The sequence below is a fragment of the Podarcis cretensis genome, assembly GCF_951804945.1.
Source record: "Podarcis cretensis genome assembly, chromosome: 1".
Classification (NCBI taxonomy): Eukaryota; Metazoa; Chordata; class Lepidosauria; order Squamata; family Lacertidae; genus Podarcis; species Podarcis cretensis.
Genome location: NC_137170.1, coordinates 133276251 through 133347401, shown reverse-complemented (window position 1 = coordinate 133347401; position 71151 = coordinate 133276251). Strand labels below are relative to the sequence as shown.

Below are 71151 nucleotides of genomic sequence, written 5' to 3'. Positions count from 1 at the left end.
AACATTCCTTATGTTCTGGTAGCATCCTGCAGTCTAAGAACTGATGCGCTGTCTTTTCAGAAAGGAAATAGCAGCAGCATGAAACAGCAGTCTTCAGAAATATCCTCCCTGCCATCAATACAGCACATAACATAAAAGTATGATGGATGAAACACCAAGGAATAAAACCTTCTACGCTAACTTTTATAAATAATATATCAGGTACCAGAGCAAAATACTATTTTGGTCTGCACTCATTAGAACGACCTATTCCCTGGCTCGTGGCTTCCACATGTGAGTGATGTGATTATAGCTAACCCAGAATAGTCAGGTGTTTATTTCACTCCAGGAGTTTATTATTAAGAAGTTCCAATGGTGACCTCACAGCTGATGCCCAGATGGGATTTTGCTCTTGACATACTTTGAAAATCAAACGGAAAGGAGGAAAATGAAAGCACCAGATCCCAGGGCTGGGTCCATCACTGCAGGCAAGAGACTTCATGGTGCACAATGGAAATTCATCTTCCTTTCCTGCCCCCTGCATGCTGCCCCCCCGCCCGCCCGCCTGCTCCCTGCATGCTGCCCCCTCAGAAGCAGCTCTGGTGGGTTTGGAAGACCCTCACTAGATATAGCCTGCTGTTTTCAATATAAAGGTAAAAGGTAAAGGTACCCCTGCCCATACGGGCCAGTCTTGACAGACTCTGGGGTTGTGCGCCCATCTCACTTAAGAGGCCAGGGGCCAGCGCTGTCCGGAGACACTTCCGGGTCACGTGGCCAGCGTGACATCGCTGCTCTGGCAAGCCAGAGTCGCACACGGAAACGCCGTTTACCTTCCCGCTGGTAAGCGGTCCCTATTTATCTACTTGCACCCGGAGGTGCTTTCGAACTGCTAGGTTGGCAGGCGCTGGAACCGAGCAGCGGGAGCGCACCCCGCCGCAGGGATTCGAACCGCCGACCTGTCGATCGGCAAGTCCTAGGCGCTGGTTTTCAATATAGCATCCTTCAAAAAGATGGGATAGCTTTGTTTGGGCTCTGCTTCAAGGCCTGAACAACTGGTTCCCTATTGTGCTAAACACAGCCCACGAGGCTTGATGGGGAATCCTGATAGGACTCAGCAGAGAACACAGGGTTTGGGGCTAAGGATCCCCACTCAGGCCCCAGGCAGAAAAGATACTCCTTGGGGGGGGGGAGACAGATACAAATAAGATAGTGAGACCTATGCATTTCCTTCACTTTTCTGGATGTCTGTTGCAGCTCCATTTATACTGGTGAAATTACACGAACAAACGGGGATGAGCTGCAGTGAGCCTCAGGTTTGTGCAGTTCCCCCACCCAGTTAAGTAAATGCCTCCGTAATTATGGTTCCAAGCTGATTTGTTTCAAACAAATCACAGGTAACATGAAAAAAAGGTGGTTAAGCAAAAGCAGATCCCAAGGCTTCCAAACTCCTCCTCCTTAACCACACAGAAGGAGGAGATGGGAGACCAAGACTCACCGCAGCTTGTTCCAGCTTGTATTACACTGAATTATGGTTTAGTGTGATGCCAAACTGCAGCCATTGTGCACTTCCCTCACACACCCATAATTAATTTTTGCATTCTCATCTATTCATCAAAAATGGCAGAGCCTAGTCCACAGCAGACAGAATACATTTTCACAATTCAGTTTTCCAAAACAGAATCAGGGTTAATATTCGGTCCCTCGTCACTTCTCACAGCAAAATTCCTACATTATACCTTTGCTGGCCTTGATCTGGACATTCAGCTCTCTCTGCCAAGATATTCCTTCCAGGTATCATTTGAAATAACACCATCCAGAGAAACTGAAAGACCCCAGAAAATATATGCAGGGATCTGGAGCCAAATTTGCACAAAACATCTCTTTGAGTAGAATTCAGTCTCATGCTATTACAACCATTCTGTCTGTGCAAACATTGCACCCTACCAGACAGAATTCCCCCCCCCCCCCCCGTGCTGTTCTGAAGGGTTCTTCTGAGTCCGACTCCCCCTAAGTCAAATTGGGGGGGAGGGTGGAGGGAGGAGAGGGGAAAGCCCTTTTGCACAAATGTTTCCGTGGATGTGGTTTGTTGCATGACTTGTATCATGCAACGGTTGCACAACCATAGAATTGTGCTGATTTATTCTACCAATTAAATTTAAAAGCTCTGTAATTAGTGCAGATATATGAAACAATCCATTAAGCTAAATACATGTTTTGTATGAAGCGAGGGTCTCCAGGTAAAAGTTCCCTCTCCAAAGGGCCAAACTTGCTGCAAATTCAATAATTTAAGAAGTTTAACACACTACCTTGCATATATAACAGTAAGACAAGCCCCCCCAAAAAAACCACTGGGTATTTTACCTGTTATCATGGTATCTATAGGGATGGTGCCGCAAAACATCTTGCAGGAAACGCTCCATCAGGCTAGTTGTGCCCGTACGATTCCTGCGGTAAGTGGCAAAGTGCCTGTGCTGGGCACTGGACACGTGCTGAACGAGGGAAGAAGACGATGCTTTATATTAATCAGCTATCAAAGCTTAACAACTGTTTTCATTACAATACACAAGATCAAGGGTAACTCCCCAAAAGATGAACAGAAAAAGATGCCAGTTGAACACGTGTGATAAAGATGCCACAGAGATACCCACCTCTCCTTTCCCCCTCCCAACCAAACACTAGAACATGGGTTGGCAAATTAAGGCCCGCAGGCCGGATCAGGCCCAACTGCTTTCTGGATCCGGCCCATGGATGGTCTGGGAATCGCTGTGTGGATCCTCCTTCTCTCTCACACGGCAGTGGCGCCTCCTCCTGGCTTCTCCCTGCCCTGGGCTTTGTTGGTGCCACAGCAGCAGCAGCGCTCGAGCGGCCGCCATTTTAAGCAGCCCCTCTCCGGAGCCCTTTTGCGGGCCACTCATCGTCCCTCCACCACCGCCACCAGCCCCTGCCGCAGGTAAGCAGCCACTGGGGCTCGTGATGCTCTTGTATCATATATTTTTTTCAAAATATAGTCCGGCTCCCCCACAAGGTCTGAGAGACAGTGGACCGGCCCCCTGCTGAAAAGGTTTGCTGACCCCTGCACTAGAAGCAAAGACACCTGGGTGGGAGAGGCAGTTGGAGCAGAGGATGGGGGCAGGGGTCACGACAAAAGAAAGAAACTGCACATAACTGGGGGAAACAAGGGTGAGGTGTGGAAGTGGCCAAAATTAAGGAGTAAGAAATGGTAATAGAAAGACAGTTGAATGGGTACTAGAGAAGCAGCAGGAGGAGGTTCTGCATCTCTGCCCTTTAGGCCAATGGAATTTCCCTCCTAAGGTTTAAGGAAGTTTTTCCACTTCTCAGATGTATTTAATCTCTCCAACCCCAGCTTCCAAGGCACAGGTCTTCCTTGCCTAAATGTTCTACATGAGCATCTTCTTCCATGGTATCTTGTACAGTGGAATGCAACTTCTCTCAACAGCTCAAGCCCAGCCCAAGAATTGTAATGATAGCAGTGAGAAATACAGCGGTACCACGGGTTACATACGCTTCAGGTTACAGACTCTGCTAACCCAGAATACCTCAGGTTAAGAACTTTGCTTCAGGATGAGAACAGAAATCACGCGGTGGCAGCGCGGCAGCAGCAGGAGGCCCCATTAGCTAAGGTTAAAGGCCCCATTAGCTAAGGTTAAGAACAGTTTCAAGTTAAGAACGGACCTCCGGAACGAATTAAGTACGTAACCAGAGGTACCACTGTAGGTGATAGCGCTAAGGAAGATGAGGAAAAGTGGGACTTGCCGGACAGAGGGACTGTTCTCTACACCTAATGCACATATTGAACTCCACTCGTTTTCACAAACACGCTTTTCTTAAGTTGCAGTGAATGTGGGAGTGAGCCACCGTTTACAGATCTATTACCTAAAAAAATATTTTAGTGCAAACCCCTTCAAGCTGAAGATTAAAAATGAAACTGGCTGTGTCGAACAATGTTCCCATCATTTATTTTTAAACTTTTAGATCCAATCGAGTAAAACTAACAGCTGATCAAGCCCTTTGACAGATAATGGAAAACTAAGGTTCCCAAAATGGCAGTTGGAGTTAAGTCCTTACCTGTTCAAGATTACTGTAGTGTACATGGCAACAGTTGCAATAGCCTTGCCTGTTCTGTACGACAGGTAGCCCAGGCCCAGCCAGCTCTGGTGCTTGCGTGCTTAAAATGAAAAATAGAAATTTTCATATAACCAGCTGTTTTCAGAGGGAGAGAGAAGTTAGACTCCTACCCGGATGAGGGCTGCTATTAAAACAACATTCATGTTACTTTTTCCACACTCAGTCAAAATGAACCACACATAAGTAAAATTCAGTATGGCCTCACCTCTACGTATATAAAATTTTCTGACCCAAGAAATATTCATCCCTATATTAGATGAGTGAAAAAGTAATGGTTCAGAATCATTACACTTTTGAAATGGTTAAAAGATGTTATTGCATTGAACAAGAATTCCTAAACCTCATTTTGACCATGGGGGAGGTAGAAAGCACTTAGCATTTTTTACTAACGACTCTGTAGAACATACACATTTTTCAGATTGTTATGAACTGGTAACATATTGAGATGCATTACAGCTACACTACATTATTCATATATGGCACTTGTCAAGGATTTCAGAGACCCAAAGCGATGGGCTCTTAAAATTAATTCACAAAAATCATTTACCAATGCTGATCAACATCACAGGCCATTAAGACGCTTCCCACTAAGAAGATTGTTAATGAAAGTAGCTTAAGCTAATTCTGCATTATTTCCTAGGATAGAAGTGTCAAGAAAGTAGATTTGAGTCAGAACAGTAACAAATGCAGAACAGCGAGATTGCGTTCGCTTCAGGATACGAAAGGGGCTCCGGACGGATCCCATTCGCATCCACAGGTACCACTGTACTTTATTATTTTTTTTATCAGATCCTGGATAAGAAATCTGAGCATTAACTCAATAGAACAGAGTGTAAGAAGAGCCTGCTGGATCAGGCCAGTGACCCACCTAGTCCAGCATCCTCAAAATGGTCAACCATACGTCGGTGGGTGACACTGACCACAAATGGGAAGTTCTAGTTAATGTATAAAGCAGGCATAGGCAAACTCAGCCCTCCAGATGTTTTGGGACTACAACTCCCACCATCCCTAGCTAACAGAACCAGTGGTCAGGGATGATGGGAGTTGTAGTCCCAAAACATCTGGAGGGCCGAGTCTGCCTATGCCTGGTATAAAGTATAAAGAATACAGCTTCAATGTAATTCCACGTTAATCTTACTCACCTGCTACCTCTCTCCTGTTGTAAGGAGCCTTCATTACCTCTTCTTTCTATATCTGTAAGAAGGAGGGTGGGGAAAAGATAATTATAGAAAGGGAAATCGGCCAACAAATATTCCTTCCTCCCCAAGTTTCATTAACTGTCAATGCAGTAAAGATACATTTCAAGCAGATGCTAATGATTTGATTATGTGGGTTTCCCCCATTAAATAAGAGTCTTACCTTGTGCTGAAGCAGCAGAGGCTTCATCGGCTTGTTTATTTCGATCAAACATCTGTAAAATAAAATTGATGCAGAGAAAAGCTGAGCACGCACAAAGGCACTTCCAAGATGTTTGCTCAGTAAAACATTGCCATATCAAGAACACTGCTGCAGATTAACTTTAAAATTGCCTCCCACGTTATTTAAAAAAATTAAAATAAATTGCATTTTTAAGTTAGAAAATGAGCTTACTTTCTTCCTCACTCTATTTTTTGTTAAGACTCTTAAGACCTTTGCTGCCATGAGATATTACTGCTTTCATAAGGATTAGATCTTGGAAGGCGAGGAAAGCAAACGAAAAACCAATAGGCCATGCACACATCCAAATAAGGTATTTATAAGCTTAACTAAATTACAAACTGAGACACGAGTTGAGGGAATAGCCTGTCAAAGATGGTTATGGGATCACTATAGGACTGAATCTATCATTGGTTCTTATTTTAAAATGGCAGCAAATCCTATTAAAAGGCACTAAGATTGTCTCTAGTGGGAATGGCCAAAAATCCCTTCTTGGCCATTCACACTAGACTACCCCCAAATCAGTACTGGGCCTAGACTATCCTAGAGTCTAGATAGAAGGTAATACCAAATTTCAGTTATACAAGGATGACTTGAAGTATTCCAATCTTTCTGTGATAAACGTAACTAAAATCACTATGCACTTTTGAATATTTACCCTCCTTGTTGTCCTTCACATCCACTTGAAGAGCAGGAGTCAAACACTATCTCTCACGTAAAAAGTTATTTGCTGAGTAGGATTCGTCTTTCATTGTTATTGACAGCCTGTAAAAAAACCCAACAACAAAATCAAGCTGAAGATCGTTCATAAAGTTATAAAGCTGTTGAGAAATCGATACCTTAGCATCAAGATTAAGTTGCAATAAGGAGCATCAAAACAAAACAAAACATTTGGATACAATGCAACTTTTATAATGTAAAAACTGCAATGACTTTGCTAGTACAGTTTAACAGGAAAGATCCCAGTGGAAGAGCGTGTGGGGTGGGAGTTAGGAAGTGAGGAATGTAAACATAAACTCGTTTTGTCTGGTTGAATGAGAAATGCAAAATGGAATCTGACCCGGAAGGACTGTGGCTGGACTTACGGATTTGATCTACTAAAATTAAGAGAAAGCCAAGCAGCTTTATAGAGAAGAATGTTGGGGATGACTGGAATGTAAGGACTTGCTGTGGTTTCGGGTGGAATGTCGGGGGCAGTGATGCTAAGTTAGAAAGTAATAAGGAAGATACCCAACATGCTAACAACCGTTGAGAGGGAGGTTCCAAAGAGGATGCAATAACTGCAACTAGATCCCTGCATGCCCGCAGCAATGGAACAAAGGGGGAGAAAAAAGAGTTTTGATTAAAGATGGCTTTTAAAAGTAAAATTATATGAAAACAGTAAAGTAAAAGATCAAGACAAGGAACTTTTTTAAGAGTGCAGTTATTTTTTGGAGGTTTAAGTAACGGAAGAAAGATTATAATAATGATTATCAGGTTATGTAATAGAGAAGAACTCTTTGTAGAAAAGGGCGGGCATTAAAAACACCATGGAACGACATGGGGAATTCAACCTCTAAGGATATTTTAAATTGGAAATTAATTTGTATTTTTTAAAATTGTTAATCTGAGATTTGTTAAATTTGTTAATCTGTTTTTTTTAAGACTTAATAAAAATTTATTGGCAAAAAAAATGAAGGAGCACATCATGTATTCTGTAAGGGAAATCACAACTTTAAAACTAAATGAATTTGAAAGCATCAACTTTTAACTTCGCAAAATCAAAACAATTATTACACATATCAAAGACGGGATTTATTGATATATATTCTGTATTCCAGAATTAATGTAACAGTTTATCATCTTGCCACTTGAACCACTGAAGTTTTTTTTAATGGGTCAAAGCCAAAGCAGTTTAAGTGCTAACAGTATCTCAGAAAAGTAAGATAAATACCATCATTTCTACTGTACAGCAAACAGAGGTTACCGAGTAATGAGCCCAACTGGAAAGGAAGGTTTTGATCTATAAAGCCTTAAATGGCTCACGACCGCAACCCCTCAAGGACCACCTCTCCTCATATGAACCAAACTGAACCCTGTGATCATCATCTGAGGCCCTTCTTTGTGTGCCTCCTCCATGAGAGGTCTGGAGGGAGGCAACATGAGAATGGGCCTTCTCTGCAGTGCCTCCATGTTTGTGGAATGCTCTCCCCAAGGAGACTCGCCTGGCACCACCATCATTATATACCGTATTTTTCGCCCTATAGGATGCACTTTTTCCCCTCCAAAAATGAAGGGGAAATGTGTGTGCATCCTATTGGGCGAATGCAGGCTTTTGCTGAAGCCTGGAGAGCGAGGGGGGTCGTTGCGCACCGACCCCTCTCGCTCTCCAGGCTTCAGGAAGCTATCCGCTAGCCATGGGAGACCCAGCTCTCCCAAGGCTAGCGGAGAGCTTGTCTTCACCTAGAAGCTTGGGGCGCGCTGAGCTCCGCACGCCCCAAGCTTCGGGATTAGCGCAGTGCTCCGCTAGCCTTGGGAGAGTCGTGCGGCTATCCCAAGGCTAGCGGAGACCTTGCCGGCACCCAGAAGCTTGGGGCGTGCTGAGCTCCGCACGCCCTAAGCTTCGGGATTAGCGCAGCGCTCCGCTAGCCGTGGGAAAGCCACGCGGCTCTCCCACGGCTAACGGAGACCTTGCTGGCAGCCAGAAGCTTGGGGCGCGCTGAGCTCCGCACGCCCCAAGCTTCAGGATTAGTGCAGAGCACCTGGGGGGGATAGTTTTTCCCCCTTTATTTCCCCCCCAAAAAAACTAGGTGCGTCCTATGGGCCGGTGCGTCCTATGGGGTGAAAAATACGGTATTTGACCTTTAAGTATCTGTGGCCTTTTAGAAGCGGGTGGAATGCTTTTAATGTATTTATTTTCCCTCTTGGTTTTCATGTATCACTGTTGGGGTGGTGGTTGTCTGGCTGGCTGTTTGGGTTGCCCTTGGCAATATAACGCAACTAACAAATTACCGTATTTTTTGCTCTATAAGTCTCACTTTTTCCCTCTTAAAAAGTAAGGGGAGATGTGTGTGTGTATTATGGAGTGAATGCAGGCTGTGCAGCTATCCCTCTTGTTGTTCTGGCTTCTGAGATTCAGAGTATTTTTTTGTTTTGTTTTCCTCCTCCAAAAGCTAAATGCGTCTTATAGTCTGGTGTGTCTTATAGAGCGAAAAATACGGTAATTAATTAATTGAATCCGGGTCCCTTTTGACAACCATCAGATCATCAGTCTTCTCTTTTAGTTATCTAAAGCATATTCAACGCTCAGTGTTGCTATGGACGTAGTCAGATTCCACAATTCTAAGAGTCTTCATCCCTCTCATCTTGTATATTTTTTTGCATACACTGTGAAGAACCATAAACATAGACTGCATGGTGTCTACCATCTGGACTCTACCTATCAATCCTGTGCAAATATCTTAAGGCTTCAATCCTACGAACGCTCCCTTGGAACATAATCCCCACTGAATTCAGCAAGGCCCACTTCCAAGTAAATATTAATAAGCTTGGGCTGCAAATGAGACAAGTAACGTTAATTGCATGGTCTCATGTGGTCAATAAAAAACAAACCCAAAAAACCTGATGATGCTAGAGCATGAGGCACCCTTCCAGCTAAGCTCCAGCTCATACTGAATGTGAGATAAATCACACCACAGGTATTATGGGGTACAAAATATTGGCAGACAAGAAACACAAACACTCACCAAAACATGGCAAATTTATTCATGTTTATATCAAATTGTAATTAATTGGATGAGGTTCAGTTTACACTCCCACAAAAAAGGGAAAAAGTCATCAGTTAAGCTATAGAAAAAAGAATGACTCAATGAGACTATTATTTGACTTCTTTATTAGTCTCACTGCCTGTATCATTCTTTGTATGAGCAGTACAGTGGTACCTCGGGTTAAGTACTTAATTCGTTCCGGAGGTCCGTTCTTAACCTGAAACTGTTCTTAACCTGAAGCACCACTTTAGCTCTTGGGGCCTCCTGCTGCCCCCATGCCACTGGAGCACGATTTCTGTTCTCATCCTGAAGCAAAGTTCTTAACCTTGAAGCACTATTTCTGGGTTAGCCGAGTCTGTAACCTGAAGCGTATGTAACCTGAAGCATATGTAATCCGAGGTACCACTGTACAAAAATTCTGGAGCAACTTTCCAGACAGTTACTCCTTCAACAATAAACTGCCCTGTGAACTTAATTCAAAAAGCTATAAACTGTTGCTCAAACGGTCAAACCAATCACTTCTGCTCTCAGCCAGTGTCAGAAACTCAGATATACAAGCTAAGCACCAAAAGGCTCCTTAAAACGAGGGTAACAGTCACCAAAACAATGCCTAGTTGCCATTTTTGGAGCAGATGCCTCAAAAGTGGTATTTTTCAAAAGAACGTTTTAGTTCTTGAAATTCATTCTCCTTGTCAATATAGTCAAACCTCTTCTTATGTCCACCTCGGCTTGCATCCATTTCGCCCAAACCCAGAAGTAACCGGCGGGTTTGCATGCGCAGGAGCGGCGATTGCTGTTTGCGCATGTGCAGAAGCAGGCGATAGCCGCCCGTGCACAACAGCGCCTCTCCCAGCAACCCGTTTCGACTTCCAAACAGGCCTCCGGAACGGATTGTGGTCATGAGTAGAGGTTCCACTGTATAATGGATAGAATTCTACAGGATGTGTTGCTAGTGTGTGCACACAGTCAAGATCCAAGGATCCCCAGGCATGCACCTCCAGGTGGTGGAGATGTCAGGTGCCACCCTGGCAACTTCATTTGGTTGCAAGTGGCTGAAAGCCAGGTGCAAAATGTGCCCGGTGAATTTCAAACACAGCTCTCAGCACGTATAAAACTGGAAAGTGAGGGCTGAACATTACAAGCAAAAGGGACCTACCTCCCCAAGCTATTATCTGAACTCCCACCTCCAGATTCTGAAACCGAGTTCACCGGAAAGAAATATGCCTAGAAGGGGAGAATAGTGGGGGCAAGCCACAGGAGCACGGACAGTTCAGCTCCTCTTACCCATATCCCCCTTTTGCTTTCAAAAACAATCCCCACTCCTTCTATATACATTATTGGGGCAGCCTTGAATTTAAGCAAACAGGGCTGCTACAGTCACTCATTGTTCCTTACTCACTGCCAGTAACATAATCTGGTTTCATGGTATGAAGATGATAGCTGCCAAAAAGCATATTAGTGATATTCCTATATCACTCAAACCAGCCAAGTGCTTCCGTAACACCAGTCTAACCATAAGGTTTGGTAACAGTTGAAAACATATACATCTTAATAGAGTAGGTCAGAGTGTTGCTTTCACAAAATACATATTGGATGTCTACATCCAATGCAGCAGCTGGGTATTTTTTCCAGGGAACAAGAGGTTTCAGATAGGAGTAATAATAATAATAATAATAATAATAATAATAATAATATTTTATTTATATCCCGCCCTCCCCAGCCGAAGCCGGGCTCAGAGCGCCTAACAACAGTAAAAATAACACAGTTTACATAAAATCATAATTGATTAACTGGAATACATTCTAAAATCAATTCATTCTAAAATAAGTTCAGAGTCAAATTAATGGCAACCATTGGGTTAGAGTTCTATGAGGATTACTGAAGGAGGGGATCAGACTGTGCCTCAGCCAAAGGCCTGGTGGAACAGCTCTGTCTTGCAGGCCCTGCGGAAAGATGTCAAGTCCCGCAGGGCCCTAGTCTCTTGTGACAGAGCGTTCCCCCAGATCGGGGCCACGGCCAAAAAAGCCCTGGCTCTGGTTGAGGCCAGCCTAACCTCCCTGTGGCCCGGGATCTCCAAGATGTTTTTATTTGAAGACCGTAAGGTCCTCCGTGGGACATACTGTACCAGGAGAGGCGGTCCCATAGGTACGAGGGTCCTAGGCCATATAAGGCTTTAAAGGTCAAAAGCAACACCTTAAACCTGACCCTGTACTCCACCGGGAGCCAGTGCAGCTGGTAAAGCACTGGATGAATGTGATCCTGCGGCAAGGGAGCCTCGCCGCAGCATTCTGCACCCACTGGAGTTTCTGGATCAGTCTCAAGGGCAGCCCCACGTAGAGTGAGTTATAATAATCAAGTCTGGAGGTGACTGCCGCGTGGATCACAGTGGCTAGGTCAGGGCAAGAGAGGTAAGGAGCCAACTGCTTAGCTTGGCGGAGATGAAAAAATGCCGCCTTTGTTGTAGCTGCAATCTGTGCCCTCCATGGAAAGGGAGGTGTCGATGATTACACCCAAACTCCTAACGGACGGTGCCGGCACTAACTGCGCCCCCGCAAGAGATGGGAGTTGCCCCCCCCAATCCCATATCGTCCCGACCCAGCCAAAGGACCTCTGTCTTCGAAGAATTTAACTTCAACCGGCTCCCACATAACCATCCTGCCACAGCTTCCAAACATCTGATCAGTGTGTCTGGGGCCAAGTCAGGATGGCCGTCCATCAACAGATAGAGTTGGGTGTCATCAGCATACTGATGGCAGCCCAAACCAAAACTCCGGACTAGCTGGGCGAGGGGGCGCATAAAGATGTTGAAAAGCATCGGGGAGAGTATCACACCCTGCAGCACTCCACACACCAAGGAGTGGCGCGACAACAGTTCCCCCCCTCTGTTCCCAACCAGAACAGACCCATACAACTTGTTGACTCTCTACGCCAAATGCATCTCAGTAGTATCCATATTGTAATCTTTCCTTCCAACTCTTCCCTCCATTATCAATCTCGGATGGTCAAGGGCCTGACAGCTAGAAAGTCAAAATGGGACACCTGACATAAAGGATGGTTCCCACAAAAAGGACCAGAGAAGGACCTTACAAAATACAGTATTAAGGGCTTCAGTTTGTCTGCTTTTTTTAATAAAGAAAATGGTGGAGAAAGAGGATCAGCTTCTGTGTTCTCAAAGGTGGGATTAAGATGGGGAAGATTTAGTGCTGTGAGGTTAAAAAACTCCCCTGGCCAGATTTCATGAAAAAAACACTTCCCATTGTGCTTTTACCGGAAACTGCCCCTCCCCATGTAGCAGTATAGCTTTCTGCTCGTATGGCTTGAGGCTCACAGCCAGCAGCTGAGCCTGGAATCTGCAACATGGCATACAGTGGTCATGCCTATCCCAATTTAAGGGGGGGGGGGAGGCGGAATCAGGGGCATCCTTTTTTACTTCAGGTGGTGCCCTTGACTGTTTCTCAATTTTCCTTATGTCTGAAAAGAATGGGAGCCCCTGACTTAACTGTATGCTCTTAGACAGGCAGGGAAGTAAAAAAGATATTCAAAGATTACTTCTAAAAACTGGAGACACATTGAAACATTTTGTTGCAGAATCCCCACTTGTATAATACAGTATATTTTTGAGTTGCCTTCTTTTTCTGCACTAGAATATGCAACACAGAGACTCTTTGCCACTGAGCAAAACCTGTGAAAGATATTTCATAAAAACAAAAAATATATTTTTCTAGCATCAGCTTGAGGCACATTTTTCTTCACTGTCCTCTTGCCCATATTAGTCTCTTATGCTAAAAGCTGTGTCAACTTCTACACAAACTTCAACAACTGAACAATGAAAACGAACAGCTAGTTTGGGCAAACTATGGTGACAGATAGAGATACCGTGTCTGGGTGCTTCACGAAAGCCACACATAGCTGTTTCTCCACACACAGCACACAGTCCCACAGGCTTCCTTTCCTTTGGATAACATTTGCAACACATTAATGCACAAGGGAGAATGCGGTATTGTTTTCTTTAGGCCTCCCAGGGCACTCAGCCTGTGTGTCCCACTTCACCCTGAAGGCTGGAGCTCAGTATCAGAATGACCCTACCATGGAAAGACAGAATGATCCTTCAGTGGAAGGAAGGAATGATCCTCCAGTGCAGTAGTTCCCAACTGGTGGCAGAGGCAGGGGGTCCGTGTCACAAACTGTCAACTGTCCGGGACATCCCATTTTGGGCCCCGTGCTCTCACACAGAAGCACAGCCATGCATCATGGTTTTGTGCTGTGACATGCTGGAGGATATGGTGGCATCTTTCACATAACAAAAACTACCACAGATATCACAACATTTTCAAAATACAGTGGTGCCTCGCAAGACGAAATTAATCCGTTCCGCGAGTCTCTTCGTCTAGCGGTTTTTCGTCTTGCGAAGCAAGCCCATTGACGGCTTAGCGGCTTAGCGCTATTAGCGGCTTAGTGGCTTTTAGCGGCTTATCGGTTTAGCGGATCAGCTGATAAGCTGCTTAGCGGCTTAGAAAAAGGGGGGGGGGGAAACCCCCGCAGGAACTCGCAAGACATTTTCGTCTTGCGAAGCAAGCCCATAGGGAAATTCGTTTTGCGAAGCGCCTCCAAAACGGAAAACCCTTTCGTCTAGCGGGTTTTCCGTCTTGCGAGGCGTTCGTCTTGCGGGGCACCACTGTATCCATACTTGGCTTTTGAAAAACAGAGGGTCTGCAGTACTTAGCTAACTGGGAACCACCGTTCCAGTGGAAGGATAGAATGATCTTCTAGTGAAAGGAAGAAAGGAAAAGAATGATCCTCCAGTGAAATGATAGAAGGAACTCCAATGGAAAGAAGAAAAGATCCTTCAGTTGAAGCAAGGATAGAATGAGCTACAGAAGGAAAGGAGCAGCTTCCATTGTAAGGAAGGAAGGAAATAACAAACGATTTTCCAGTGGAAGGATAGAAGGATCTTCCAGTGGAAATACAGTGGTACCTCTGGTTATGTACTTAATTCGTTCCGGAGGTCTGATCTTAACCTGAAACTGTTCTTAACATGAAGCACCACTTTAGCTAATAGGGCCTCCTGCTGCCGCTGCACTGTCGCTGCACGATTTCTGTTCTCATCCTAAAGCAAAGTTCTTAACCCGAGGTAATATTTCTGGGTTAGCGGAGTCTGTAACCTGAAGTGTATGTAACCTGAAGCGTATGTAACCCGAGGTACCACTGTACTCCAGTGGAAGTTAAGAATGATCCTCCAGTAGAATTAAGCCTAGGGAAGGAAGACCATAGTTCCTACAAGATGGACACAAGCCAGTCAGGGCCAAGGCTGGTTAGCCCGATTGCTTTATGTGCTATATATATATATATATATATATATATATATAATTTTATTTTGAGCTGGGTGGCGGGGGGTGCACATGGCCACGTGAGCCTCCCCCTCCGAGGCGAGGCGCACCCAAACGGGGTCCCGCGACTCCCGCGCAGCTGCTCAGAGGACGCCCGGCGGGTTCCCCACCCCCCACTGGTCTCCTCAAAGAACCGTGATGGGGGGAATTTTTGAGGAATAAAAGATAAAGAGAGCAAACGGGGTGTTTTTTTTTGGGGGGGGGGGTGTTCGGTTGAAGGCGCGCTCCGGAAGCAGCCAGGAGGCCCCGCCTCCCCCTGCGCGCGCGCGCACGGGGATTAAAACCGCGGCCTGCGCGTAATCTGCGCGCCCTTCCTTCCCCGCCGCCTTCGGCTCCCTCCCCTTCCCCGCCGCCTCATCTGCCCACCTTCTTTCCGGGGTTCCTTCCTCGCCTCCGTCGCGACTTTGCTTTTTTTCCTCCCCCTCCCCCCACTCCGCTAAGAACTGGGTCAAAGGGCGCGGCCGCCGCTTCCTCTTCCGGGTTACCACAGAAAGAGAAGGAGGGAGAGGGGGGGGCCTGGCTAGGGTGTTTCCTAGAGAGGCCTGGCGGAGGCTGAGGGAAGCGTGAAGGGAGGGAAACGCGTTCCACGTCCCCGGCTGGTTATGGGGCGGCCGGGAGCGCGCATTGCAGAGTCGGCCGCGGCCGGCGCAACGGTGGGGGGGTGGGAGTGCGCGTGCGCGCCAGTTCCCTCCGTCAGACCAGGATGACGACGTCGGTGACGTCCGCGACGCACGACCACGGCTCCCCCTCCCTTCTCCTCCTGAGCCTTTGGCGCGATTGGTCGTCCGGGCCAGAAAGGCGGGAATTAGCGGCGAGAGGCGTCGCGCGAGGTCTTCGCTGAGGGAGGGGCGAAGGACCGTTTTTTACCTCAGGCCCCGGCGAAGCCGTTAAAGGCGGGCGCCTGGGTCGTTGCGGAGTAGTTGTTGCTCTACCCCCTGTGTGAACCATAAGCCTCACATACCCAGCTTTCAGTAAAAGAAACAACAATTTTTTCACATTTGTAGACCCTGAAGGGCAAAAAGGTTTTAGCATTTGTCAAACACGAGAGAGGGAGTTTTTAGCCTTTGCAGAACATGAGAGGAAAACTAACAAGTGCTGGGTGTTTTGTGTGCGTGAGGAATTAGTCCCGCTCCCGCCTTTTTTTCTTTGCCTCTCCTACCATCATCAATATCTCCCTGCTTATTTAACTTATGTGCAGAATTCATCATGCGAAAGGCTGGGCTGGATGAATCCGAAGCCGGAATTAAGATTGCCGGAAGAAATATCAACAACCTCAGATATGCAGATGACACAACCTTGATGGCAGAAAGTGAGGAGGAATTAAAGAACCTTTTATTGAGGGTGAAAGAGGAGAGCACAAAATATGGTCTGAAGCTCAACATCAAAAAAACGAAGATCATGGCCACTGGTCCCATCACCTCCTGGCAAATAGAAGGGGAAGAAATGGAGGCAGTGAGAGATTTTACTTTCTTGGGCTCCATGATCGCTGCACATGGTGACAGCAGCCACGAAATTAAAAGACTCCTGCTTCTTGGGAGAAAAGCAATGACAAACCTAGACAGCATCTTAAAAGGCAGAGACATCACCTTGCCAACAAAGGTCCGTATAGTTAAAGCTATGGTTTTCCCAGTAGTGATGTATGGAAGTGAGAGCTGGACCATAAAGAAGGCTGATGGCCGAAGAATTGATGCTTTTGAATTCTGGTGCTGGAGGAGACTCTTGAGAGTCCCATGGACTGCAAGAAGATCAAACCTCTCCATTCTGAAGGAAATCAGCCCTGAGTGCTCACTGGAAGGACAGATCCTGAAGCTGAGGCTGCAATACTTTGGCCACCTCATGAGAAGAGAAGACTCCCTGGAGAAGACCCTGATGTTGGGAAAGATGGAGGGCACAAGGAGAAGGGGGCGACAGAGGACGAGATGGTTGGATAGTGTTTTCGAGGTTACCAGCATGAGTCTGACCAAGCTGCGGGGGGCAGTGGAGGACAGGAGTGCCTGGCGTTCTCTGGTCCATGGGGTCACGAAGAGTCGGACACGACTAAACGACTAAACAACAACAACCATCATCAATAAACTCGTTTTATTTGTGTGCTAGCTTTCCATGGCGGCTTAACAACGTGAGGAGGTTTACTGTAGTAGCCTTCAAGTGAAGGAAGGTGAAGACAGGTGACCTCACCTCGGCCCGAAGTCACCCCCCACCAAAGCAGGCTCAAAGCTTCTCAGAGCTTTTCAAAATCATTTTTCTCAGCAGCTAAAAGGCATCAGCTAAGCATCAGAAACATTCCGCTGGCTGTAACTAAAAAGATTTCAACAAAGGTAGGGAACACAGTCCATTGTTTCTCAGGCCTTTCTGATGCCTTCTGGCCTTGCTAAAGAACCACATTGCAACTTGCTTTCTGTCCAGGAACCATGCCAGAACAAGAGATTGAAACATATCTGAACACCCTGAAACCCCTTTCCTGGGAAGGGTGCCAAGAGTCCCAATAGTCCCAAGACAGCTTTCTGTTCATGCTCAGAGGACTCCTGAGGGAGGAGAAAGGGGGAACTGGAAAGGGGTATATATGCTTGTGCACATGACTGTGAATTTCGTGCATGCTTTTGTGAACTATCACACTTGCTCCTTCTACCAGTTCATGGATGGTAGAAATAAAAGCCTTTTCTCCGAAATTATTCCTTGAGTGTCTGTTGACTCCCACTTCCCTTTCCCAGGCGCAATATTTTTCCCACCCGAGGGCAAAGCCTCATAAGGCTACACAAGGAAAGGGTTATCTCTGGCCTCTTGACCATGCATTATTCCCTGTTCTTAAGGAAGGAGCTGGTCAGCACATTTCTGCAATCCCAAATAGCCACCGCAAATTATATACCCCTGTCGCCATAAGGCTGCCTCCTTTTAAGATGCCAAACCCTGGATCAAAGTGGAGTGGTTTTTTTGCTTTGCACAAGGCTGTCTCAGGCATGATTTCCCTCATTGCCAGTGTCCTTGAATGAGGTGCTAGCAATGTTTGTGACCCCTGTCATCCCAAAGAGCTGTAAAATCCAGCTATAAATCAGAATTAGAACGTAAGGCAACCACCATGATTCGTGTTTCCACTCTTGCAAGTTCTAATTATCGAATGGAATTTTGACCAAGTGAGGTTTATTGTATTTGTGTAGGCAAACAGCAGATTCAAAACCTGCTTTTTCTATAACCCCCCCCTACATATCCTAACATTCCTTTAAGAAACCTTCAAATGCTTTAAAAATAACATTCCATGTTACTTATATTGTGGGACCTAAAATACTAGCAGAAATCCATCTAAGGAGGCGGTCGGACCCTTGGACGACAAGAGAGTTGAAGGCGTGCTAAAGGAGAATAAGAAGATTGTGGAGAAGCTGAATTAATTCTTTGCATCTCACAGAGGAAGATAATAGGGCCGATTGCAGCAGCACTGCAGGAGGCGAGTCTTGAGAACACAAGCAGATAGCGGCAACAAGAGATTTAAGTTCTAGGCCTAATAGACAAAATAAAAACTGACAAATTGCAAGGTCTGGACAGCATCCGCCCAAGAGTCCTTGAATAACTGAAACGTGAAGTTGCTAATCTAACAAAAACATGTACCGTATTTTTCGTCCTATAGGGCGCACCGGCCCATAGGACGCACCTCGTTTTTTGGGGGGTGGGAAATGAATAAAAAAAAATTATTCCCCCCCCCAGCTGCGGCTGCCGCCCAAGCCTTGCACACACCTGCCCGAAGCACAGGGCACCCTCCGGAGGGCTCCCCGTGCTTCGGGCGACAGGCTGCTGCCCCAAGCCTCGCGCGCTCGGCGAGACCTCCCGCCGGGCGCGCAAGGCTTGCGGACACTCGCTGGGGCTGCAGGCTGCTGCCCACAAGCCTTGTGAGCTTGCAAGGCTTGCGGATAGCTTCTTGAAGCCTGGAGAGCGAGAGGGGTCGGTGCACACCGATTCCTCTCGCTCTCCAGGCTTCAGCGAAAGCCTGCATTCGCCCCATAGGACGCACACACATTTCCCCTTCATTTTTGGAGGGGGAGAAGTGCATCCTATGGGGCGAAAATTACGGTAACTTGCCCCTCAGATCAACCTCCATACCCGAGGAACTGGAATGGAGGCAATTTAACAACAGTTTTTAAAAGGGAATCCAGGAAACTGCAGACTGATTAGCTTAACATCTGTCCTTGGAAAACTGGTGGAGAGTATTGTTAAAAATAAAATAATCAAGCATATAGAAGAACAAGCCTTAATGAAGCAGAGCCAGCATGGCTGCTGTCTTATGAACCTATTAGAGGTATTTGAGAGTGTCAACAAACATGTACGGTTGATGAAGTATACTTGGATTTACAGAAAGCTTTCAAGCACCTCACTAAAGGCTCCTGAGTAAGCTCAGCACTTGAGGAATAAAAGGAGAGATCATGAATTGGTTAAGTTGCTGGAAGCAAAGAGTAGGAATAAATGGATCGTTCTCTGAATGGAGGTATCTGGAAAGTGGAGTCCCCCAAGGACTGGTATTGGGATCTGTGCTTCTTAACTTGTTCATAAATGATCTAGTGAGCAGGTTTGCTGATGATACTAAATTGTGCAGGCTTGTTAAAACAAAAGGAGACTGTGAAGAGCTCTAAAAGGACCTCTCCAAACTGAATGAATGGGCAGTAAAATGGAATGTGCAATTAAGTGTAAACAAGCGTAAAGTGATGCATGTCGGGGCAAAAAAGGACTTAATTTCACATACACGCTCATGGGGTCTGAACTGGCTCTGAACTGGACTGGGAACGAGACCTTGGGGTCATAGCAGATAGCTCTATGAAGATGGTGACCCACTGGGCGGCAGCTGTGGAATAGGAAAATTTCATGCTAGGATCATTAGGAAAGGAACTGAAAATAAAACTGCTGATATCATAATGCTGTTATATGACTGTATGGCGCAACTGTATTTGGAATACTGTGTGCAGTTCCAGTTGCCTCACCTCAAGGATTCTGCAGCATTGGAAAGGGAAAGGCCATACAAATGATCGCGGGATGGCATGACTCCTATGAATAAAGTATTCTGGCCTAACATCCTGATTCTAGCCATTTGTGCAAGCATATTTGCCTTGCAACAACTGAGACATTTTTCTGTGATGTCAGCATTAGGTTGCTGGCCCAGCGTGTCTGATTCCTCAACTAAATCAAAGGTGTGTGCAATTTGCATCCACCAGGGGGCCACGAGCTGTAATTGAAAGAGGCAAGCCCTGTATTTGAAGGGCTGCCCAGTCCTAGTCTGATTTAAAGAGTTACAGCCATTATTTTATTTTATTCCATTTATGGATTGCTTCCTATAACTTACCTCAAAACAATTTTGCAATAAATAGAATTTGTGTATGTGTGTGTGTGTGTGTGTGTGTGTGTGTGTGTGTGTGTGTAAAGGGACCCCTGACCATTAGGTCCAGTCGTGGCCGACTCTGGGGTTGCGGCGCTCATCTCACTTTATTGGCCGAGGGAGCTGGCGTACAGCTTCCGGGTCATGTGGCCAGCATGACTGAACTGCTTCTGGCGAACCAGAGCAGCGCATGGAAACGCTGTTTACCTTCCCGCTGCAGCGGTACCTATTTATCTACTTTCACTTTGACGTGCTTTCGAACTGCTAGGTTGGCAGGAGCAGGGACCGAGCAACGGGAGCTCACCCCGTAGCAGGGATTCAAACCGCCGACTTTCTGATTGGCAAGTCCTAGGCTCCGTGGTTTAACCCACAGCGCCACCTGTGTCCCTTCTCTCATCTATATATATATAAACACACACTATTCCATAGGTAAAAAAAGATTCCACCTACAAAAAACAATGAAACAACTTTAAGTTGAATGCAGACTGGGATGAAGATACCGACTTTAAAAGTTTGTTGGAAAAGAAAGGTCTTCAGCTGGTGCTGAAAATACAGTAAAGACAATAACCTGCCTGATATGTACTGGGGTGAGATTCCAAAGGATAGGTGACACAACACTAAAGGCCCAATTCATATACTGTGCAGTCCTAATGATATGGTATATGTAGGAGGACCTCTCCTGCAGAGCACCGTGATCAAATGCGTATATAAGGGATGAAGAAGGTTTTTAGGTAAGAAGGGAGAGTAGGAGGGATGTTCGATTGGCCAACCCACAGTTCGCACCTGTAACAGAACAACTAATAACATACATTTTGTTAAGTTGTGGGTTGACATAGCAGACGACACAGCGATTTCTCCAAGTAGCTCTTTATTTTGTAAGCTGGAATAGAACTGACTGCAAACAGCTCAGCCGGCCTGCTTTTATAGGCAGCCGGCTGTCAACATTGTAGCAACAACAGCCCAGAGTTCCCGCCTAAAATAACTGACGTGGACCTGAGTGAAAACTATCTACAGACCTGAGTGAAAACTATATACAGTATCCCCCTGCTGGCCCAGGGTGAAACTTCACTACATAACACCCCTCCCCACCGAGATAAGGCGTTAGTTACAATCGTAATGGTTTCCTTATATACAGCACTACGCATAATGGTTCAATTAGGCACAAAAGCATATCGGTTACATTTCCCATACTTAGACCAACAGTGATACATGTCCAACAACATAGTCCTTTAAATAAGTTGGGCGCTTGGGAACTCTGCCAGACCGCCGGGGACTGGTAGCCAAGTCCGGAGGGCCACACAGTTCTTGCTGAGGCTGTGGTGCGACCCTAGGTGGCGTTGGAACCAACTCCCCTGGATCCGCTGCTGTGGGTGGAGCCTCCGCAAGTGGAGTGGTCTGAGTCTGTGGTAAGTCTGGCAGACCCTCTGAAGCGGCTTGGTTCGGCTCCACGCTGGCAGTTTGCGAGGGAGGTGTAGGTGGGGCCTCGCCATCTGTACGTGTCTCTTCTGGAGCCGCAAGCGCAGTTGGGGGCACCTCGGTAGTGTCCAAGTCCCCAACCCTGCGCCTAAGCTGGTCTATGTGCCGTCACCACAAGCGTCCGTCTTCGAGTGCCACCTGGTACGAGCGAGGTCCAGTGACTCCCACTACTGTGTCTGGCACCCAAGGAATGTCCCCCACATAGTTCCGGCAAAGACCTGGTTTCCTGGGACAAATGACCGTGGCACGTTGGCACAGCCTGGGGGTTCAGCCACGGCAAAGTCCGGGTGTAGCCGGTCGAGCGGTGACCTGAGGCGGCGGCCCATAAGCAGTTCAGCAGGACTCCTCCCTGTGGCCACATGAGGGGTGATGTGTTGCACGAACAAGTATTCGGCGACCCGCTCATGCCAGTCTCCCCGGTCCAGGCGCGCCAGTGCCTCTTTTGCCGAGCACACCATTCTTTCCGCTTGCCCGTTGCTGGATGGATGAAAAGGTGCCGTTAGGGCATGGCGGATGCCCAGTCCCAAAAGATACCGCTCAAACGTGCCTGACGTGAACTGTGGTCCGTTGTCAGAGACAAGGACATCAGGACACCCATGCGTTGCAAACAGGCCTCGCAGCACCCGGATGACAGCTTCGGTAGTGGTGGAGGGCATCAGGGCGACCTCCAGCCATTTGGAATAGGCGTCCACCACTACCATAAAGGTCCAGCCGTGAAAGGGGCCAGCCAGATCGATGTGCACCCTCGACCAGGGTGTCTTTGGCGTCTCCCAGGTGTGTCCCTTAGCTGCCGGTGGTGCAGGCCTCGACTCTTGGCACGCTTGACAGGCGGACACCCAGGCAGTGATGGCATCGTCCATATTAGGCCACCAGACGTAACACCGAGCCAACGCCTTCATTTTGACAATTCCCGGGTGGCCAACGTGCAGAGCCTCCAGGACGCGCTGACGGAGTCCCTGGGGAATTACGACGTGGTCTCCCCACAGCAGGCAGCCGCGATGAGCTGAGAGTTCATGTTGTCTGGTTGCGAAGGGCTGGAACTCCGATGCAAAAGGCCCTTGTGGCCACCCCCTCCACACCCAGTTGAGCACCCGGCTGATGGTGCGATCCTGGGCAGACGCGGAGGCCACAGTGGCAGCCGATACAGGCGCTGCCGGAAGATCCTCAATCAGAAGGAGCGATGAAGCTGGAGCCGGGTCTTCCACAAATGCTGGAAGAGGGCAACGGCTGAGGGCGGCGGCATGGCCCATCGATTTCCCCGGGTGATGGATGAGCCGGTAGTGGTAGGCAGCCAGGAAAACAGTCCATCGCAGCATGCGTGGCGAGAGGACCGGTGGAGTTGGACGATCACCGGCGAGGAGGCCCAGGAGTGGCTTGTGGTCAGTGATGAGGTCAAAAGTCCTGCCATAGAGGTATTCATGGAACCTCTTCACTCCAGCCACAAGTGCCAGTGCCTCCTTGTCAAGCTGGCTGTAATTCCGTTCCGTTGGAGATAGCGTCCTGGAAAAGTAGGCGAGCGGTGCTTCTCTTCCGTCTGGAAAACGGTGACTAAGGACAGCACCGATGCCAAAAGGTGAGGCGTCGCAGGCAAGGACCAGCGGTCTGGATTCACTGTACTGTACCAGCACACTGTCTGATGAAAGGAGAGCCTTGACCGCGTTGAAGGCCGCCGTCTCCCGATGACCCCAGGCCCAAGGCGTCTTAGTGCTAAGGAGTCGGTGAAGAGGCTCAGCCACTGTGGCTTTGTGGGGCAGGAACATGTTATAAAAGTTCAGCAGCCCCAGGAACGCCTGCAACTCCGTCTTGTTCTTTGGGGTGGGGGCCTGCTGGATAGCGTGGATCTTGGATGTGGTCGGGTGAAGGCCGGAGGCATCGATAAGATAGCCCAGGAACTCTACCTGTGGAACGGTGATCTGGCACTTCTCCCTCTTTACCTTGAGCCCGGCCTCTTGGAACCTGGTCAGCACGGCACGGAGGCGCTCGAACAGCTGCTGGTGTGAGTCTGCAGACACCAAGACGTCATCAAAATATGGTACCACGCCCGGAAGCCCTTGCAGGAGACGCTCCATAAGGCTTTGGAAGATGCCAGGAGCCACACTCACCCCGAACTGCAACCGGCGGCAACGGAATGCCCCCCGGTGGGTGACGATCGTCTGGGCTTCAGCAGTGGCATCATCGACTGGCAGTTGTTGATAGGCTTGGGCAAGGTCCAGCTTAGCAAAGACCTTACCCTCACCCAGGGAATGCAGCAGGTGTTGGACAACAGGAACCGGATAAGCGTGCTGCTGAAGTGCCTTGTTGATCGTGCACTTGTAGTCAGCGCAGATTCTCACCGACCCATCTGGCTTGACAGGCGTGACGATGGGGGTTTCCCACTTGGCGTGGTCAACTGGCTCCAAAACTCCTTGGGCGATCAGTTTGTCCAGTTGTTCGTCCACCTTAGCCTTGAGAGCAAAGGGAACCCGGCGTGGCTTTAGCTTGATGGGGGCGACTTGTGGATCAAGGCTAAAGGAGATGGGCGTACCTGTATATTGCCCCAAGGTGCCGTCAAAAACCTCGGCAAAGTCTTTGACCAGACCCTCAGTCTCTGCGTTAGAGATGCAGTTGATGCCGGTGACTTCCAGGCCGAGGGCATCAAACCAGTCTAGCCCTAGGAGGCTTGGCCGCTGACCTTCGACCACCACCAACCGGAGCAGGCCCGAAAAATCCTTGAAGGCGATCCGGAACCTGCCAACGCCTACCACGGGAATGTCGTTTCCCTGGTAGTCTCTCAGGTGTACGCGGTGAGAGTCGAGTTGCCTTTTGGACACTCTGGGTACCAGTCTTTTGATGGTGCTCCATGACACGATAGACAGGGCAGACCCGGTGTCGATCTCCATGTCACATGGAGCTCCTTCAATGAGCACCGTGACGTTCAGCTTGCGTCGCGTAGGCGAGTCGGTTTGGCCAATCGTGGTTCCAGACGGGCAGCAGCAGTTGGTGAGAGCGAAACAACTTTCCTTGGCAGACTGGAGTGAAGACTTGGACTTGCGAGTCGATGAAGGGGGGGTGTCAGACGGAGCCGATCGGCAGACCTTAGCGATGTGGCCCCTTCTGGAACACTTCCTACAGATGGCGTCTCTGAATCGACACTTGGCACGGGAATGGTTGCCTCCGCAGCCGGCACATTCCGGTTGGCCCTTGGACTTCTGTTGGAACTTCCTGCACTCCCGCTTTGTCTGGTGCACGTCATCGTCTTCACTGGAGGATGCCTCATCACTGCTGGCCTCTTCATGATGCACCAGAACTGGCTCCCTAGCAAGACGCGGGCTGCTGGACTTGTGGATCTCCTGGGCGGAGCGTTCAGCAGCTTCTGAGGCCACAGCCTCCTCAATGGCTTTCTGTAGCGTGAGGTCTGGCTTGGCGAGGAGACGCCGTTGCAGATGGATGTCCCGGACCCCGCAGACGATTCGATCCATCAGGGCATCGTCTAAGTCTCGGAACTCACAGTGCATTGCAGCCTGTCGCAGGGCGGTGGTGTAGTTGTTGATTGACTCCCCCTCTGCCTGGTTCCGCTGGTAGAACACATGGCGGGCAGCAATCTTGGACGGCTTTGGTGCGTAGTGGTTGCGGAGCTTCTCTTGGATCGTGTCCCATGGTGTTGCCTGGACTGCTTCAGGCGCAACCAATGCTCGGGCCGTCTCAAACACCTCAGGCCCACAGAGGCTGAGGAATAGGCCCCGCTTCCGATCCTTTGATACTGCTGTCAGCTCGTTGGCTTGGAGGTAGCAGTCGAACCGAGCGAGGTAGGATTCCCATGATTCAGAGGCTGGCGCAAACGGCGGTAGAGGCACAAGTGAAGCCATGATTCCGATGCCGGCGTGAAGGGCGATGGATGGAACACAGTGCTCTTAGCCAGAACAGTCAGCTCTGAATTGGTTCTGTCCAGTGATTTCGCTCAGTGATTTCGCTCTGTGATTCAGCTCAGTGATTCAGCTCAGTTCAGAGGCTGGCCGCATCTGGCTGTGCTCTGATGTCCATCGATCCCACCTTCGTCGCCAGTGTTAAGTTGTGGGTTGACATAGCAGACGACACAGCGATTTCTCCAAGTAGCTCTTTATTTTGTAAGCTGGAATAGAACTGACTGCAAACAGCTCAGCCGGCCTGCTTTTATAGGCAGCCGGCTGTCAACATTGTAGCAACAACAGCCCAGAGTTCCCGCCTAAAATAACTGACGTGGACCTGAGTGAAAACTATCTACAGACCTGAGTGAAAACTATATACAGTATCCCCCTGCTGGCCCAGGGTGAAACTTCACTACATAACACATTTCCCCTAGCATATTAGCAGGTTGGAATAAAGTTCATAGTCACCAGTCCAAGGCAGTAGGGCAGGATCTTGTGGCCATCAGGTGGGCAAAAGCATACAAGGAAGAGCTGGGCAGGAAAAGAAGAAGAAACCCTACCCTCCTCCAGTAAAATGGTTCTCATAACACCTTCATGTTGATCTGGAATTCTAGCAGAAGGATAGACATGTCCAACTTCTGCATTACTTTCATTATTTACACGGGCAGACCCATTAAAGATATAGACAATGAATTCCATAATCTATCTGGGAAGGGGATGGGTGTAGCTGGGCAATTCTTGAATCGGCAATTCTTCATGCAGGTCACTTCAACATGTTCCACCAGGCTTTCTAAAATATGTTATGGTTTCACCTTCGTTTTGGCTTCATGTTTATTGCCTTTATCCCATAAGCAATATCTCATCTGTGTGAGGTTTCTTTCTAATCTTATCATTCCTTCAGAATGCCAAGGTCTCATATATCAGGCAGCGAAGTCGAGCACAATATGTTCCATGCACTTCTTGCACAGAAATGACACAGAGTTGTACATCTCACCCATTTTGATCCCTCATGGGTGCTCCACACAGTGTGCTTGAAGTTTGCTGCAGTTGCTGGTTCTGCAGGCCTAGCAAAGTCCAGATTAACAAAGGGGTGCGGACATATGTTTCTCCCCCACCCCCATTTTATTCTAACAACCTTGTCAGAATGAGAGGCAGCGTGACAAGGAGCTTTGAAGCTGAACAGAGATTTGAGTCTGGGTCTCCCCAATGCTGCTCCAGTACTCTTAACAACTACAGCAAATCCTTCTTAAAGCACTGGCAGGCCCAATCTGCCAGGTGCCCTCCTAACCCTGCCTGTGGCACCCCTAAACCGTACCCCATCATGGGCAAGGGGGCTCTCAATGGCTCCTAGCTATGATGGCAGCAATGCTTCTGAATACCAGTGGCTGGAAAGTACAGAACGGAAGAGTGCTCTTGCGCTTAGATCCCGCCTGCTGGTTTCTTACAGGCGTTTGGTTGGCCACTGTGAAAACTGGATCCTGGATTGGATGGGTCACTGGCCTGATCCAGCAGGCTCTTCTTATAGTCTGATTTCATTTCATTTCAGGGTCGGAGGCTGCTTACACACCAGACCGCTTGAATCTTGAGATCCGGCAAGTGTTAAAATCTAACCAAGCCTTCTAATTCCAGGAAGTACAGTCATACCTCAGGTTAAATATGCTTCGGGGTGAATATTTTCGGGTTGCGCTCCGCAGCGACCTGGAAGTAACGGAGAGCGTTACTTCCGGGTTTCGCTGCTCGCGCATGCGCAGACGCTCAAAATGATGTCACACGGATGTGCGGAAGCAGCGAATTACGACCTGCGCACGCGCAGTCGTGGGTTGCGTTCGCTTCAGGATGCTAACGGGGTTCCGGAATGGATCCCGTTCGCATCCAGAGGTACCACTGTAGTTTCCTGGTGAGGTAAAGGGGGGTCAAGGGGCTTGGTGCTAAACGGCAAATGGGTGGGGTTGCCTCCGCCAACAGAGAAAGCCAGAGCTGAGAGCAGAATTTGGCAGTGACCTAGAAGGACTCTATGAACTAGAAGGGAAGCAGCAAGCTGGAGAGAGTCAGTGCAACGTTTGATTTCTGTTTGAATCCATGTCTGTGCTTATGGGAGAAATAAGGCACTTCTTGGGTGTTCATGCTGTGAATCCCTCTATTGCAGGCTCAGGTTGTAAATACGTATAAATAAACCATATACCGTAAAGACACCACAGTCTCAGCTGGGCCTCATTCCAAAGTGGAAACATGATATAGGAAAATAGGGGTGTTTGGCTTTTTCTGCCCAACTCCCCAAGGGACTGAGTCCCCTAGGTCCATGATCAGATGGAGGCAGGATGCAATGAAAGCAAAGCAGATCTTTATTTTTCTGTTGCAACAGAGTTCCCTCCCCTCCTAGCAAGGAGGCAAGAGATACTCCAAACCAAGAAGAAACATCTCTTTTCAGGGTTTTCATTTTGGCGTGGAGAAGAAGGACATCCGCTCTACAAACAGTCAGAAATTACATCACACACAAGGTGGGGTTACTGTGGCTCAGGCAGGCCAAGGTGTGATATTCCTGAGGATTTAGCAAGTTTCACGTAGGTCCAGACACAGTTTACACAAAACATTAGCATTTGATAAGACCATTATAGAATCATAGAATCATAGAATCATAGAATCATAGAGTTGGAAGAGACCACAAGGGCCATCGAGTCCAACCCCCTGCCAAGCAGGAAACACCATCAGAGCACTCCTGACATATGGTTGTCAAGCCTCTGCTTAAAGACCTCCAAAGAAGGAGACTCCACCACACTCCTTGGCAGCAAATTCCACTGTCAAACAGCTCTTGCTGTCAGGAAGTTCTTCCTAATGTTTAGGTGGAATCTTCTTTCTTGTAGTTTGGAGCCATTGCTCCGTGTCCGCTTCTCTGGAGCAGCAGAAAACAACCTTTCTCCCTCCTCTATGTGACATCCTTTTATATATTTGAACATGGCTATCGTATCACCCCTTAACCTCCTCTTCTCCAGGCTAAACATGCCCAGCTCCCTTAGCCGTTCTTCATAAGGCATCGTTTCCAGGCCTTTGACCATTTTGGTTGCCCTCCTCTGGACACGTTCCAGTTTGTCAGTATCCTTCTTGAACTGTGGTGCCCAGAACTGGACACAGTACTCCAGGTGAGGTCTGACCAGAGCAGAATACAGTGGCACTATTACTTCCCTTGATCTAGATGCTATACTCCTATTGATGCAGCCCAGAATTGCATTGGCTTTTTTAGCTGCCGCGTCACACTGTTGGCTCATGTCAAGTTTGTGGTCAACCAAGACTCCTAGATCCTTTTCACATGTACTGCTCTCAAGCCAGGTGTCACCCATCTTGTATTTGTGCCTCTCATTTTTTTTGCCCAAGTGCAATACTTTACATTTCTCCCTATTAAAATTCATCTTGTTTGTTTTGGCCCAGTTCTCTGTCAAGGTCGTTTTGAAGTGTGATCCTGTCCTCTGGGGTGTTAGCCACCCCTCCCAGTTTGGTGTCATCTGCAAATTTGATCAGGATGCCCATCAGGATGACCATTAGGATGCCTGTCGGATATCCCTCAATGCAGAGACAATTAATACAAAGGAGGTTCATAGATATAGGAGAGGAATTCCTTCAGGAACTTCCCCTGATTGCTGTCTGCCTACCTGTTCTCAGGTAAGGGGGATTAAGAAGGCAGAGGAAATATTGAGAGTCTTTAGAAGAGCCAAGATGGCTTTTGGATTGCTCTCCTGTACTATTTTAGACATGTGGCTTATACACTTATGTATGTGTGTTGTTGTTTAGTCGTGTCCGACTCTTTGTGACCCCATGGACCAGAGCACGCCCGGCACTCCTGTCTTCCACTGCCTCAAGCAGCTTGGTCAAACTCATGTTCGTAGCTTCAAGAACACTGTCCAACCATCTCATCCTCTGTCATCCTCTTCTCCTTGTGCCCTCCATCTTTCCCAACATCAGGGTCTTTTCCAGGGAGTCTTCTCTTCTCATGAGGTGGCCCAAGTATTGGAGCCTCAGCGTCAGGATCTGTCCTTCCAGTGAGCACTCAGGGCTGATTTCCTTAAGAATGGATAGGTTTGATCTTCTTGCAGTCCATGGGACTCTCAAGAGTCTCCTCCAGCACCATAATTCAAAAGCATCAATTCTTCGGCGATCAGCCTTCTTTATGATCCAGCTCTCACTTCCATACATCACTACGGGGATAACCATAGCTTTAACTATACGGACCTTTGTTGGCAAGGTGTATGTGTGTTTACCTTGTGCAATTATCTATATTTTAGACCTTGGGATTCCTATAACAAACACAAACCCTGGATTGGCACCTGCAACCCCTGGGATCTTGCACCGCTTGAAGATTGGGATGGTGTGCAACAATACATTTAAAGCACATGATAAGAATCCTGGGAACTGTATCCCTAACAATAACAAGCACCTAGCAATCTTGAGCACCCTTAGCAATCCATGGTTCCCAGGTTCTGTAAATGGACGGTGTGCATGCAGGCTGAGTCTCAGTAGGCCTGGTATGTGTTCTGTGATTGCATCATGGACATAAAGAGCTGCTTCTTACATATGCCACAAGGTAAAGCTCTCTTTTTATGGAAGATCTGCCCACGTACCCAGCGTGTTGATATGGCTTATAACACTGGAGCAGCATAGCAGCTGGCGTACCTCATCAGTTTAAGTCCTAGGGGCGCTGTAGGTTAAACTACAGAGCCTAGGACTTGCTGATCAGAAGGTCGGCGGTTTGAATCCCCGCGATGGGGTGAGCTCCCGTTGCTCGGTCACAGCTCCTGCCAACCTAGCAGTTCGAAAGCACGTCAAAGTGCAAGTAGATAAATAGGTACCGCTCTGGCAGGAAGGTAAATAGTGTTTCCGTGCGCTGCTCTGGTTTGCCAGAAGCAGCTTAGTCATGCTGGCCACATGACCCGGAAGCTGTATTCCGGCTCCCTCGGCCAATAAAGAGAGATGAGCGCTGCAACCCCAGAGTCGGTCACGACTGGACCTAATGGTCAGGGATCCCTTTACCCTTTACCTTTATCAGTTCACAAATCAATGTTCCCTACTGATTTATGGAGCTTTTCCCTACTACCTCCCTTAATTTTCAAACTGGCATGCTTTATCCCCCCTGTCAACGTACAAGTCCTAAGATGCTGGAAAGAGGCTCATTTTTACACTGATGTAAAAATGGAACTGGGCCAAAACACACCAGCTGAAGATCCTAGCCTATGTGGTAATTTCCCCAAGTCACAGTTTGTGCTACAGCTGGCCTTCTGAAACATAGAAGATTAAAAACAAAAACTACAAAAACACACCAAGAAACCACCACCACCCCCCACACAATTTCCCAACTCGGTTCCTCTGCTGTATCTTAAAAACAGCTTGTGGATGCCAAAAATGCTTCGCTTGACCTATAAAAATAAATAAATAGCAATGATGTGAATAAAGTTTTGGAACATCCACGAGGTGTGGTTTCTTCAATAAAGGACAGCTGGCAGAAATGAGGAGGGTTAGATAACGAAAAATAAGCAACGGCAGTTGGAGTACAGAACAATATATTCCCAGATGTTACAAAAGCATACATCTTCTTTGATTTCATTTGTGCTGCCATAGATCTGATCTAAGGTAAAGGATGTTCCAGGAGTTAAGGTGTTAGGGATGGCTCTCCCTTTCACTCTATCCCTTCCTATTTTGACAGAAGATGCTGTTATTTGTATATCTGAGGTCCAGGATTCCAGCCCCTGCATCTCCAAGGAAAGAATCACAAATGGGGAAACTGGGGAAAGATTATTCTTGCAGCCCTGAGGAGCTGGATTTCTACTAAGCCTTGTCTTGGACCTCCTGCTAGCTGATATGTTAAACCTGATATGTTAAACCACCTCAGACTGCAAGTGATGTTTCATTTAAATTATGGAAGGGTAGGGAGCTTCCTGTGGCCCTCCAGAACTTTTTGGACTCTATCTCCCATCATTCATGACCCTTGGCTATGCTAGCTGGGGTTGATGTGAGTTGGAATGTTCCACAGTATTAAAAAATGTCCTATACAGAGAGAAGTAAGGTAAAGGGACCCCTGACCATTAGGTCCAGTCATGGCCGACTCTGGGGTTGCGGCACTCATCTCGTTTTATCGCCCGAGGGAGCCGGAATACAGCTTCCAGGTCATGTGGCCAGCATGACTAAGCCGCTTCTGGCGAACCAGAGCAGCGCACGGAAACGCCGTTTACCTTCCCGCCAGAGCAGTACCTATTTATCTACTTGCACTTTGACGTGCTTTCGAACTGCTAGGTTGGCAGGAGCAGGGACCGAGCAACGGGAGCTCACCCCGTCGCGGGGATTCAAACCGCCGACCTTCTAATCGGCAAGTCTGTGGTTTAACCCACAGTGCCACCCGCGTCCCCTACAGAGAGAAGTAGCATACCATTAAGAGTTCATCTCGCTAACCCTTGTCCCTTGAAAGCTGCTTTCTATACAGAAAGAAAGAAAGAAAGAAAGAAAGAAAGAAAGAAAGAAAATAAATTGCTTTCTAGGTGCAACTGCATTTTTAATTTTTTTTTATGGAGGAGCACACGGTTATGTGAAGCAGTTTAAAGTGCCGCCCAGCTGCCCCAGGTACAGATTTTACTATATTGGTAAGACAAGCCATGTACAGTACTTCAGGGTTTGTGACACAAAGGAACTGAAATTTGGGCCTGGGAGTGAAGGTTGGGGGGACCTTTTGAAACTGATTGTGCGACTTGTTGCTTAGAAGAGAAAGCTGCCGTGATTGAGATGCTCCTTTGTTGAAAGCCGTGCCATGCCAGCTAAGTCGAGCCCATTCTTTGTCTCCAACTGTACATTGCCCACTCAAATACTACACAGGAGTGTGGCAGGGACAGAACTGTAACAAACCTCCTGCAGATACTAATGAAAGGGACATTGGCAGTCATTACATATACCAATGGCACACTCATCAATTATCTGTGTGGATCTTTATGTAACGAGAACAGCATCCTACGCACAAGAGGGAGGTAGCAGCGGGCTCAGGAGAACCCTGAGGTTTGCAGAAGTACAAAATATACTATATCTTTGGGGAACCAAAGTCCCTGTAGAGCCCCAACCCTTCCCTCCGAAAAAGCACAATGAAGACAGAGCATTTTCAGTGGCCCACTGACTGCTGAACAGGGGAAGCAGAAAACTGGGAAGGAAGGGAAAGGAGTATCCAGAACAGGAGCAGTCCACCCTGCAACAATTTGTTGCAGCAGGCCCCACTTTATTCTGTAGCAAAACTCTAAGCTTCTGAACTGTGTACGCTGCTTACAATGTGGGGTGTAAACTGAAGACGCAGGTGGAATACAGTACTGCTTAAATCATGGGTAGGCAAACTAAGGTCCGGGGGTCGGATCCGGCCCCAATCGCCTTCTAAATTCAGCCTGCAGACGGTCCGAGAGTCAGCATGTTTTTACATGAGTAGAATGTGTGCTTTTATTTAAAATGCATCTCTGGGTTATTTGTGGGGCATAGGAATTCGTTCATTTCCCCGAAAAAATCTAGTCCGGCCCCCCACAAGGTCTGAGGGACAGTGGACCGGCCCCCTGCTGAAAAGGTTTGCTAATACCTGGCTTAAATGTTCTCTTTAAAGGCAAGTCCCACTGGCTGAATTCCTGGTAGTGCAAGTGGGTTTAACAACCATCTTCCCTACAGTTGTTAGAGTACAATTATCATCATTATTATTACATGAATTACTTCCCACGAGGCATCGCAAAGCCATTTACATTCTAATCTAAGCCATTAATAACAATATAAAAGAACATCAGCACATACATACATAAAAGCAATTGAAATTCAAGTCAGATGCCTGCTAAAGCCTCAATTTCTCTGGGACAGGCGTGGGGAGCCATTTGCCCTGCAGATGTTGCTGTGAGCTGTGCTTTTTACTAGGGCTCACTGGCGTGTCATGTTGTATTCAAACATGACTAGCAAGCTTAGGGCTAATTAATGCATGAAGAGGTCATGACCACAGAACTGTATTCCTAGGCTCAGCTAGGTCATGCCCCTCACCTGGAATGAAGAAAATTAAGTTTCCTCCTTTGTTCATTCTCTTTCAACTATGTGAACTCACTGAAGTAGGAAGTGCCTGAATTAGCTTGCTACAAGCTCAGGCTGTGTGCTTTGCCACTATATTTTGTATCCCAAGCTTTCTACCTGTGTTCTTCTGGCTGCTGCATGGAATCACACGTGAATCTGACCTTTGGCATTTGTAAGTAAAGCATTTAAACTTACCAATGGTGTGGTATGCTCGTTGTGAGATGGGAAGCACTGTAAGCCAAATATAATGGGGTAGTTAAAGGGTCTAAAAGCCTATATTCCTCACACTTCACTGTGCTGCATGATTTTGTGTCTTTGAACTCTGCTAGGGGTTCTCTCTTGCTGGAGAGTGTGTTTACCCCATGCTAGAGAGCCAGCCAATTCTTTTATTAACTACAGATACAGATCTAGATTTACTATTTCCCCCAGCAACTGATTAGGCTGTCAACAACCTGGTTAATTTTAAGGCAAGATCCGTAGGCCAGTATCCTAAGGGCTTTCAAAATCTCAACCTAACATTAACTAAAAAGTTCACTTATGCTTGTATGTTGATCAAAAGTGACAATTTGTTTACTTGGATCTTCTTCAGAGTTGGTCATAGATTAGTCAGTTTATCAGGCTTGAAAAGATTGAATTGCATTAGTGGTATCAGACTTTGGGAGTGGACCACAGCTTACTGACCCACATTGCTTTTGTCAGCTGTTTTAGATTACTTGCCATTAGTCAGAGCCAAGGATGGTGTCACCTCGTTTATCCATGAATCAACTATTTAATGGGTACTTCAGCTGCTAATGCAAATACATTTCTTTCAAAACTCAGAATGTACTAGCACCAGTTTTCCTGGTGAGGATAGAAAGAGGAAATTAATCATTTCTTAGCTGCAAGTGCATTAGCACTTTATTTTACAGCCTTTGGATCGATGCTGAGTTGTCAGAGCAGCAAGTCAGATTAATTTTCAACTACAGACACCAGGAAGTCACCTGTTCTCCCAGGTAAGTGTTGGCTCGATTCCTTTTTCGATGGAACAGACTCTCAAACAAAAGTGTGTTAGTAAGGCTACAGTCCTCTAAATCAGTGTTTCCCAACCTTGGGTCTCCAGCTGTTTTCAGACTACATTTCCCATCATCCCTAACCACTGGCCTTGCTAGCTAGGGATGGTGGGAGTTGTAGTCCAAAAAACAGCTGGAGACCCAAGGTTGGGAAATACTGCTCTAAATAATGACTTGGGAGGGAATCTCATTCAACTCTGAGTAAACTTGGATAGGAGCTATGCTCTAGTCCAGGGGTCCGCAATTTTTTTTAGCCATGGGCTGGTCCATAGCTGTCAACCGTCCTTTATTTGGTGGGAAACTCCCTTATTCCAGCGCCGTGTCCCGCTGCTGTCCCTTATTGATGATGTCCCTTAAATTTCCCGGGTTTCAAAGGAAGCAGTTCCTCTCCCTCCCTCCCTGCCGGCCAGGGAGGAGGGAGGCTCCAACTGGGTTGCTTGGCTGCCCAGCCCGCCCCCCTCCGGCCCCCTCTCACCAGCCTCGACCCCCGGGAGCCCCTCCCTGCCAGGACTGGCGGGAGTCTCGGGCCCTTCCGCCGCCATCCTCCTCGCGGCTGCCAAACTGAGCGTCTCTGCCTGGGGCCTCCCCTCTGCCCCCCGCCGCCGCTGCTCCTGCTAGGCTGTACTGCGGCTGCGCCGCCGAAGGACCCGGATGAGATGGGCAGCCTATGAATTGCTGAGGAGCCTTGAGAGGAGAGCGAGAGCAACCATAGAGATAGCAGTTCAGAGAGAGGAGGAGGAGGCAGGTGTTCCAAGGGCTAACCATAGAGGGGGAAAGCGGAGGAAGGACCGCAATGCGCTTCTCCCATAGATTTGTAGTGGCAGACTAGCATAGATGATCTGATCTGTGGGTTTACTTCGGCGCTATTTCCCCCCCCCCCTTCCTCCCGCTCCGCCTGATGGAACTGAGAGCTGCAGATGGAGCACGAGAGAAAAGATACAGAACTGCAGCAGCATCTTCGTAGCTTGGACTTCGTTTTGCACGAAAAGTGGTTGCTGCTTGTAGTTATTTAATTGCAGTGTTTCATCGGCTGGTGTCTTGAGCAGCAACCTCTGGAAAAGAAGGGCTAAAAACTGGCGCTGCCCTCCCAAATTATCTGGTCCCTTTTAACTTCGCATTTGAGCTGGTTGACTAAAATCCCTTATTTTGGCTGCTGATTCCTTATTTTCAAGGCTGCTGGTCCCTTATTTTCAAATCTGTAAGTTGACAGCTATGGGCCAGTCCACTGTCCCTCAGATCTTGTGGCGGGCAAGGGAAGCGGCACCGGGAGGGGGGGGAGCTGGAAGAAGAGGCGAGGGGGGCAAATAGTCCTCCTTCCCACCCCCCAGCCCCTGCCCCAGCTGCTGTGCTTACCTTCCCAGGGGCTGCCGGCACCGCTGCCGCTTCTCTTGGCTAGGCAGAGGGAGCTCATCCGCTCTGGTCCACAGGAGCACCAGGGCAGCGGTGGTGGTGAAGGGAAGGGAGCGGCGCGAAAGGGCTGGCTCTGGAGAGGGGCTGCTTAAAATGGCGCTCAGCCAGCTCAGCCCAGCCCCCTTCCTCCTCTAGGCAGGGCAGGGAGAAGCCAGGAGGAGGGAGGGAGAAGACGCCGCTGTGGTGTGTGTGGGGAAATGGAATAGGGCCAGGGGGAAATGGTGCAGCCCGAATGAACAGAATCCCCACGCTGATCCATGGACAGTCCGCGGGCCAGATTCTGAAGGCAATTGGGCCTGATCCAGCCCCCGGGCCTTAGTTTGCCGACCCCTGCTTTAGTCACTCCCAACTGAAATGTAGCCTCCTACTGCTATTCTATATGTCAACCTGTAAATAAGCCCAAGGTAAATGGAGCTGGACATGGGTGGTGCTGTGGTCTAAACCACTTAGCCTAGGGCTTGCCGATCAGAAGGTCGGTGGTTCGAATCCCTGCTACGGGGTGAGCTCCCATTGCTCGGTCCCTGATCCTGCCAACCTAGCAGTTCGAAAGCACGTCAAAAGTGCAAGTAGATAAATAGGTACCGCTCCGGCAGGAAGGTAATTGGCATTTCTGTGCACTGCTCTGGTTCGCCAGAAGCGGCTTAGTCATGCTGGCCACATGACCCGGAAGCTGTACGCCGGCTCCCTCGGCCAATAAAGCGAGATAAGCGCTGCAACCCCAGAGTCGTCCACGATTGGACCTAATGGTCAAGGGTCCCTTTACCTAAATGGAGCTAGGATTGCAGCTTAAGTATGTCACTGCGCTTGCACCATTCCTTCTCCCTCCTCTTTGTTGTTTCCTCCACTTTTAGCAGATTTAAGTTCTTCCAAGGCATGGACTTGGTTTTTGTGTGCGTATATTGTACTGTAAAATACTTTGTGTACTTATTGTATAAGGATAATGATGATAACAGAGTTCTGTTTGGTAAAATATAACTTGGGTTTTGAATGTATTATTCCTCGGATTAATTTGTCACTTTTTCATTGCCCTTGCTGTTTTGTTCAAAAATGGCAGCTCAGGAGTTATGCCAGTTGCAAACGGAGAGACAGGGCTTAAGCGCAGCGGTAGAGCATCTGTTCTGTATGCAGAATATCTCTCATTCAATCTCTTGGTATCTCAAGGTAGGTCTGACCTTCCTGTGTTCCTATGAATTGAAGGCGCATTATTTGAAGTTACAAGGTCATATAGCTAAAAAAGGGCACTGCTTTTTCCCATCTGTGTTCTCTCTCTCTCATTTTACTTCAGGATATTGTGAGGAAAATAACCTAACAACTGACTCCTCCAAAGTAATTTGCTTTTCAATAGACCTCACTACCCAGCTGTCCTGGGTCTATCATTTGCATGGAAATATACTTTTTCATTTCCTTGCCACCTGCTATTTACTTGCTATTGTACTTTCGTATTTTTTTAAAGACCTATTCAATGTGGTTCAGGAATACAATGTATTTTTGGCATCCAAGACCCCCTTTTTTTGCATCGGAGGGCCACAGATGCCATGGCAAAACCCTTGAGTCTAAAAGTCGAAGGATGTGTACACACTATACCTTTGAGCATTACGGTGGTACCTCGGGTTACATACGCTTCAGGTTACAAACTTCGCTAACCCAGAAAAAGTACTTCGGGTTAAGAACTTTGCTTCAGGATGAGAACAGAAGTCGCAGCGCGGCAGCGGGAGGCCCCATTAGCTGAAGTGGTGCTTCAGGTTAAGAACAGACCTCCAGAAAGAATTAAGTACGTAACCAGAGGTACCACTGTATTCGCAGCTTATTCCTTCCCTCAAATGATTATGGGCATTGTACTTTGCGAGAGGTAAACTTTAAAGGTATAGCATGTGTCAGAGCTGCCTCCAGGTCCCAGCTCACAGAGGACCAACGCTAGGCTGTAGTTATGTACAAAAGTCTTTATTGAGATTCAGTTTCCATTTTAAAGCCGCAGCGTGCAGCTCTACGTCTCGACCTTAGACCGGCGAAGTCCCGTCTGAGTCTCCTCCCCCTCCACACCAGTTTAAGACTCTCGCTTTGCTCCACCTCTTCCTAAGTTCCTTTCTCCTCTGGGCCCTCCTGCCCGCTAGGGTCTCATCCTTCCTGGACCCCTCTGACGCTGACCCTGACGATTCTTGCCCCTCCTTCCGGCGGGCTTTAGGACCTGGTTCCCTATCCGGGCTACCTTCTGTGCCGCTCGCCTGTACCTTTGAACTTGGCGCGCGCGCCCAGCCTGCAACTTTCCTCTTAACCGTTAACTCGCTCTCCAATGGCGGCGTGGTCAACCCTGACTCATCTTCTCTCGCTGGTGGTGCATATGTGGGCTCTGACACCTGGAACTCCTCCCCCCCACTACGCTCTGGTGGGGAAGCTGGTCCTGATTTCCAACTGCTGCTCTGGGAGTCCCCGCTGGCCCCTTGCTTCTGGGGTGTCCCCCTTGGGTCGCCCCTTGCCCTGCCCATCGGCGCCCCCTTCTGTGAATCTTCCGATTCGCTGGAGAGGCTCATGGAATCTATCGGGCTGCTGTCATATTCTCCTACGCTGCCCTCGGATTGCTCCCCCTCGCTTTCCATCTCCTCTCCTCCCTGCGCTCCCGCTGAGTCCCTGACAGCATGTACACATGACATTTTATTCTGGAATCAATGGAAACTGTGTGATTATTTTATTCTACACAGTGGTGTAGTGGTTAAGAGCGGTCGATTCATAGTCTGGTGAACCGGGTTCGATTCCCTGCTCCTCCACATGCAGCTGCTGGGTGACCTTGGGCCAGTCACACTTCTCTGAAGTCTCTCAGCCCCACTCACCTCACAGAATAAAAAAATTTCCTTCCAGTAGCACCTTAAGTTAGTTCTTGGTATGAGCTTTCGTGTGCATGCACACTTCTTCAGATACACTGAAACAGAAGTCACCAGACCCTTCTATATAGTGAGAAGGTGGGGAGGGGTATTACTCAGAAGGGTGGTGGGATTGGGTGATTGGCAGATAGCTGTGATGAGCCTGTTGACGACTCTTAACGACTGCAATAGGTCTTACAGGAAAAAGCAAGGGGTGAGAAGGTGAAAAATGGCTATGTCATGTATAATGAGATAAGAATCCAATGTCTTTGTTCAGACCAGGTCTCCCCATGGTTTTAAGTTTGGTAATAAGTTGCAATTCAGCAGCTTCTCTTTCCAGTCTATTTCTGAAATTCCTTTGTAATAGAACAGCTACTTTGAGATCTTGTATAGAATGTCAAGATATACAAGATCTCAAAGTATACAAGATCTCAAAGTAGCTGTTCTGGGATAGCCACGCAGCCTGCATTTGCTCCATAAGACGCACACACATTTCCCCTTACTGTTTAGGAGGGGAAAGGTGTGTCTTATACAGCGAAAAATACGGTACATATCAATGAGCATCCTGCTATTCTTCCATGAAACTCAAGGTGTTTGTGGACAGGGTTCCTCAGATCTGACCAGACCTCCTTAGTGCTACCAAGATTGCTTCGTCCTGCGGCTTCAGGCAAAAAAAGAGTTCTTTCCTCAAACTATTCATTTATTTGTTCCAGAATATTTTTAGCCTGCCCTGCATTCAAAATCTCAGAGTGGGTTACAGTATGTAAAACAACAACAATACTCCCAGCGAAAATAAGAGCAGGTGAAAATTATAATTTTAAAATTACAGCACAAAACCTAGGAGTGGACTTCCATCCCAGAAGAACGCAGGGCAAAATCATAGGTCTTATCTTAGCCTGGTACTGAAATGTCACAAGGGCGAGTGCCTGGTAACTTTCCAAGGAGAGGATGTTCGGGGGGGGGGCACATTTCAAATTGTGAGTGAGTGCTGAGGGCACCAGCCACAAAATTACTGCCCGGGGTGGGGGTGGCATGACAAAACAAGGGAAGAATATAGTCATTGCTGCTTTTCTACTTTCTGCCCCTGGGCAACCTCACACTTGCCAAGAGACCCAGGTGGAATCTTCACACATATAAAATAATGCTGTGAAAATGCTTAAAAAAAAAAAAGTTTTGAAAAATACACTGAAATTGCCATAGCTCACTGTCGCCATCTAGTGTCACATTTGTTTATTGCACTTTACAACACACCTAAAACATTTTATTTGCAGCTGTAGAGCTGAGTCCCCAGTGTGGTATAGTGGTTAGAGTGCTGGGCTAGGACCTGGGAGACCAGGGTTCAAATCTTCACTCAGCCACAAACCTTGCTGGATGACCAATGAACCAGTCATTGCCACTCAGCTTAACTTACCTGACAGGGATGTTGTGAAGAGAGGAAGACCCATGTAGGCCACCTTGAGCTCCTTGGAGCAAAAGGTGAGATATAAATACAAGGACTAAATAAATAAATAGGAAGGCAGTGGTGTCTTGCTGGTCCCGATTGCAAAAATAAATCTCTTAAAGGCACAAGATTCTTGTTTTCCCCAATGCCACTCCTAAACCAAAGTGCCTGCTTACCTGGGAATGAGCCCCATTAAGCACAAAGAGACTTACTTCTGAAATAGATAAGTATAAGTTATCTATACAGCATAGCTGTCAACTTTTCCCTTTTCTTGCAAGGAATCCTATTCAGAATAAGGGAATTTCCCTTTAAAAAAGCAAAATGTTGACAGCTATGCTATACAGTGAGTACAGTGGTGCCCCGCAAGACGAATGCCTCGCAAGACGAAAAACTCGCTAGACGAAAGAGTTTTCCGTCTTTTGAGGTGTTTCGCAAGACGAATTTCCCTATGGGCTTGCTTCGTCTTGCGAGTTCTTGCGAGTTTTCCCCCTTTCCCCCCCCCTTTTTCTAAGCCGCTAAGCCACTAATAGCCGCTAAGCCGCTAATAGCCGCTAAACCGCTAATAGCGCTAAGCCGCTAAACCGCTAATAGCCGTGCTTCGCAAGACGAAAAAACCGCAAGACGAAGAGACTCGCGGAACGGATTAATTTTGTCTTGCGAGGCACCACTGTACTTGATGAGTGCTTGGGCATCAGCTCCTGCACAACACGGGACATAACTAAGACTTTCTGCAAATGTTCCCCTTTCCCCGTCTGGAAAGGGGTTTCTTAAACATCAACCTGCAACTACTGTACAGTATAGTGGTGCCCCGCAAGACGAACGCCTCGCAAGACGGAAAATCCGCTAGACGAAAGGGTTTTCCGTTTTGGAGGCGCTTCGCAAAACAAATTTCCCCATGGGCTTGCTTCGCAAGACGAAAATGTCTTGTGAGTTCCTGCGGGTTTTCCCCCCTTTCCCCCCCTTTTTCTAAGCCGCTAAGCCGCTTATCAGCTGATCCGCTAAGCCAATAAGCCGCTAATAGCGCTAATCCGCTAAGCCGTCAATGGGCTTGCTTCGCAAGACGAAAAAAACCGCTAGACGAAGAGACTCGCGGAACGGATTAATTTCGTCTTGCGAGGCACCACTGTAGTAGTATTTGCAGAAAATACAGTGATACCTCGGGTTAAGTACTTAATTCCTCCCAGAGGTCCGTTCTTAACCTGAAACTGTTCTTAACCTGAAGCACCACTTTAGCTAATGGGGCCTCCTGCTGCTGCCGCACCGCCGGAGCACGATTTCTGTTCTCATCCTGAAGCAAAGTTCTTAACCTGAAGCACTATTTCTGGGTTAGCAGAGTCTGTAACCTGAAGCGTATGTTACCCGAGGTACCACTGTAACTTCTAGGGAGTCTCTAGTCACAGATGAATCTACCAAAGGGGAGATGGAGCCCAGTTGCTAGGAAGAAACAGAAGGGCAAACTATGGAGACTAGCAGGAAAAGTGCAGGGGGTAAGAGAAGGTCAGGGGGTAAGAGAAGAGCTTTGGGACCCCTGGGATCCCTACTGCATGCTGTCCAAACAACTCACTTGTCAATCATAACTCTTATTTCACTCATTGGCTAAATACCCCAACAGGAGTGAACAGCCAGCCTGGCTCATTTCTCTTAGACTGCTTCGAAGGGTGCCTGCACAGTTTGCTTTGTAACTTTCTTCCTAGGCGGCCAAGAGCCTCACATTTTATTTTAAATGAAAGTTTAGACCCCGGGACACCTGCAAAGGCCTTCACAGGTGCCATGACACCCACAGTGCCAGGTTGACAACCCCCGAATGAGAGAGCAAGCCGTCCAAATGCAGCCTGGCTCTGGGTGCAGGCTTAGGAACAGTTGTGATGCTATAATAATTTACACCATCTGAACAAGTCTCTTGGGAGCTATTTTGGCCTGTCCATAATTGATGGTGTTCTATAGCATTCCAACACCCACCCTAACCCCACCCACATGCCTCCTATGCCACAGTAGAAAGAAGAGTTTCCTCCAGAAAGACCAATCTTAGAAACAGCTGTTCCTTTGCTGTTCAAGCAGCTGCTTTAGGACATGCCGAAGACCTATAAAAATTTGCCCTGCCGTGACCTCAGCGCTGCAAGCAGGTATGTTTGCACTACTTTGCTGATGCTGCATGCCTTAGCTGAAACCCAGGAGAGAGCATCTGGCCTGCCTTTTAGAACTGAGATTTTCTGTGCATAGTCCCTTCGAACACAGGGCAAGACAAATGAGTGTGAGCTTGCCATACGGAAATAGCGCAGACACCAACAGAGGCAGTACTGGGTAGTCATGAAAGTATTCCTGTGGTTCTCTAGCAGGGATGCTACCAGCTATGACAGGATGCCTCTGTGGGTCCTTAACGGCTAGTGAGAGTTAGGAGAGTGCCTAAGCCAGGTGCTATTTCCTCCAGGAGCAAAACCTCAGGCATGTCCAAAGTCTGTTTTGGGGGCCTAATCCCATTCCTGGGATTGCTAAATTGTAAAAAAAGCTGAGCAACTTTGGGGTAAAATCCTAAAATCCTCAACAACTTTGGTTGGTCCTCACGCATGTTCACTTCATCTTTGAAAAAAGTTTGGGCACCCCTGCTTTATATAGTTCATTGAAATATGCTACTCGATAACACGATTGAAAGCCTGATGGGTTTCCTCAAGTCTATTTCAGTGCCTTTAAGCGGGCAGCGGGACGCGGGTGGCACTGTGGGTTAAACAACAGAGCCTAGGACTTGCCGATCAGAAGGTCGGCGGTTTGAATCCCCGTGACGGGGTGAGCTCCCGTTGCTCGGTCCCTGCTCCTGCCAACCTAGCAGTTCGAAAACACGTCAAAGTGCAAGTAGATAAATAGGTACCGCTCCAGCAGGAAGGTAAACGGCATTTCCGTGTGCTGCTCTGGTTCACCAGAAGTGGCTTAGTCATGCTGGCCACATGACCCGGAAGCTGTACGCCGGCTCCCTCAGCCAATAAAGTGAGATGAGCGCCGCAACCCCAGAGTCGGTCACAACTGGACCTAATGGTCAGGGGTCCCTTTATCTTTGCCTTTAAGCAGGCAGTAGCCAAAGTATAATTCCAAAGAAGACCTAAAGATGTCTTTCTGTAGCCTGGTTTGCTTTCAGGCTATCTGTTCATAGAGCATTTATCCCGATTAATTTATTCAGCGACATAGGAGCCAACTCCAGGGGGCCATGGATGCTTGGGCACCCAGAATAATATACCGTATTTTTTGCTCTATAAGACGCACCAGACCACAAGACGCACCTAGTTTTTGGAGGAGGAAAATAAGAAAAAAAATATTATGAATCTCAGAAGCCAGAACAGCAAGAGGGATCGCTGCGCAGTGAAAGCAGCAATCCCTCTTGCTGTTCTGGCTTCTGGGATAGCTGCACAGTCTGCATTTGCTCCATAAGACGCACACACATTTCCCCTTAATTTTTAGGAGGGAAAAATTGAGTCTTATAGAGCAAGCGTGTGCATGTGATATTGCACATCTGTATTATGGTGACAGGCACCCACAATCCTGAGATGGCACCCCTGTTCTGGGAGATTCAACTACTTTATTTATTCATTCTGAATTACTTGCGAGGAGGTGCATCAAGCAAATGTTATTTCACACTTGGCCATTCCTTATGGCAAAGGTCTGTATTATTTGGGGACGGAGGAGCAGGTTTGTTGCACAAAAGTTCCAAGTCTACTTTAGTTGTGCAACGTGAATTTGCTGGCCTGTGATTGCATCACACCTGAAAACAGTGACCTTCTGGAAATGCTCCTCTTCTGTTTATGTGAAGCGATGTGTGGGCAGCTTCCTGATATATTTGGTGAAACACAACCTTGGCTATGAAAGCTATCGGAACGAACGTATTTCGTTAGGGGAGCACAGATCCATCTTCCGTTTCAAGGAGGCCCTCTGGTTTCAGGAAAAACTATCAAGGAGCATTCCTTTCATTCGGAAGAACTGCATATGTAGGTGAGCAAGTTGTGGAGGATATTCTTCATCATTTGCGAAGAGATGAATGTTTTGGAAGATCCAGAGGCCAACAACATCTGGAGAGCCATGACTACAGTCAAGTATGCCAAGGCAGGTGCTCCTGGTCAGGAAGGAGACGGGCTCTGAGTTAGCAACTCCCCTTGAAGAACTGGATTCTTCTGCTCCTGGACTCGGTTTTGCACTTGGATGACCGGGTGGCAGCTGTGGCCAGGAGCCCAATGGAGATACTAAATGCAACTGCAAGGATGTGTTGGTGACTACCTCCCTGTTTGCTTCTGGGCAAATAGATGATCTCTTTGGAAACTGTTATGTACTGAGTTGAATAGGATCCAAAATGCAGCAGTCTGATTGGTCCCAGAACAATAGCATCCAAAATGCAGCAGTCTGATTGGTCCCAGAACAATGCAGCAGTATGATTGGTCTGCAGGAGCCACCCAATCCAGCTCCAGATGGAAGTGAATCCACAACCTGATTGGCCTACAGAAGAATTCCAGAATTAGCCAATCACGTGCAGCCCATTGTGTAAATAATGTATATAAAGCAGATACTTTGGGGCAACTGTCATTCCTCCTCACCACTATGAGCTGAATAAAGAGCATAAAATCCACTCTCGACTCCGAGTATATTTCACGTCTATAAAGTGTTGATGACTACCTTTCAGACTCTAAATGGCTCAAGTCCAGGATAGATTGGTGAATGCCTCCTCCGATACTATGCTGTCCATTCCCCAAGATCAGAATGAGAAGTCCTTCTCTGTGTCCCATCAAGGGTTGAAGCATTCTTGGGTTGGAAGACAAGAGGTTGCCCAAGATTATGGGACATTTTACACTGTGAAGTTGGGTTGGGTCTCTTTCTCCTTGATTATTATTTTTTGCCCGTGGATGAAGCCTGTTTTGTTTTTCCAAGCGGGCAACAATATTTTTATTTTTGGCTTTAATCGCTGATCCTCTTTCTTCGGTTGGTAAATGACAATGGTTTTTAATGTTTGAGGGGTTTTTTGTGTTTTAGTATTTTGTTGGAAGCTGTCCGGAGTGGCTGGGGAAATCCAGTCAGATGGGCAGCATATAAATACAGTGGTGCCTCGCAAGACGAAATTAATCCGTTCCGCGAGTCTCTTCGTCTAGCGGTTTTTTCGTCTTGCGAAGCAAGCCCATTGACGGCTTAGCGGATTAGCGCTATTAGCGCTATTAGCGGCTTTTAGCGGCTTATCGGCTTATCGGATAAGCAGATAAATGGCTTAGCGGATTAGAAAAGGGGGGGGGAGGAAAAAACCCCCGCAGGAACTCGCAAGACAATTTCATCTTGCAAAGCAAGCCCATAGGAAATTCATTTTGCGAAGCACCTCCAAAATGGAAAACCCTTTCGTCTAGCGGGTTTTCCGTCTTGCGAGGCATTCGTCTTGCGGGGCACCACTGTAATAAAATGATTATTATTGTGCAAAAAAAGGAATGATCATGTTGGGCTAAAGCAGTTACTTTGGTATCAGGGCTGGGCATAATAGCCCTCACAAATGGAAGATGATCTAGGGCATGGGTAGGCAAACTAAGGCCCGGGGGCTGGATCCGGCCCATTTGCCTTCTAAATCCAGCCCATGGACAGTCTTGGAATCAGCATGTTTTTACCTGAGTAGAATGTGTGCTTTTATTTAAAATGCATCTCTGGGTTATTTGTGGGGCATAGAAATTCGTTCAATCCGCCCCCCCCCCCCGAAATATAGTCTGCCCCACGCAAGGTCTGAGGGAGAGTCCCCTGCTGAAAAAGTTTGCTGACCCCTGATCTAGGGGCATACATGTCGGATTGCAAATACAGTGGTACCTCGGGTTACATACGCTTCAGGTTACATACGTTTCAGGTTACAGACTCCACTAACCCAGAAATAGTGCTTCGGGTTAAGAACTTTGCTTCAGGATAAGAACAGAAATCGTGCTCCGGCGGCGTGGCGGCAGCAGGAGGCCCCATTAGCTACAGTGGTGCTTCAGGTTAAGAACAGTTTCAGGTTAAGAACGGACCTCGGGAATGAATTAAGTCCTTAACCCGAGGTACCACTGTAGAGGCTCTTACGATGAAATGTTATTCCACTGCATGTAGAAAAGTGGTTTATTAACAGAAAGCTATGCTTGAACCTTTCTCCCTGGCTTTCGGTGTTCAGACGGTTGCTCACATCTGCAACATGAAGGGACACATCTGTTGACAGAAGCAAGCCTTAGTGATTATTACCTTTGGACAGCAAAAGAGGGTGCAGCCATTGAACCTTACTGAATGTCATGTTTTGTTAGGCTTCTATATTGCTGGACCGGGGGGTGGAAGGGGACAAACTTCTCCGGTTCCTTCCCACCTCTTGGGAGATCTCTACCTCCCAGCCCTAATTATGTAAAAGGATGCAACGTCGAATAGTCTGTCTGCCTCGCGGTTTCCTCTTCCACAGCAGCGCTGACCCACACTCATCCTAGGGGCTTGGATTTGCTTGCACAGCTTTGCAAATTGCTAAGCAAGTGTTTCCAGCCGCAGATTAACACGGGGTTATTTGCCTTCTCTCCCTTCTGTCTCCAGTATCATCTGAAAGAAGAAAGTGGTAGGAAAGCGCTCCTGCTGAGCCGAATCCAAAATTTCCATTTCCTTTTGGACTCGGGGGTGACTTCCAGGTATAAGGTAAGGCTTTGGCTCAACACAATTAAACAGCTCTAAGTGTGCTCTAGGGACGCAGGTGGCGCTGTGGGTTAAAGCCTCAGCGCCTAGGGCTTGCCGATCGAAAGGTCGGCGGTTCGAATCCCTGCGGCGGGGTGCGCTCCCGCTGCTCGGTCCCAGCGCCTGCCAACCTAGCAGTTCGAAAGCACCTCCGGGTGCAAGTACATAAATAGGGACCGCTTACCAGCGGGAAGGTAAACGGCGTTTCCGTGTGCGGCTCTGGCTCGCCAGAGCAGCGATGTCACGCTGGCCACGTGACCCGGAAGTGTCTCCGGACAGCGCTGGCCCCCGGCTTCTTGAGTGAGATGGGCGCACAACCCCAGAGTCTGTCAAGACTGGCCCGTACGGGCAGGGGTACCTTTACCTTTACCTAAGTGTGCACTCTCGTCCCCCTTCTTCCTGTTCCTTTTCACCCTATTGCTTTGTCTTCTGTTCTCACGCTCACACATTCTTCTCTTTCGGGCAAGAGTGCTTTGTAAGGTCCAGTCAACACATGCTATAATAATTTTATAATAATAATAAAATTTTATTTATACCCCGCCCTTCCCGGGTGGCGCTGTGGGTTAAACCACAGAGCCTAGGACTTGCCGATCAGAAGGTTAGCGGTTTGAATCCCCGTGACGAGGTGAGTTCCCGTTGCTCGGTCCCTGCTCCTGCCAACCTAGCAGTTCGAAAGCACGTCAAAGTGCAAGTAGATAAATACGGCGGGAAGGTAAACGGCGTTTCCGTGTGCTGCTCTGGTTCGCCAGAAGCGGCTTAGTCATGCTGGCCACGTGACCCGGAAGCTGTACGCCGGCTCCCTCAGCCAATAAAGCGAGATGAGCGCCGCAACCCCAGAGTCGGCCACGACTGGACCTAATGGTCAGAGGTCCCTTTACCTTTTACCTTCCTGGCTCTGGGTGGCTAACAGCAAATATAAAAGATTGATTAAAATGTGACTTAGAAACCGCATAAAACAGCATAAAATACAATATAAAATGCAGCATCAATAGCAATAAAATTCAAAAATTCAGGGGTCATTTGGGGCAGGGGGAAGGAAAAAACCCACCCCAGTCAGCAGACAAGTTAGTCCTACTTGGGCCAGCAAGGAGACCAGGGAAGAATTTAAATGTGGTGTCCCAGAAAGGGTTTCTTCATAGAAGAGGAACGGGAAAAGGGAATAGAGGATCAGGCTAATTCAGATTAAAGGCCAGGCAGAATAGCTCTGTCTTACAGGCCCTGCGGAAGGAGATCAATTCCTGCAGGGCCCTGGTCTCGTGGGACACAGCATTCCACCAGGTTGGAGCCATCACTGAGAAGGCCCTGGCCCTGGTGGGAGGATAGTCTGGCTTCCTTAGGGCCCGGGACCTTTAAGCCGGTATTATTCATGTGACTTAGGGTCCTCTGCGGGGCATACCAGGAGAGGCGGTCCCGTAAGTATTAGGGTCTTAGGCTGCACATGCTAGAGAATGAGGTGCAATTCTGAGGTGGCAGACTGCACCCCACCAGTCAAGGCCGAAGGTGGGGATGCCTTTTGTCTTTTTTTTTTAAAATAATATTTATTCAAGTTTTAAAGGTTACAAAAGGAAAAAAGAAAAGACACCAAATTAAGCAAAAAACAAGACAATACATCACAATAAGTAAAAACCAAAAAAACACAGAAAAATACAAACAATTAAAAAACAAATCAAGCCTTCCCATAACTTATCTTTCATTTGCTTGTTTCCTTGACCTCCTCACACCTCCCTTTTTTGTATTCTAGTTCAGTTAGATATTTCAGCAAATCCTTTCCATCTTTGTTTTTATCCTAATAATTTATCTTAATATACTGTAATTTTACATTCTCTTCTTTCACCAATTAACAATCCATTTTTACTTAGTCCTTTATAACATTTCTGCTAAAACCACATAACTTCATTCCAGCATCCTTCTAACATTCTTTAATTTTACAGTGTTTCTGTAAGTAAACTTTAAATTTCTTCCAATCTTCTTCCACCGACTCTTCTCCCTGGTCTCGTATTCTGCCAGTCATTTCCGCCAGTTCCATGTAGTCCATCACCTTCATCTGCCATTCTTCCCGGGTGGGTAGATCTTGTGTCTTCCAGTACTTTGCAATAAGTATTCTTGCTGCTGTTGTAGCATACATAAAGAAAGTTCTATTCTTCTTTGGCACCAATTGGCCGACCATGCCCAGGAGAAAGGCCTCTGGTTTCTTCAGAAAGGTATATTTAAATACCTTTTTCATTTCATTATAGATCATCTCCCAGAAAGTCTTAATCCTTGGGCACGTCCACCAAAGTGAAAGAATGTACCTTCGGTCTCTTTACATTTCCAACATTTATTGTCAGGCAAATGATAGATTTTTGCAAGCTTGACTGGTGTCATGTACCACCTGTAGATCATTTTCATTAAATTCTCTCTTAAGGCATTACATGCTGTAAATTTCATACCTGTGGTCCATAACTGTTCCCAGTCAGCCATCATAATGTTATGTCCAACATCTTGTGCCGGGGATGCCTTTTATCAATGCACACCCCAATATTCTCTGCAGATCAGAGATTTGCATGAACCATGTCGTTTTAGACTGTACCTAGAGGTTCACCTGTTTAAAGGCTTCCCTATGTTAAAAGTTCCCTGCGGGTAGAATGCTAGCATAGGTGGCACAGAACTGATGTGCTAGTTTTCTCTTGCAAAGAGATTTCTTCTTCTTTGTTTTCATTGGACAAAAGGGGAAATTCACCTGTAGACTGAAGTGGTGCAGTCCGTTCTGCCATATCCACCTCAACCAAAAATAGTAAAATAAATAAATAAATCCTAGTTGCTCCTATAAGAAAATATCAAGGGCATCAAATGTCTCCACCTTTATACAGTGGTCCCTTGGTTCTCAGACGCCTTGGTTCTCAAACAACTTGGAGCCCAAACACTGCAAATTTGGAAGTAGGTGTTGTGGTTTGCGAACTTTTTTCGGAAGCCGAACATGCTCCGTTTTCAGTATTATACTTCCGATTTGAGTGCCACACTTCCGTTATGCTGAGGTCTGTCTGTTTTTGCTATTTATTTTGCGTTTTTGTTTTTACGGCTGTTTTTGTTTTGTTTTTGTGACTGTGTGGAACCCAGTTCAGTTACTGTTTGATTGATTGATTGATTGATTGATTGATTGCGTTTATTCAATGTTTATTGCTTTCATGTTATGGATCACTGGTCTCGTTAGATAGTAAAATTCATGTTAAATTGCTGTTTTAGGGATTTTTTTAAAAGTCTGGAACCGATTTATCCATTTTACATTACTTTCTATGGTAAGGCGCGCCTTGGTTTTGGAATGCTTTGGTTTTGGAACGGACTTCCAGAACGGATTAAGTTTGAGAACCAAGGTACCACTGTATCTGAAGCTACTTCAGATGGTTTACTGAGCATTCATCCTGATTTGTCAGCAGGGAAAGGAGATAATGTTGGACGTTTAATAAGCAGTCATTCTGAAAAAGTTGAGGGAGGTTAGATGACGCTGCATCAGAGCAAATCCTATTTCCACTGAATATTCCCTGCCCCTTTATTCAAAAGCTCTGATCTTTTCAGGGCAGCTTTCTTGTGCAAGACCTCCAAATCTGCTTTAATATAGGGGAAGCCTGGATGTGCTGTGAATCAGGAAGCAAGGCAACACAGCATTTCTCCTCTCCCTCCCCATCTTCCTTTTACCTATTGTCCTCGTTTGCCTGTCATAACAAACAAGAATCCAAGTGTACTGCAGGTCAGGTAGCTGAGGAAGCAGGAAACAGAAGCCACAGCTGCCTTGTCTTCAATTTTAGCGTTGGGTAAAGCTATGTTTTTCCCAGTAGTGATGCTTTTGAATTATGGTGCTGGAGGAGACTCTTGAGAGTCCCATGGACTGCAAGAAGATCAAACCTCTCCATTCTGAAGGAAATCAGCCCTGAGTGCTCACTGGAAGGACAGATCCTGAAGCTGAAGCTCCAAGACTTTGGGCACCTCATGAGAAGAGAAGACTTCCTGGAAAAGACCCTGATGCCGGGAAAGATGGAGGGCACCAGGAGAAGGGGATGACCGAGGACGAGATGGTTGGATAGTGTTCTCGAAGCTACAAACATGAGTCTGAGCAAGCTGCGGGAGGCAGTGGAAGACAGGAGGGCCTGGAGTGCTCTCGGACACAACTAAACGATTAAACAACAACAACAACATCAAAGAGGGTGGGATTTCTGGAAATCAGATTGCAAAACTTTGGCAAAGGAAGGAATGCTTGTTTCCTTAAAAAAAAAATAAAAAAAATCCTTCCATGGAAGAGTAATGAAATCCCCTCTATACAAGATTGGATCCAAAAGCTAACAGAATATGCCGAATTAGATGGTCTATCAGAAAAAATAAAGAATACATCAAAACAGGAATTTGTTTCAAAATGGGAGGTTTTCAAAGAATATCTGAAAAATAAATATAGTAGTTTAAATTTTCAATTTTTTTTTCAAAGAGGGCCAGATTTGATGAAGTGAACATCTGTGAGGGCCGACAAAAGGGCCGGCCAAAGTTGAGCTTTTTATTGGATTGAAGTTGTTGAGCTTTTTTCCGGATTTTACCCCAGGAAATAAACTGCCATGTGGCGGGCCGGATTAGGCCTCCGAAATGGACTTTGGACATGCCTGCTTTCACCAGAGCTTCAGTTTTTGTAGCCTAAAGTAAAAGGATTTGCAAGGGAATTGTGCTCATGTCGAAGAACCAAAAGCCCTTGGCTTCAATATTCTGAATATTTCCCTTCCCACAGAGACCGTTCTGCTGTCCCTGAACTCACCCTGGCTTCCCCACCCAACCTCTGGCTGCCAGCCAGGAACCTTCTTCCAACTCCCGGCCTCTCCCACTGCCAGGACATTTTTTGGCGCCATCATCGATGGCATAATGTTGGCTTGGATAACCTCTTTCCTTCCCTCTGTCACTTAAATCAAGACACCCAACTGGCACGCCTTACCCCACATGACGCACGTGCTCCACTGTGGGCCCGATCCACTGGGAACCTCACTCGGGCAAGCAAATAGGATCCCTTGCACAGCTTCTCTGGACTGCGGATGGGTCTGCACACACCCTGGACATTTGAAGCACATGGGTTCTGCCGAAACAATCCCGGAAACTGTAGTTTAAGGGTGCTGGGAACAGAAGTTCTGTGAAGGGTGAACTACAGCTCCCAGAATTATTGGGTGGAAGCCACGTGCTTTAAATATACGGCGTGGATGTGACCAAAATCAGTATGAAGGGTCAGTGCATGGGATACTTTAAATACTGTATTTTTTGCTCTATAAGACTCACTTTTTCCCTCCTAAAAAGTAAGGGGAAATGTGTGTGCATCTTATGGAGTGAATGCAGGCTGCTCAGCTATCCCAGAAGCCAGAACAGCAAGAGGGATTGCTGCTTTCGCTGCGCAGCGATCCCTCTTGTTGTTCTGGTTCTGAGATTCAGAATATTTTTTTTCTTGTTTTCCTCCTCCAAAAACTAGGTGCATCTTGTGATTTGGTGCGTCTTATAGAGCAAAAAATACGGTATATGGTGTGTACACAGCCGAGGTCTGTGCAGAACATCCTCACATCTGCAGCTATTAACCCTGGGAGACCTAGATTCTACCTCCACGGTTGGAGGCAATAAGTCCCTGAATGCCAGCTGCTGGGGACTGCAGGGAGATGGGGGATGGGGTGGCAGCTGGCCCACCCCAAATCAAGTCAATAAATAAAAATACTTAACTACCAGTAGAAATAATCAGAATATTTGAAACTGAAATGTGCTATGCTTATAGAGTGTGCACAGAAAAACTGCATTGGGTGAAAAGGATGGCTGAAAAGGTTTCTCAGCAAATTGTGCACTTGGGGAAGGGAGCAAGCGAAATTATTGCACACGCTCCCACCATTTATTGCAACCATTTGAAACCCCACCTTTTTTCACTCAAGGCAGTTCACAACGAATAGCAAAAAAATAATAGAAGATCCATAAAAATAAGAAAGCAACGTCAAAAGAGGCTAACCTGTAACACTGACAGTGGAGAAGGCATGTGCAAAGTCCATTTTGGGGGCCCAATCTGGCCCGGTGGTCGGTTTAATCCAGCCCCTGTAGCTCAACAACTTTGGTCGGCCCTCACGCATGTTCACTTCATCAAATCTGGCCCTCTTTGAAAAAAGTTTGGGCCCCCCTGCGGTAGAGGAGAGCACCCAGAGCGGAACAGATTTCACAAGCCAAAAAAGGCCATTCCAATCATATTCTGGTTTGGGGCTTTGCTCTTGCAAAGTCAGCACCCCAGTTCAGCCCAGAAAAAAAATGGTTAGCTAGCTCTGTTATTAAGGATCAGAGCAATATAGTCCGATCTCCAAGCTTGTGCCAAATCCCTGGCAGCTGGAACTGTTATGTACTGAAGTTCTCACCCTGGGCCAGCAGGGGGATACTGTAGATAGTTATGCAAATGAAGGATCGAAAGTGACGTTCAGTGATTGGATAGTTTGTATGCAAATGAAGGATCGAAAGTGACGTTCAGTGATTGGATAGTTTTAGAAAGTTGTCACAGTAACAAGGTACTGGAGCTCTATATAAGCAGGCTGACTGAGCCCTTCAGCTCAGTTCAGTCCTGGCCTCAGAATAAAGAAGAGCTGTTTGAAGATCGCTGTGTCGTCTGATATGTTCGCCCACAACTTAACAGGGACAATCATAGTTTCGGAACTGTTCTTACGGCCAGCCTCACCTAGAGCTCACTGTGCTTTGTAGTTAGTCTTAACCTTGACTTCTTATACAGCAGGTTTCCTCTCCTAACCTTTTACCTGCCGCAGGACCAGTTCCTGTACAGGACTGCATACAGAGGTCATAATGGCACTGAAAATCCATGCAGACATCTCCATGAGCAAGGACAAGTGTCATCCCATTCCTCTTCTGTTCTGGAAGTTTCCAGAAAAATGCATGTAGGGTCTGAGGGGCAGGCAGAGGGCAGCACCGCTCTGGGAGGGAAGAAAAAGCGAGTGGAGCAGAACACAAGGGGCCCTGTTTTGTTTTGTTTAATGCTTTCTGAAAATTTATTTATCGGTGCGTGTTTTTCTTTTTGTAAATCTACCAAAGAATAAAATAAAACCAGGGATTGAATTTAATTCTAAATTATATTCTGGAAACATGGAAGGTTACAAGGGGTAAAAGAAAATAATGGATGTGCCATGCCATATTAGAAGCAAAAAAAAACTTGTTTTGATGGATTGGAAGAGCCGCAAAAAGATTCCATTGAGCACGTGGATTGATAATATGGACAGACTAGTTACCTACGAACGAATTGCATGTCGACGCAAATTAAGAATGGATAAATATGAAGAAATCTGGAAGGAATATTTAAGCGATAAGGCGGACAGTGGTGGGAAGTAGGGGGAGGAGAGGTGGGGAAATATTTTTAAAAAGGTGTAGTCATAGGTATATCAATATTCAAATTTGAATTGTCAAATTGTGCTTTGTTGTTGTTGTTTAGTTGTTTAGTCATGTCCAACTCTTCGTGACCCCGTGGACCAGAGCACGCCAGGCACTCCTGTCTTTCACTGCCTCCCACAGTTTGGTCAAACTCATGTTCGTAGCTTCGAGAACACTGTCCAACCATCTCGTCCTCGGTCGTCCCCTTCTCCTTGTGCCCTCCATCTTTCCCGACATCAGGGTCTTTTCCAGGGAGTCTTCTCTTCTCATGAGGTGGCCCAAGTCTTGGAGCCTCAGCTTCAGGATCTGTCCTTCCAGTGAGCACTCAGGGCTGATTTCCTTAAGAATGGAGAGGTTTGATCTTCTTGCAGTCCATGGGACTCTCAAGAGTCTCCTCCAGCACCATAATTCAAAAGCATCAATTCTTTGGCGATCAGCCTTCTTTATGGTCCAGCTCTCACTTCCATACATCACTACTAGGAAAACCATAGCTTTAACTATACGGACCTTTGTTGGCAAAGTGATGTCTCTGCTTTTTAAGATGCTGTCTAGGTTATTGTGTAATTGTGTTAGTAGTGTTTTTATGGTTTTTGTTGTATGTGCCTTGTGTGGTTGTTGTTTGTATGGAAAAAATGATTAAATAAATTTTAAAAAACACCCCAGGGATAAGGTTTTTTTTCTTCAAGATGGTGGAGGGTCTGTTTGCTGCTCCCCGTTAGTGTTGTAGTGTTGACACTTACCCTTCTTCTGATAAAAAATGCTCTGCAGGGGAGGACCAAGAAGAGAAATGTCCCTATTTTCATCTGAAGAATGTTGAAGGGTATGCAACAAGCTAGGAAAAATGGAATTTGGAAGTTCATTTCAGGAGTGCAGCTCTGTCAAAATGCCTCACGTTTTCCCTTCCATGTTCTGTGTGGCAAGCCTTGGGTTGTGCAAGACAAAGTTTTGAAAAGTAGCCCAGAACTGATTGTTTCTCTCTTGGCTGCAGCATTAGAGAGGGGATCATGTCTTGCTGCCTTTACACTCTCTTTGGGCCTTAAAACATGATGAACCCAGAGACCCTTGGGATACAGAAAGAAGGTTCTGTCTTCACTCTTCAGTGAAGGCAAGAGAGACTCCCGCTGTTCCTGAAGACTCGCCAACTCTTGAACCTCTTCCAAGGTCCACAAGTCCTTTCTATCTGTGATGATCTTTAGTACCTGGAATGGTATGATTGATAGACCAGGAATCTTAGGGGAAGCTTTGGCAGTGCAGTTCAAGTCAGGAAGAAGACTAAGTTGTGCCAATGGAAATTATCTCTAAGAGTGCATGTTTTGAATGGAAGCTGTGTACAGTGGTACCTCTGGTTACGTACTTAATTCGTTTGGAGGGCTGTTCTTGTTGTTGTTTAGTCGTTTAGTTGTGTCCGACTCTACGTGACCCCATGGACCAGAGCACGCCAGGCACTCCTGTCTTCCACTGCCTCCCGCAGTTTGGTCAAACTCATGCTGGTAGCTTCGAGAACACTGTCCAACCATCTCGTCCTCTGTCGTCCCCTTCTCCTTGCGCCCTCCATCTTTCCCAACATCAGGGTCTTTTCCGGGGAGTCTTCTCTTCTCATGAGGTGGCCAAAGTACTGGAACCTCAACTTCAGGATCTGTCCTTCCAGTGAGCACTCAGGGCTGATTTCCTTGAGAATGGATAGGTTAGGTCTGTTCTTAACCTGAAACTGTTCTTAACCTGAAGCACCACTTTAGCTAATGGGGCCTCCTGCTGCCGCCACACCGCTGCCAGAGCACGATTTCTGTTCTCATCCTGAAGCAAAGTTCTTAACCCGAGGTACTACTTCTGGGTTAGCGGAGTCTGTAACCTGAAGCGTATGTAACCTGAAGTGTATGTAACCCTGTAGTTTGATCCTACTGTTGACTTTGGGACTTACACCTAAGTAGACATGCCCAGCGTCAAAGGCTTGCCGTGCAATCCTATTCCTGACATAGCCTGCTTGGAGCAATATAAGACAAAGCTGCTCCCAAATGCCTGGTCCCCACTTCCAAAAGTCCACTCATATCCCATGAAACAGAGTGGGGGGTTGGGGGGGAATTGTTTTTTGGGGGGTACAGGGTGGCTGAGAGTTGCCGCCTTTTAGTGTGTCTCTGGCTTGGCAGCATTCATAACTGAGAATGAGAACTATGCTATATTATGATGCAGCAGGAACATGTTTGATATTGTGTTGTTGTTGTTTAGTCATTTAGTCGTGTCCGACTCTTCGGATTGGCTTCGAATTGGCTATGCGGTAATAAAAAGATATAAAATAAGTAACCGCAGAAAGGAGGGGAGGGAAGTTGAGGGGAAGGTAAATTAGATTTGTAAAGATTTTGTTTTTCTTGTTAAAAATATTTGGAAAAGGTGAAAATTTTAAAAGAAAAAGAAAAAGAAAGCATTTAAGCCTTGCTATTGGGCAGCTATCTTTCCCCCTTTCTAATATCAAACATATCTTTTAATATCAAAGATATCTAATATCTTTTCCAGGGAGAAGACTCCCTGGAAAAGACCCTGATGTTGGGAAAGATGGAGGGCACAAGGAGAAGGGGACGACAGAGGACAAGATGGTTGGACAGTGTTCTCGAAGCTACCAGCATGAGTTTGACCAAACTGCGGGAGGCAGTGGAAGACAGGAGTGCCTGGCGTGCTCTGGTCCATGGGCACATTATATCTTTTAATCACAAATGGAGTACATTCTTTTTCAGAGAATTCTGCGTACTGTTGCTTGTTAAAGGTTGCTGGCAGTTGTAGCTCTTGTGAGGGGTAAACTACAACGGCCGAAATTTTCTCTTTAATTTATCCAAGCATGGTCATGTCGACCTTGGTCTTGCAGTGATTGTAGCATTGCCAGCCTAAGAACAACTTACGAAATACCCTAGCTCTTTCCCAACTCATGAAATGAGGTTGTGTTTTTTGTTTTTTTGTTTTGCATAGTGTGGGGTTCAAATTGTGGGGAGACCAGAGCTCTTGTGTTTTTAACAGCTATACAGAAGGCAGAAGCCCAACAGGCTTAGCGTTTTCCTGTATGGAAATACAGTTACAATGGTACCTCAGGTTAAGTACTTAATTCGTTCCAGAGGTCTGTTCTTAACCTGAAACTGTTCTTAACCTGAAGCACCACTTTAGCTAATGGGGCCTCCCGCTGCCGTAGCACGATTTCTGTTCTCATCCTGAAGCAAAGTTCTTAACCCGAGGTAATATTTCTGGGTTAGTGGAGTCTGTAACCTGAAGCGTATGTAACCCGAGGTACCACAGTATGGGGAAAACGTTGCCTCTCGATACTCTTTCCATCAGACATCTCAATACTTGTGCCTGATTTCTATTTGTGTCCTCCACCTTGATCCACAGATCTGCATATGAAGCAAATGAAAATAGTATGCAAATTTGTGTCTTCTTCTGCGGAAGGCTCAATCCAGTGCAGTCCAGTGTTCTGAGCCCAGAAATCCTGTTGGCAACCCTGCCTTTGGTTTCTGCCTTCTGCGCCCTCTCCGCAGACTTTAGCCTGCTGACTGCCTCTCTTGCCTGTTTCCCTGTTTCCCTATCTTTGCCCCGCTGTTTCAGAATTCAAGGCTAGCCTTGTCTCTGTCCTAAACCTGATTTCACCCCAGGGCTGATCTTTGGAAACTTCCCTCTCCAGCTTACATTCTCCAAACATCATTTGCACCCCAGTAAGTCTAAGACAAGGGACGTGGGTGGCGCTGTGGGTTAAACCACAGAGCCTAGGACTTGCTGATCAGAAGGTTGGCGGTTCGAATCCCTGCGACGGGGTGAGCTCCCGTTGCTCGGTCCTTGCTCCTGCCAACCTAGCAGTTCGAAAGCACATCAAAGTGCAAGTAGATAAATAGGTACCGCTCCTGCGGGAAGGTAAACGGCGTTTCCGTGCACTGCTCTGGTTCGCCGGAAGCGGCTTAGTCATGCTGGCCACATGACCCGGAAGCTGTACGCCGGCTCCCTCGGCCAATAAAGTGAGATGAGCGCCGCAACCCCAGAGTCGGTCATGACTGGACCTAATGGTCAGGGGTCCCTTTACCTTTACCTAAGTCTAAGACAGCAGCAGCAGCCGTTCTATAGGGCCATGCCTATATCTTTATTTAAGCTAGCTCTAAATTAAGTGGGCAAAAAGTCTATTTCCCCGATATATAATATCTTGAAGTCCACAGACAAATATAGTTATTTCCCCTCACATTCCCTTTATATTCACCAAAAACTTCCCTTTCTGCTCAAAATTGCTTTTTAACTGCAGCTGTTTAGAAGACTTCTTCTTGTTTACAATATATATTTTTTTGATGACTCATCTGGGTGGTGCTGTTATTTTGAGCAGAATTCACGCCCCCAAGGGAGAGATGATGACTTGCGTGTATCTCGATTAAATCTGGAACAGAAATATTTTGCAAATGTTGAATTTATCCAGAGCAGGGAGGGACCCAAACAAAATTATTTTAGCCGGGGTTTATTTTCAGCCAGAATTTCCGCCACCTCTCCAGTGGGCACCATTGCCATTTATGAGAGAATGAGGGAGGCATTCGTGGTGAGTTCTGGCACCTCTTTTTCTAGAAAAGGAAAGTGTCTTCTTCAATATGAATGAGAAAGGCCAAATGCAGCTCAATCATTCTTGATGCATGTGTTTAGAGATGAATGGATTGGGGGTGGAGGAACAGATAGATGGAAGGACAGACAAATATGAATGGGTAAAGTGGGGCACGGGTAGCGCTGTGGTCTAAACCACAGAGCCCAGGGCTTGATGATCAGAAGGTTGGTGGTTCGAATCCCCATGACGGGGTGAGCTCCCGTTGCTCGGTCCCTGCTCCTGCCAACCTAGCAGTTCAAAAGCATGTCAAAGTGCAAGTAGATATATAGGTACCACTCTGGTGGGAAGGTAAACGGCGTTTCCGTGCGCTGCTCTGGTTTGCCAGAAGCGGCTTAGTCATGCTGGCCACATGACCTGGAAGCTGTACACCGGCTCCCTCGGCCAATAAAGTGAGATGAGCGCCGCAACCCCAGAGTCGGTCACAACTGGACCTAATGGTCAGGGGTCCCTTTACCTACCAGTCCATCATAGTTGAGAAGGCTGACCAGGTGACCTGCATGACTGCTGAGTGTGCTATCAAGATGCTATCACAGGAATAAAATAACATAAAGGTAAAGGTAAAGGGACCCCTGACCATTAGGTCCAGTCGTGACCAACTCTGAGGTTGCGGCGCTCATCTCGCTTGATTGGCCGAGGGAGCCGGTGTACAGCTTCCAGGTCATGTGGCCAGCATGACTAAGCCGCTTCTGGAGAACCAGAGCAGCGCGTGGAAATGCCATTTACCTTCCCACCGGAGTGGTACCTATTTATCTACTTGCACTTTGACGTGCTTTCAAACTGCTAGGTTGGCAGGAGCAGGGACTGAGCAATGGGAGCTCACCCCGTCACGGGGATTCGAACCGCCGACATTCTGATCGGCAAGTCCTGGGCCCTGTGGTTTAACCCACAGTGCCACCCGCATCCCTTACATAATATAACATGCCCATATATAAATATAAGTATAAAGTTGATAGGTCATTTTAGGATTGATCAAGGGGAAATCTAGAAGGTTCAAGATTATGGGGGCATGGAATCATGAGTCCAACAGCATCTCGTAGCTAAAAGCAGACAGGAACTTACAACAGAAGCAAAGCAAGGCACACCAAGCAGGCTTGGGCAATAGGTCTAAATAGAAAGCTGATGAATGCAAGGGTTTGGGTAAGGGGAGCATGTGACAAATGTCTAAATGAGGAACCAAATTTGCTGATCGAGCTGGAACAGCAAGATGAGGAACTAGGTGAGAGATTATTACCAAGGAGCAGACAAAAATCTGGAGAGCTATTCAGAAAGAGGCACCCCAAATTGGATGGAGATAAAGAAAAGTGATGAAAAATGCTATTGCCCAATAGATGCAAGCAGCAGAGAGATGGGTAAAATCTGGAATGGATGGGACTAAATAACGAAGAGCAGGAAAGAAGCAAGGCCCGCAAGAAATCTTGGTATGTGTTGTTTGTCTTCCGTTGCTTCTTATTCATTCTTTATTCCGACATAGTTATTAAAGCACAATGAGTCTTTGAAATCATTTGAACTTGTCTGATCTATCACGGCTTGGGTCAGAAGGTGAGGAGACTTCAGCAAACTTCATATTTGCTGGGTAGTAAGATGGTGGCGCTGTGGGTTAAACCACAGAACCTAGGACTTGCCGATCAGAAGGTCGGCAGTTCGAATCCCTGCGATGGGGTGAGCTCCCATTGCTCTGTCCCTGCTCCTGCCAACCTAGCAGTTTGAAAGCACATCAAAGTGCAAGTAGATAAATAGGTACCGCTCCGGCGGGAAGGTAAACGGTGTTTCGTGCGCTGCTCTGGTTCACCAGAAGCGGCTTAGTCATGCTGGCCACATGACCCGGAAGCTGTACGCCACCTCCCTCAGCCAATAAAGCGAGATGAGCGCTGCAACCCCAGAGTCGTCTGCGACTGGACCTAATGGTCAGGGGTCCCTTTACCTTTTAAGATCCCTATGGGTGGTTTTGGGTCACATTAAAAAACACCTTGTAAAATAAAAGTCCCATCCAACATCGTTGATGGATGACTTTGAAACCTCCCTCCTGGCTCTCTCCCTTCTTAGGATTCTTAATCTCAAAACTGGATTTCAACTGGGTAGCCGTGCAAGCAGAGAAGCAGAAGGTCGCCTTCTGTAAAGTTCAGCACATGGAGGCCACCCTGATAAAACTCTTACAGTATCTGTGGCTTAGATAGTTTTCTCAGGAGGGTGGCAGAGATCCTCATTCCTAATACATGCTCTGCACAAGCTGTTTACCACAGGCTTCATTCAGAGGTTTCCGTCGCTGCAGAGACTAGTGTAAACACTAAACACCTAGGAATGAAACATTCCCCGCTGTGAACAGAATGAATCTTCAGTTATCTCAAGCTGGGTTTGATCATCAACATTTTTTAACATTAATTTGCAGAATGGCCCCATCAATTGCTCCTATATGCATAATCCAACGTGCTGATCTCGCACATGCTGTTTTCTAAGAACATTTGCACGGTGTGTTTTGATTTCATTAGGAATGAAGTTAATTAAAGTTAATGATGTTGAGTGGCATGTGGAAAATCTCCGTAGAGTGAATCTAGATGCTTGAATGGGATGTGTTGTGTTTTATTTTGTTTGGGCCTGATCTGTGGGCCACACTTAATGCGTTTTGGGTGATGTCTCTGGTGCTCACCTTTTACACTCCAGTCCTAAGCATATTTAATTCCAGTGAGTGCAGAATGCCGCGGCGAGACTCCTTATGGGGTCCTCGCTGCGAGATCACATTCACCCGGTGCTATACCAGCTGCACTGGCTCCCAGTGGAGTACAGGGTCAGGTTTAAGGTGCTGGTTTTAACCTTTAAAGCCCTATACGGCCTAGGACCCTTGTACCTACAGGGCCGCCTCTCCTGGTATGTCCCACGGAGGACCTTACGGTCTTCAAACAAAAACATCTTGGAGGTCCCGGGCCACAGGGAGGTTAGGCTGGCCTCAACCAGAGCCAGGGCTTTTGTGGCTGTGGCTCCGATCTGGTGGAACGCTCTGCCACAAGAGGGACTTGACATCTTTCCGCAGGGCCTGCAAGACAGAGCTGTTCCACCAGGCCTTTGGCTGAGGCACAGTCTGACCCACTCCTTTGGCAATCCTCACAGAACTCTAGCCCAATGGTTGCCATTAATTTGATTATGAATTTATTTTAGAATGAAATGATTTTAGAATGTTTTATTATTTTATTGTTGAGCCCGGCTTTGGCTAGGGAGGGCAGGATATAAATAAATTTATTATTATTATTATTATTATTATTATTATTATTATTATTACTACTACTACTACTAAAAATCCCTTTTCTTTGAATCCAGTATACTTCCAAATGGGCGTGCTTGAGAAACAATTTATTGACTAAAAGGGGAGGTGGTAGTACCAGCCTGTGTTTGCATGCAGGTGTTGAACAGAGCTGTCCTTTACCTCTACAGGTAAAGTGGGAGACTGTCAGAGGTTGATACTCACAATATACAGTGGTACCTCGAGTTACAAACTTAATTCGTTCCGCAGGTCCGTTCTTAACCCAAAACCATTCTTAACCTGAGGCAGGCTTTTGCTAATGGGGCCTCCTGCTGCTGCCGGCGCGCAATTTCCATTCTCATCCTGGGGCAAAGTAGCCAGTGTGGTGTAGTGGTTAAGAGCGGTGGACTCGTAATCTGGTGAACCGGGTTCGCTTCCCCGCTCCTCCACATGCAGCTGCTGGTGACCTTGGGCTGGTCACACTTCTCTGAAGTCTCTCAGCCCCACAGAGTGTTTGTTGTGGGGGAGGAAGGGAAAGGAGAATATTAGCCGCTTTGAGACTCCTTTGGGTAGTGATAAAGCGGGATATCAAATCCAAACTCCTCCTCCTCCTCCTCCTCCTCCTCCTCCTCCTCCTCCTCCTCCTCCTCTTCTTCTTCTTCTTCTTCTTCTTCAACCCGAGGTACTACTTCCAGGTTAGTGGAGTTTGTAACCCGAGGTGTTTGTAACCCGAGGGACCACCGTATTACACTTACAGTCAAATCCCAGTTATGACCTATTCCCTCCCCAATTATGCCTTTTTAACGGGGCTACATTGAGTTTCCCAGAACAATGCTGTCACCCAACCATTCCTACCAAGCTTCCAAATTCTTAATTTGATGATGATTGATGGTGATGTGTTTTCACATGCTGTTGCTTTCTGACATTCCAGTTATGTTTTCCATCCTGCATTCACGCTATTTTCTTTTCTTCGTCTCTGATTTCTGTTTCAGACTTCATTAGCAAAGTGCCCAGCTGGAGCGGCTGACTCAAAACCTTGGACGGACAATAAGTAGCAAAGCTTCTCAGCCATTCTGAAAGGTAGGAAGGCCCTTTCCATATTGCCATTTTTACTTAATTACATTTATTTTTGAAACGTTTTTACTTTTCCAGAGGAGATAACATATAAGAGAAAAAAGAAAGAGGTGATTGCCGTATTTTCACTCTATAAGACGCACCAGACTGCAAGACACACCTAGTTTTTGGAGGAGGAAAACAAGAAAAAAAAAAATTCTGAATCTCAGAAACCAGAACAGCAAGAGGGATCGCTGCGCAGTGAAAGCAGCAATCCCTCTTGCTGCTCTGTTTTCTGGGATAGCTGCGCAGCCTGCATTCGCTCCAGAAGACGCACACACATTTCCCCTTACTTTTTAGGAGGGAAAAAGTGAGTCTTATAGAGCAAAAAATACGGTAATTTGATCATTCTAGGCCAGGGGTCAGCAACCTTTTTCAGCCATGGGTCGGTCCACTGTCCCTCAGACCATGTGGTGGGCCGGACTATATATTTTTTCGGGGGGGGGGAGTGAACGAATTCCTATGCCCCACAAATAACCCAGAGATGCATTTTAAATAAAAGGACACATTCTACTCATGTAAAAATACACTGATTCCCGGACCGTCCGCAGGCCGGATTGAGAAGGCGAATGGGCTTAGGTTGCCTACGTTTGTTCTAGGCAGTAAGGCAAGGAACGTTAGGGATATACAGTGGTGCCCTGCAAGACGAATGCCTCGCAAGATGGAAAAACCCGCTAGACGAAAGGGTTTTCCGTTTTGGAGGTGCTTCACAAGACGAATTTCCTATGGGCTTGCTTCGCAAGACGAAAATGTCTTGCGAGTTCCTGCGGGGTTTTTTTCCTCCCCCCCTTTTTTCTAAGCCGCTAAGCCGCTTATCAGCTGATCCGCTAAGCCGCTTATCAGCTGATCCGCTAAGCCGCTAAGCCGCTAATAGCGCTAAGCCGCTAAGCCGCTAATGGGCTTGCTTCGCAAGATGAAAAAACCGCAAGACGAAGAGACTCGCGGAACGGATTCTTTTCGTCTTGCAAGGCACCACTGTACAGGGCCTTTCCCCATCCAACCCCAAATTTGAACTGTCTTCCCTGACCTGGGCAAAGCACCAGTTACTTATGATCCTGTTGGAGGGCACTGTTAGATCACATCTTGCACAACCATAGTTATCCAACTAGCCCATCCCGACACTGGCCATTTGCACTGATTTGGGTCACATCCACACAATACATTTAAACCACCTGGCTTCACCCAAAGATTCATGGGAATTGTAGTTTACCCCTCACAGAGCTACAATGCCCAGCACCCTTAGTAAACTACAGTTCCCATAATACTTTGAGGGAACCCAAAGTGCTTTAAATGTATGGTGTGGGTGAAACTAAAACACCTCAGTTTGGTCTCAGTTTGGAAAGCAACACTTTGTTGGGTAAAATACTGTATTTTTTGCTCTATAAGACGCACCAGACCACAAGACGCACCTAGTTTTTGGAGGAGGAAAACAAGAAAAAAAAAATTCTGAATCTCAGAAGCCAGAACAGCAAGAGGGATCGCTGTGCAGTGAAAGCAGCAATCCCTCTTACTGTTCTGTTTTCTGGGATAGCTGCGCAGCCTGCATTCGCTCCATAAGACGCACACACATTTCCCCTTACTTTTTAGGAGGGGAAAAGTGAGTCTTATAGAGCAAAAAATACGATAGTTTATGAATTGCTGGGTCTTTGATAGGGACCTATAGCAGATCGATGCTGGCAGGTTGCTATAAAAGGCCATTGCTATGTGCATTCAAGGGGAAATTACAGTGGTGCCTCGCAAGACGAAATTAATCCGTTCCGCGAGTCTCTTCGTCTTGCGGTTTTTTCGTCTTGCAAAGCATGGCTATTAGCGGCTTAGCGGCTATTAAAGGCTTAGCGGCTTAGTGGCTTAGCGGCTTAGCAGCTATTAACGGCTTAGCGGCTTAGCGGCTATTAACGGCTTAGAGGCTTAGCGGCTATTAACGGCTTAGCGGCTCTTAGCAGCTTAGCAGCTTTAAGAAAAAGGAAACAAACTCGCAAGAACTCGCAAGACGTTTCGTCTTGCGAAGCAAGCCCATAGGGAAATTCGTCTTGCGGAACGACTCAAAAAACGGAAAACTCTTTCGTCTTGTGAGGCATTCGTCTTGCGAGGTACTACTGTATTTATTTTGATGGGCACTACTTTTTTCCCTCTTGTTTTCCCCCACTCCACCCCTTTTTTTCACTCCCCTTCCTTTCAGCAAATAGTCAGCAACCGTGGCATCTGCAGATCTCATGGAGTACGAGGACAACTTCACGGAATACTTTGGGACTTACGAAGAGGACGAGCCCCCCGTGTCCCACCTCACCCACGCACAGGTGGCGTCGCTTGTGTTCCACGGCGTGGCTTTTCTCCTGGGAGTGCCTGGCAATGCGATCGTCATCTGGATTATGGGCTTTAAATGGGACAAGACCGTGACTTCCCTCTGGTTCCTCAACCTGGCTATTGCGGACTTCATCTTCGTCCTTTTCCTCCCTCTCTACATCACCTACGTGGCCACGGGCTTCCACTGGCCCTTTGGGAAGTGGCTGTGCAAAGCAAACTCCTTCATTGCTCTCTTCAACATGTTTGCCAGCGTCTTCTTCCTGACAGCCATCAGCCTGGACCGTTACGTCCATCTGATCCACCCTGTCTTCTCCTACCGGCATCGCACTCTCAAGAACACCTTCTTTATGATTGCTTTCATCTGGGTTTTGGCCACGCTCATTGGAAGCCCGGCGCTGTACTTTAGAGATACCCTTACACTACACAACAATGTCACCATTTGCTACAACAACTTCCATCCCACCGACGTCAATCTTATTATCCTCAGACACCATGTTCTGACCTGGGTAAGGTTCATTTGTGGCTACCTCTTTCCTCTGCTGACCATGATTGTTTGTTACTCTCTTCTGATATGCCAAGTGAAGAAAACTGCCATGCTGACGTCCAGCAGGCTCTTCTGGACTGTTCTTGCTGTGGTGGTGGTTTTTTTCGTTTGCTGGACCCCATACCAAATATTCAGCATCCTTGAACTCTCTGCTCACCACGATAACTACTGGCACGACTTGCTCCGCGACGCCATTCCTCTTTCCGTCAGCTTTGCTTTCATCAACAGCTGCCTTAACCCCATTCTTTACGTCCTCCTCAGCAAGAAACTCCAGTCCTGTTTCAGTGTGACGTTTTCAGAACTGGTGAAGCACACCCTCTGGGAAGTCAGCCGGTCTGGGACAGTCAGCGAACAAGTCTGGAATTCTTTGAGTCTACAGCAGGGCGAAGCGTCTGAGCTGGAGACTTCTCTGGGTGAAATCTCTCCCTGACGGGCACTCACTCTGCAATATGCCCACCTTATTAAGATCTAGACATCAGAGGTGTTTGTAACCCAACCGTCACTACACAAAAGTAGCCAAGGTGGTGCTCCCCAAGTGGAACTCCTTTTGCTTTGACCCCATTCAGCTCCCATGAGCTGCATATTTTTTCCAGTAAAACTTCTTTAGTAAAAGGACACAGGTTTTGTAGCCACTGTTATGTCATCCGCATGTTGCGTACAGCCACTCTCCTCATCCTTGACCATTGCCCACGAAGGCAATGATAGAAGCTGGAGGTCTGAATGAGGTCAAAACAGCAGAAGTTCATAAGCAACTTCAATTGCTCGTAGGGTTGCCAAACTTTTAGGCATCCCAAACTCACATGCTTCTGAGGAGCCATCATTAAAATGTTGTGATCTTCATCCCAATGCCATTTAAAGCTTTATCTGCCAATTTCTGCACATCAAGCTACTGTTAAAAGACACAATAGAAGGCCTGATAATCTCCCCATTCCAAATTCAAGCTACTGAGGGAGGAAAGATGTTTGTGCAGGGACTTAGGATCATGGAAGACAGTGTGTGTCATGGAAGGTTCTTATTTTATAGTTCTTCAGTATCAAAACATTGTCCTTCAAGCACTCTAAACAAAGACATTGATTCTCCCTTGAAGTAACCGCATAGGGAAATGTCACACAAAACAACACGCAAATGCACTTTTTGATGTGCTTTTAAAAACATAGTACCTTTGCAATCTTTTAAAGTAGTCAAGTATACTTTATTATATATATTTTTGGCACAGAGCCTTGCTGAACAAAACTGACAATTTCTCTTCCCCTTTGCTTATGGTTTTTTGCTTAGTTTCTGCTGAAGATGTCAAAGATTATATATATTAAATGCAAGGATTCCACTGCTTCCAATGAGGCAGGTTAATCTGTAAGCCTGCTAGCGGGCTTTATCAACATTTTCAGTAAACCTGTCTCCTTAATCCTATAGGTCGTATCCAACAACAGTCCTCCGCAGGGTCAACACATTGGAATTAAGAGGCAGAACTAATTAAACCCATTAATTTCAGTAGGTCTACTCCAAGTAGGACCAGTCCCAGGTATAGAATTTGGCAGAGCAGGACATTTGCACATGAGGTTTCTGGTCCACTGAAATGATTTGCACAGAGACACATTGATCTGGGTATTTTGCACTTCCAGAGGGTTTAGGCAAACAGTTTTGTTCTACAAAAGCAAAGCAATACATTCACTAAGAATGGCTTTCAGAGTTCAAGCCGCTTTACCAGTGCTGATTTCACTTAATCTCACTCAGATATTAGCCTAGTTGCCTAATATTTAGTGGTAACACCACTGTATTCCTTTCAAATTATAGCATACTGCCTGTTCTGACCTTAAATATGGTGGTTTCTTCAGCACTGCCACCCCAGTCAATTGATCCCTCCTTGCCTTTGCTTTATTACTGCACAAGTCTTTTTTTAACACACCTTTTTCTCGGGTTTTTGTTTTCCCCTTAGCTTCATGTGCCCCATCCTGTCTTCCTCTGAGCTCCCTGTCCCTTGCCTTGTCTCCTGAAACGTCTTCCCAGTCTTTCGCATCACCGGAAAGCTACCCTCGCAATGTTTTCATCTACGAAACCCCTCTAGATTAACGTTTCACCTCGAAATCCCAACTTCCCCTCCTCTCACAAACTCTGGATGGAAAACATGCTGACAGCTTTCTCCCCTGAGCAGGGAGGGACGTTTGTGGATGTCATAGCCGCTCAGAAAGGTGTGAGGGGCTTCGCCATTGCAGTAGCGATCCATGAAAGGAGGACAGAATGTATATTTCCAATGGGACTTGTTTGTAAAAGCATGCTTGGATCCTGTTTGTAGAAAACAATTTACATGTGCATTACATTTCTTTGAGACGTATGGTGGAAACTATTTACATTGATGTAGGCTGCAAATGTGTTGCAGCCATATATTTAAAATCATAATATTGCCAAAGCAAGGAAAACAGCATTTGAAATAAATACTTCAGATTAATTTTGTTTGGTTTGGTTTTGACTCATAATGCCATTACAAATGTGGTGAGCTGGGAAGCTTTGCCAGCTGCGTGTGTTTTGGGAAGAGGAGGGAGAAGACTCTATTTTCTGAACCTCTCTGGGTAGGAAATAATGGCGTTTGTATGTATGGCGAAGAATGTGAAATGAGCAAAAGCTTTCTAGATGCTTAATTCCTTGGCCACATTATACTAAATTGCTTTGCTTTCTCGAGCAATCAGCTCTGTACATGTTTTGTGTTCCTTGCCTCTAATAAATGAAAATCTGCCCTTATTTCCTTCTGGGGGACACAAGAGCCCTTACAGAGTCCTTTGTAGGTTCTCCATCGGTCAGAGGAAAGAACAGAGGCCAACCAGAGAATGTTGTTGTTTAGTCGTTTAGTCGTGTCCGACTCTTCGTGACCCCATGGACCAGAGAACGCCAGGCACTCCTGTCCTCCACTGCCCCCCGCAGCTTGGTCAGACTCATGCTGGTAACCTCGAAAACACTATCCAACCATCTCGTCCTCTGTCGCCCCCTTCTCCTTGTGCCCTCCATCTTTCCCAACATCAGGGTCTTCTCCAGGGAGTCTTCTCTTCTCATGAGGTGGCCAAAGTACTGGAGCCTCAGCTTCAGGATCTGTCCTTCCAGTGAGCACTCAGGGCTGATTTCCTTCAGAATGGAGAGGTTTGATTTTCTTGCAGTCCATGGGACTCTCAAGAGTCTCCTCCAGCACCATAATTCAAAAGCATCAATTCTTCGGCGATCAGCCTTCTTTATGGTCCAGCTCTCACTTCCATACATCACTACTGGGAAAACCATAGCTTTAACTATACGGACCTTTGTTGGCAAGGTGATGTCTCTACTTCTCAAGATGCTGTCTAGGCCTGTCATTGCCCTTCTCCCAAGAAGCAGGCGTCTTTTAATTTCGTGGCTGCTGTCACCATCTGCAGTGATCAACCAGAGAATACTGAGAAGCAAAGCAGCTTGTAAGCCTGATCTTTATTGAACTGTTGCAACAGGGAGCTCCCCTAACAAGCAGGAGAAGGGAGGACCCAGAACCAAGCTGTGTCTGCCCTTATATAGACATTTAAAATTGCCCGCCCTGGAGTCCAAGACCACCCCCAGAAACATCCTACCTACATCGCAGAAAGGGTGGGCTAAAGCAGAAATCTGAGTGGGTTGTTTACCTCCTGGCAAGTTACCTGTTAATGCTTACTGGATTGATACCCTGGGGAGGCTGGCCAGTCTTTTGTAATGATAAATACTTAGTTCCTGAGCCAAGTCACAGGTTCACCCTATTCATACACAGACATACCCTTAAGACAAGATTTGTGAAGGAAAAGACAATGGGGAGGCTTTTCTTTTTGACTTTGCAGAGAAGACACCTGGTCAACCTGGGAGTCAAAACAACTTCATGGCTGTTCTCCTGTGCTGCTTCAGACATGTGGTTTATATATGTACGTGTTTGCTTGGTACATTTATGAACATTTATTATATACATAAGCCCTTATTTTATTATTTGGCCATGCATTCTCATGTGGCTTAGCTCATTTCTTCATGGGTTCTGTATTGGTTGGGACAGATGACTTTTCTCCATAAATTCACCGAATTTGTTGTAGTCATGGTGCGGGTTGCTTTGTGTTTTGAATTAATTGTCCTAGATTTAGTGATCTGTTCTCTTGATCGGAGTTTCTAGCTTTCAGTTGTTTCCCATCTGTAAAATGGGTTTCAAGAATGTCTTCTAAACGGAATTGCTTGGTGTGTTCCATGTTGACGTGTGCTGTGCAGCCGGGCTCACCTGCTCTGAGTTGCATTAAAGCTCTTGCTTTGTGTCTGTGAATATCCGCCCTCCCTTCCCCACAGGTGAGCGGGGTTTGCGGCACTGAGCAGGGCTCAACTGGACGGGTGCCACCCACCTGCTTGAGCTGGCCTTTGACCCGCCCTCGGCCAGGGAGGACAATGGATGGCCGGCCGGGGGCGGGCCTAAGGCCAAAAGAAAAGAGGCTGACCCCTGGGCTCAAGCCTCTTTTGCCGTTCTTCCTTCCAGGATCAATGACTTCACTGGGCAATGACTTCTGGCTCCACGACTTGCGACGAGCCCTTGGGGACTGGATAGATGGCGGGGTTTGATTGGTCCTCGGTTGTGGGACTTGGCAGTGAGGCCCCTTAGGGCCTCGAGTGGCGGTTTTAGGCCTCGGCAAGGTAGCCTTTAGTCTAACATCAAGTTGGGGAGATGCTTTCATGCTCCTTCCCCATGCGGCGGCGCTTGCAGGGCCCGTTAAAGGGCAAAACCGGGAGTCCCTGGCTCTAGAGCAGTGTTTCCCAACCTTGTGCCTCCAGCTGTTTCTTTTTTTTATATAGATATTTATTAAAGTTTTTCATAATAAAACAAATATCACAATCAGAAAAAAGAAAAAACAGAGAAAAAGACAATCAAAAATAGCACAAACCAAAAATAACAAAAACAACAAAAAACAGAGAAAAAATTATTCCTTGCTTACTATCTTTGTAACCCTCTTTCCTGACTTCCTCACATCTCCCTTTTCTGTGTTCCCCTTTACACAATCAAATTCAGCAATTTCCTACCCTCTTTCCAATCTTGTACCCTATTTATACATTTCAACCTATTATGCCTTT

At 46.9% G+C, this 71151-nt stretch overlaps 2 protein-coding genes across 10 annotated transcripts in view; one reads left to right on the top strand and one right to left on the bottom strand.

Moving 5' to 3' along the window:
- Positions 1-15330, bottom strand: part of ZDBF2 (zinc finger DBF-type containing 2) — a 24804-nt gene extending 9474 nt beyond the window's left edge. For both annotated transcript variants that reach the window (XR_013839146.1, XM_079976961.1), the window contains exons 1-6: positions 15041-15330; positions 6200-6306; positions 5485-5536; positions 5268-5319; positions 4066-4165; positions 2341-2468 (exon numbers count right to left, since the gene is read on the bottom strand). Coding sequence is in view for 1 of the 2 variants with exons in the window: in XM_079976961.1 (XP_079833087.1) it covers positions 2341-2468; positions 4066-4165; positions 5268-5319; positions 5485-5536 (332 nt within the window). In the remaining variant the exon portion in view is untranslated. The remainder of the gene's footprint in view (positions 1-2340; positions 2469-4065; positions 4166-5267; positions 5320-5484; positions 5537-6199; positions 6307-15040) is intronic.
- Positions 15331-33720: 18390 nt separating this feature from the next.
- Positions 33721-68515, top strand: CMKLR2 (chemerin chemokine-like receptor 2). 8 transcript variants are annotated; one of them, XM_079982176.1, is made up of 5 exons: positions 34242-34431; positions 42187-42317; positions 46741-46839; positions 63104-63191; positions 65404-68515. In XM_079982176.1, the coding sequence occupies exon 5, from the start codon at positions 65438-65440 to the stop codon at positions 66500-66502; it is 1065 nt and encodes a 354-aa protein (XP_079838302.1). In that variant the 5' UTR covers positions 34242-34431; positions 42187-42317; positions 46741-46839; positions 63104-63191; positions 65404-65437; the 3' UTR covers positions 66503-68515. The 8 variants fall into 8 exon arrangements, with proteins under 8 accessions (XP_079838307.1, XP_079838302.1, XP_079838303.1 ...); XM_079982177.1 differs by lacking the exon at positions 42187-42317 and adding an exon at positions 36953-37059; XM_079982181.1 differs by lacking the exons at positions 42187-42317; positions 46741-46839 and adding an exon at positions 33721-34215 and having other exon boundaries at positions 34348-34431.
- Positions 68516-71151: the final 2636 nt, after the last annotated feature.

Bases quoted from the DNA above. Each gene is read 5' to 3' on its own strand.
- CMKLR2 (XM_079982181.1), top strand. From the start codon at position 65,438: ATGGAGTACGAGGACAACTTCACGGAATACTTTGGGACTTACGAAGAG.